The sequence below is a fragment of the Triticum urartu genome, chromosome 7, assembly GCF_003073215.2.
Source record: "Triticum urartu cultivar G1812 chromosome 7, Tu2.1, whole genome shotgun sequence".
Classification (NCBI taxonomy): domain Eukaryota; kingdom Viridiplantae; phylum Streptophyta; class Magnoliopsida; order Poales; family Poaceae; genus Triticum; species Triticum urartu.
This window is the reverse complement of record NC_053028.1, coordinates 685,914,303-685,986,391: the sequence shown is the minus strand read 5'-3', so window position 1 is coordinate 685,986,391 and position 72,089 is coordinate 685,914,303. Positions and strand designations below refer to the sequence as shown.

Below are 72,089 nucleotides of genomic sequence, written 5' to 3'. Positions count from 1 at the left end.
TCAACATAGTGATGTTCACCAATGAAACTACACCATCTCACGTGATGATCAGACATGGTTTAGTTGATTTGGATCACGTGATCACTTAGAGGATTAGAGGGATGTCTATCTAAGTGGGAGTTCTTAAGTAATATGATTAATTGAACTTAAATTTATCATGAACTTAGTCCTGGTAGTATTTTGCAAATTATGTTGTAGATCAATAGCTCGCGTTGTAGCTTCCCTGTGTTTATTTTGATATGTTCCTAGAGAAAATTGTGTTGAAAGATGTTAGTAGCAATGATGCGGATTGGATCCGTGATCTGAGGTTTATCCTCATTGCTGCACAGAAGAATTATGTCCTTGATGCACTGCTAGGTGACAGACCTATTGCAGGAGCAGATGCAGACGTTATGAACGTTTGGCTAGCTCAATATGATGACTACTTGATAGTTTAGTGCACCATGCTTAATGGCTTAGAATCGGGACTTCAAAGACATTTTGAATGTCATGGAGCATATGAGATGTTCCAGGAGTTGAAGTTAATATTTCATGCAAATACCCGAATTGAGAGATATGAAGTCTCCAACAAGTTCTATAGCTAAAAGATGGAGGAGAATCGCTCAACTAGTGAGCATATGCTCAGATTGTCTGAGTACTACAATCGCTTGAATCAAGTGGGTGTTAATCTTCCAGATAAGATAGTGATTGACAGAATTCTCTAGTCAACATCACCAAGTTAGTAGAAACTTCGTGATGAACTATGATATGCAAGGGATAACGGAAACGATTCCCAAACTCTTCGTAATGCAGAAATTGACGAAGGTAGAAATCGAGAAAAACATCAAGTGTTGATGGTAGACAAGACCACTAGTTTCAAGAAAAGGGCAGAGGGAAGAAAAGGAACTTCAAGAAGAACGGCAAGCAAGTTGCTGCTCAAGTGAAGAATCCCAAGTCTGGTCCTAAGCCTGAGACTAAGTGTTTCTACTGCAAAGGGACTGGTCACTGGAAGCGGAACTACCCCAAGTGATTGGCAGATAAGAAGGATGGCAAAGTGAACATAAGTATATTTGATATACATGTTATTGATGTGTACTTTACTAGTGTTTATAGCAACCCCTCAGTATTTGATACTAGTTCAGTTGCTAAGATTAGTAACTCGAAACGGGAGTTGCAGAATAAATAGAGACTAGTTAAGGGTGAAGTGACGATGTGTGTTGGAAGTGGTTCGAAGATTGATATGATCATCATCGCACACTCCCTATACTTTCGGGATTAGTGTTGAACCTGAATAAGTGTTATTTGGTGTTTGCGTTGAGCATGAATATGATTTGATCATGTTTATTGTAATACGGTTATTCATTTAAGTAAGAGAATAAATTGTTGTTCTGTTTACATGAATAAAACCTTATATGGTTAAACACCCAATGAAAATAGTTTGTTGGATCTCGATCGTAGTGATACACATAATCATAATATTGAAACCAAAAGATGCAAAGTTAATAATGATAGTGCAACTTATTTGTGGCACTGCAGTTTAGGTCATATTGGTGTAAAGCGCATGAAGAAACTCCATGCTGATGGAATTTTGGAATCACTTGATTATGAATCACTTGATGCTTGCGAACCATGCCTCATGGGCAAGATGACTAAGACTCCGTTCTCCGGAGCGAGCAACTGACTTATTGGAAATAATACATACTGATGTATGCGGTCCGATGAGTGTTAAGGCTCATGGCAAGTATCGTTATTTTCTGATCTTCATAGATGATTTGAGCAGATATGAGTATATCTAATTGATGAAACATAAGTCTGAAACATTTGAAAAGTTCAAAGAATGTCAGAGTGAAGTGGAAAATCATCGTGACAAGAAAATAAAGTTTCTACGATCTGATCACGGAGACAAATATTTGAGTTACGAGTTTGGTCTTCAATTAAAACAAATGTGGAATAGTTTCACAAACTCATGCCACATGGAACACCACAGCATAATGGTGTGTCCGAACGTCATAACCGTACTTTATTGGATATAGTGCAATCTATGATGTCTCTTACTGATCTACCACTATCGTTTTGGGGTTATGCATTAGAGACAGCTGCATTCACGTTAAATAGGGCACCATCTATGTCCGTTGAGACGACACAATCTGAACTGTGGTTTGGCAAGAAACCAAAGTTGTCGTTTCTTAAAGTTTGGGACTGCGACGCTTATGTGAAAAAGTTTCAACATGATAAGCTCGAACCCAAATCGGAGAAGTAAATCTTCATAGGATATCCAAAGGAAACTATTGGATACACCTTCTATCACAGATCCGAAGGCAAGACTTTTGTTGCTAAATTCGGAAACTTTCTAGAGAAGGAGTTTCTCTCGAAAGAAGTGAGTGGGAGGAAAGTAAAAAAACTTGATAAGGTAATTGTACCTTCTCCCTTATTGGAAAGTAGTTCATCACAGAAATCTGTTCCTGTGACTACTACACCAATTAGTGAGGAAGCTAATGATGATGATCATGTAACTTCAGATCAAGTTACTACCGAATCTCGCAGGTAAACCAGAGTGAGATCCGCACCAGAGTGGTACGGTAATCCTGTTCTGGAAGTCATGTTACTAGACCATGACAAACTTGCGAACTATGAGGAAGCGATGATGAGCCCAGATTCTGCAAAAATGGCTTGAGGCCATGAAATCTGAGATGGGATCCATGTATGAGAACAAAGTATAGACTTTGGTTGACTTGCCCGATGATCGGCAGGCCATAGAAAATAAATGGATTTTCAAGAGGAAGACGGACGCTGATAGTAGTGTTACTATCTACAAAGCTAGAATTGTCGCAAAAGGTTTTCGACAAGTTCAAGGCGTTGACTACGATGAGATTTTCTCACTCGTATCTATGCTTAAGTCTGTCCGAATCATGTTAGCAATTGTCGCATTTTATGAAATCTGGCAAATGGATAAACAAAACTGCATTCCTTAATGGATTTACTAAAGAAGAGTTGTATACGATGCAACCAGAAGGTTTTGTTGATCCAAAGGGAGCTAACAAAGTGTGCAAGCTCCAGCGATCCATTTATGGACTGGTGCAAGCCTCTCGGAGTTGGAATAAATGTTTTGATAGTGTGATCAAAGCATTTGGTTTTATACAGACTTTTGGAGAAGCCTGTATTTACAAGAAAGTGAGTGGGAGCACTACAGCATTTCTGATAAGTATATGTGTATGACATATTGTTAATCGGAAATAATGTAGAATTATTCTGCAAAGCATAAAGGAGTGTTTGAAAGGAATTTTTCAAAGAAAACCTCGGTGAAGCTGCTTACATATTAAGCATCAAAATCTATAGAGATAGATCAAGACACTTGATAAGTTTTTTCAATGAGTACATACCTTGACAATATTTTGAAGTAAGTTCAAAAATGGAACAGTCAAAGAAATAGTTCTTGGCTGTGTTACAAGGTATGAAATTGAGTAAGACTCAAAGCCCGACCACGGCAGAAGATAGAAAGAGAATGAAAGTCATTCCCTATGCCTTGGCCATAGGTTCTATAAAGTATGTCATGCTGTATACCAGATCTATTATATACCCTGCACTGATTTGGCAAGGGAGTACAATAGTGATCTAGGAGTAGATCGCTGGACAGCAGTCAGAATTATCCTTAGTGAAATAAGGATATGTTTCTCGATTATGGACGTGACAAAAGGTTCATCGTAAAAAGTTACGTCGATGCAAGTTTTGACACGGATCTGGATGACTCTAAGTCTCGATCTAGATACATATTGAAAGTGGGAGCAATTAGCTAAAGTAGCTCCATGCAGAGCATTGTAGACATAGAAAATTGCAAAATACATAACGGATCTGAATGTGAAAGACCGTTCACTAAGATTCTCTCACAAGCAAAACATGATCACACCTTAGTACTCTTTGGGTGTTAATCACATAGCGATGTGAACTAGATTACCGAATCTAGTAAACCCTTTGGGTATTGGTCACATGGCAATGTGAACTATGGGTGTTAATCACATGATGATGTGAACTATCGATGTTAATCACATGATGATGTGATCTAGATTATTGACTCTAGTGCAAGTGGGAGACTGAAGGAAATATGCCCTAGAGGCAATAGTAAAGTTATTATTTATTTCCTTATATCATGATAAATGTTTATTATTCATGCTAGAATTGTATTAACCGGAAACATAATACATGTGTGAATACATAGACAAACTTAGTGTCACTAGTATGCCTCTACTTGACTAGCTCGTTAATCAAAGATGGTTATGTTTCCTAACCATGAACAATGAGTTGTTATTTGATTAACGGGATCACATCATTAAGAGAATGATCTGATTAACATGACCCATTCCATTAGCTTAGCACCCGATCGTTTAGTATGTTGCTATTGCTTTCTTCATGACTTATACATGTTCCTATAACTATGAGATTATGCAACTCCCGTTTGCCGGAGGAACACTTTGTGTGCTACCAAACGTCACAATGTAACTGGGTGATTATAAAGGAGCTCTACAGGTGTCTCCAAAGGTAAATGTTGGGTTGGCGTATTTCGAGATTAGGATTTGTCACTCCGATTGTCGGAGAGGTATCTCTGGGCCCTCTCGGTAATGCACATCACCTAAGCCCTGCAAGCATTACAACTAATGAGTTAGTTGCGAGATGATGTATTAGAGAACGAGTAAAGAGACTTGCCAGTAACGAGATTGAACTAGGTATTTGGAATACCGACGATCGAATCTCGGGCAAGTAACATACCGATGACAAAGGGAACAACGTATGTTGTTATACAGTCTGACCGATAAAGATCTTCGTAGAATATGTAGGAGCCAATATGGGCATCCAGGTCCCGCTGTTGGTTATTGACCGGAGACATGTCTCGGTCATGTCTACATTGTTGTTAAACCCGTAGGGTCCGCACGCTTAAGGTTACGATGACAGTTATATTATGAGTTTATGCATTTTGATGTACCGAAGGTTGTTCGGAGTCCCGGATGTGATCACAGACATGACGAGGAGTCTCGAAATGGCCGAGACATAAAGATTGATATATTGGAAGCCTATGTTTGGATATCAGAAGTGTTCCGGGTGAAATCGGGATTTTACCGGAGTACCGGGAGGTTACCGGAACCCCCCGGGGAGCTACATGGGCCTTTATGGGCCTTGTGGAAAAGAGAAGAGCCAGCCCATAGTGGGCCACGCGCCCCTCCCCTCCCTTTGTCCGAATTGGACAAGGAGAGGGGGCCGGCCCCTCTCTCTCTTTTCCCCCCTCCGCGAGTCCTATTCCAACTAGGATTGGGGGGGGGGGAATCCTACTCCCAGAGGGAGTAGGACTCTCCTGGCGCACCCTATGTGGCCGGACGGCCTCCCCCCTTTGGTCCTTTATATACTGAGGCAGGGGCACCCTACAGACACACAAGTTGATCCACGTGATCATATTCTTAACCGTGTGCGGTGCCCCTTCCACCATAATCCTCGATAATATTGTAGCGGAGTTTAGGCGAAGCCCTGCTACAGTAGTACATCAAGATCGTCACCATGCCGTCGTGCTGACGGAACTCTTCCCCGACACTTTGCTGGATCGGAGTCCGGGGATCGTCATCGAGCTGAACGTGTGCTAGAACTCGGAGGTGCCGTAGTTTTGGTGCTTGATCGGTCGGATCATGAAGACGTACGACTACATCAACCAAACGCTTCCGTTGTCGATCTACTAGGTATATAGATCACACTCTCCCCTCTCATTGCTATGCATCACCATGATCTTGCGTGTGCGTAGGAAATTTTTGAAATTACTACGTTCCCCAACAGTGGCATCCGAGCCTAGGTTTTATATGTTGATGTTATTTGCACGAGTAGAACACAAGTGAGTTGTGGGCGATATAAGTCATACTGCTTACCAGCATGTCATACTTTGGTTCGGCGGTATTGTTGGATGAAGCGGCCCAGACCGACATTACGCGTACGCTTACGCGAGACCGGTTCTCCCGACGTGCTTTGCACAGAGGTGGCTTGTGGGTGATAGTTTCTCCAACTTTAGTTGAATCGAGTGTGGCTACGCCCGGTCCTTGCGAAGGTTAAAAGAGCACCAACTTGAAAAACTATCGTTGTGGTTTTGATGCGTAGGTGAGATTGGTTCTTGCTTAAGCCCGTAGCAGCCACGTAAAACTTGCAACAACAAAGTAGAGGACGTCTAACTTGTTTTTGCAGGGCATGTTGTGATGTGATATGGTCAAGACATGATGCTAAATTTTACTGTATGAGACGATCATGTTTTGTAACCGAGTTATCGGCAACTGGCAGGAGCCATATGGTTGTCGCTTTATTGTATGCAATGCAATCGCGCTGTAATGCTTTACTTTATCACTAAGCGGTAGCGATAGTCGTGGAAGCATAAGATTGGCAAGACGACAACGATGCTATGATGAAGATCAAGGTGTCGAGCCGGTGACGATGGTGATCATGACGGTGCTTCGAAGATGGAGATCGCAAGCACAAGATGATGATGGCCATATCATATCACTTATATTGATTGCATGTGATGTTTATCTTTTTATGCATCTTATCTTGCTTTGATTGACGGTAGCATTATAAGATGATCTCTCACTAAATTATCAAGAAGTGTTCTCCCTGAGTATGCGCCGTTGCCAAAGTTCGTCGTGCCCAGACACCACGTGATGATCGGGTGTGATAAGCTCTACGTCCATCTACAACGGGTGCAAGCCAGTTTTGCACACGCAGAATACTCGGGTTATACTTGACGAGCCTAGCATATCCAGATATGGCCTCGGAACACGGAGACCGAAAGGTCGAGCGTGAATCATATAGTAGATATGATCAACATAACGATGTTCACCATTGAAAACTACTCCATATCACATGATGATCGGTTATGGTTTAGTTGATTTGGATCACGTGATCACTTAGAGGATTAGAGGGATGTCTGTCTAAGTGGGAGTTCTTTAAGTAATTTGACTAATTGAACTTAAATTTATCATGAACTTAGTACCTGATAGTATATTGCTTATGTATGTTTGATTGTAGATAGATGGCCCGTGCTGTTGTTCCGTTGAATTTTAATGCGTTCCTTGAGAAAGCAAAGTTGAAAGATGATGGTAGCAATTACACGGACTGGGTCCGTAACTTGAGGATTATCCTCATTGCTGCAAAGAAGAATTACGTCCTGCAAGCACCGCTGGGTGCCAGGCCTGCTGCTGGAGCAACACCAGATGTTATGAACGTCTGGCAGAGCAAAGCTGATGACTACTCGATAGTTCAGTGTGCCATGCTTTACGGCTTAGAATCGGGACTTCAACGACGTTTTGAACGTCATGGAGCATATGAGATGTTCCAGGAGTTGAAGTTAATATTTCAAGCAAATGCCCGGATTGAGAGATATGAAGTCTCCAATAAGTTCTATAGCTGCAAGATGGAGGAGAACAGTTCTGTCAGTGAGCATATACTCAAAATGTCTGGGTATAATAATCACTTGATTCAATTGGGAGTTAATCTTCCAGATGATTGCGTCATTGACAGAATTCTCCAACCACTGCCACCAAGCTACAGGAGCTTCGTGATGAACTATAATATGCAAGGGATGAATAAGACTATTCCCGAGCTCTTCGCAATGCTGAAAGCTGCGGAGGTAGAAATCAAGAAGGAGCATCAAGTGTTGATGGTCAACAAGACCACTAGTTTCAAGAAAAATGGCAAAGGGAAGAAGAAGGGGAACTTCAAAAAGAACGGCAAGCAAGTTGCTACTCAAGAGAAGAAACCCAAGTCTGGACCTAAGCCTGAAACTGAGTGCTTCTACTGCAAGCAGACTGGTCACTGGAAGTGGAACTACCCCAAGTATTTGGCGGATAAGAAGGATGGCAAGGTGAACAAAGGTATATGTGATATACATGTTATTGATGTGTACCTTACTAGAGCTCGCAGTAGCACCTGGGTATTTGATACTGGTTCTGTTGCTAATATTTGCAACTCGAAACAGGGACTACGGATTAAGCGAACACTGGCAAAGGACGAGGTGACGTTGCGCGTGGGAAATGGTTCCAAAGTCGATGTGATCGCGGTCGGCACGCTACCTCTACACCTACCTTCGGGATTAGTATTAGACCTAAATAATTGTTATTTGGTGCCAGCGTTGAGCATGAACATTATATCTGGATCTTGTTTGATGCGAGACGGTTATTCATTTAAATCAGAGAATAATGGTTGTTCTATTTATATGAGTAATATCTTTTATGGTCATGCACCTTTGAAGAGTGGTCTATTTTTTAATGAATCTCGATAGTAGTAACACACATATTCATAATGTTGAAGCCAAAAGATGCAGAGTTGATAATGATAGTGCAACTTATTTGTGGCACTGCCGTTTAGGTCATATCGGTATAAAGCGCATGAAGAAACTCCATACTGATGGACTTTTGGAACCACTTGATTATGAATCACTTGGTACTTGCGAACCGTGCCTCTTGGGCAAGATGACTAAAACACCGTTCTCCGGTACTATGGAGAGAGCAACAGATTTGTTGGAAATCATACATACAGATGTATGTGGTCCGATGAATATTGAGGCTCGTGGCGGATATCGTTATTTTCTCACCTTCACGGATGACTTAAGCGGATATGGGTATATCTACTTAATGAAACACAAGTCTGAAACATTTGAAAATTTCAAAGAATTTCAGAGTGAAGTTGAAAATCATCGTAACAAGAAAATAAAGTTTCTACGATCTGATCGTGGAGGAGAATATTTGAGTTACGAGTTTGGTGTACATTTGAAACAATGCGGAATAGTTTCGCAACTCACGCCACCCGGAACACCACAGCATAATGGTGTGTCCAAACGTCGTAATCGTACTTTACTAGATATGGTGCGATCTATGATGTCTCTTACTAATTTACCGCTATCGTTTTGGGGTTATGCTTTAGAGATGGCCGCATTCACATTAAATAGGGCACCATCAAAATCCGTTGAGACGACGCCTTATGAACTATGGTTTGGCAAGAAACCAAAGTTGTCATTTCTTAAAGTTTGGGGCTGCGATGCTTATGTGAAAATACTTCAACCTGATAAGCTCGAACCCAAATCGGAGAAATGTGTCTTCATAGGATACCCAAAGGAGACTGTTGGGTACACCTTCTATCACAGATCCGAAGGCAAGACATTCATTGCTAAGAATGGATCCTTTCTAGAGAAGGAGTTTCTCTCGAAATAAGTGAGTGGGAGGAAAGTAGAACTTGACGAGGTAACTGTACCTGCTCCCTTATTGGAAAGTAGTACATCACAGAAACCTGTTTTTGCGACACCTACACCGATTAGTGAGGAAGCTAATGATAATAATCATGAAACTTCAGAACAAGATACTACTGAACCTCGTAGATCAACCAGAGTAAGATCCGCACCAGAGTGGTACAGTAATCCTGTTCTGGAAGTCATGCTACTAGATCATGATGAACCTACGAACTATGAAGAAGCGATGGTGAGCCCAGATTCCGCAAAATGGCTTGAAGCCATGAAATCTGAGATGGGATCCATGTATGAGAACAAAGTGTGGACTTTGGTTGACTTGCCCGATGATCGGCAAGCAATTGAGAATAAATGGATCTTCAAGAAGAAGACTGACGCTGACGGTAATGTTACTGTCTACAAAGCTCGACTTGTTGCAAAAGGTTTTCGGCAAGTTCAAGGGATTGACTACGATGAGACCTTCTCACCCGTAGCGATGCTTAAGTCTGTCCGAATCATGTTAGCAATTGCCGCATTTTATGATTATGAAATTTGGCAGATGGATGTCAAAACTGCATTCCTGAATGGATTTCTGGAAGAAGAGTTGTATATGATGCAACCGGAAGGTTTTGTCGATCCAAAGGGAGCTAACAAAGTGTGCAAGCTCCAGCGATCCATTTATGGACTGGTGCAAGCCTCTCGGAGTTGGAATAAACGCTTTGATAGTGTGATCAAAGCATTTGGTTTTATACAGACTTTCGGAGAAGCCTGTATTTACAAGAAAGTGAGTGGGAGCTCTGTAGCATTTCTGATATTATATGTAGATGACATATTACTGATTGGAAATGATATAGAATTTCTGGATAGCATAAAGGGATACTTGAATAAGAGTTTTTCAATGAAAGACCTCGGTGAAGCTGCTTACATATTAGGAATAAAGATCTATAGAGATAGATCAAGACACTTAATTGGACTTTCACAAAGCACATACCTTGACAAGATTTTGAAGAAGTTCAAAATGAATCAAGCAAAGAAAGGGTTCTTGCCTGTGTTACAAGGTGTGAAGTTGAGTCAGACTCAATGCCCGACCACTACAGAAGATAGAGAGAAAATGAAAGATGTTCCCTATGCTTCAGCCATAGGATCTATCATGTATGCAATGCTGTGTACCAGACCTGATGTGTGCCTTGCTATAAGTCTAGCAGGGAGCTACCAAAGTAATCCAGGAGTGGGTCACTGGACAGCGGTCAAGAACATCCTGAAGTACCTGAAAAGGACTAAGGATATGTTTCTCGTATATGGAGGTGACAAAGAGCTCATCGTAAACGGTTACATTGATGCAAACGTTGACACTAATCCGGACGATTCTAAATCGCAAACCGGATACGTGTTTACATAAAACGGTGGAGCTATCAGTTGGTGCAGTTCTAAACAAAGCGTTGTGGCGGGATCTACATGTGAAGCGGAGTACATAGCTGCTTCGGAAGCAGCAAACGAAGGAGTCTGGATGAAGGAGTTCATATCCGATCTAGGTGTCATACCTAGTGCATCGGGTCCAATGAAAATCTTTTGTGACAATACTGGTGCAATTGCCTTGGAAAAGGAATCCAGATTTCACAAGAGAACCAAGCACATCAAGAGACGCTTCAATTCCATCCGGGATCTAGTCCAGGTGGGAGACATAGAGATTTGCAAGATACATACGGATCTGAATATTGCAGACCCGTTGACTAAGCCTCTTCCACGAGCAAAACATGATCAGCACCAAGGCTCCATGGGTGTTAGAATCATTACTGTGTAATCTAGATTATTGACTCTAGTGCAAGTGGGAGACTGAAGGAAATATGCCCTAGAGGCAATAATAAAGTTATTATTTATTTCCTTATAATCATGATAAATGTTTATTGTTCATGCTAGAATTGTATTAACCGGAAACATAATACATGTGTGAATACATAGACAAACAAAGTGTCACTAGTATGCCTCTACTTGACTAGCTCGTTAATCAAAGATGGTTATGTTTCCTAACCATGAACAAGTGGTTGTTATTTGATTAACGGGATCACATCATTAAGTGAATGATCTGATTGACATGACCCATTCCATTAGCTTAGCACCCGATCGTTTAGTATGTTGCTATTGCTTTCTTCATGACTTATACATGTTCCTATAACTATGAGATTATGCAACTCCCGTTTGCCGGAGGAACACTTTGTGTGCTACCAAACGTCACAACGTAACTGGGTGATTATAAAGGAGCTCTACAGGTGTCTCCAAAGGTAAATGTTGGGTTGGCGTATTTCGAGATTAGGATTTGTCACTCCGATTGTCGGAGAGGTATCTCTGGGCCCTCTCGGTAATGCACATCACTTAAGCCTTGCAAGCATTACAACTAATGAGTTAGTTGCGGGATGATGTATTACAGAACGAGTAAAGAGACTTGCCAGTAACGGGATTGAACTAGGTATTTGGAATACCGACGATCGAATCTCGGGCAAGTAACATACCGATGACAAAGGGAACAACGTATGTTGTTATATGGTCTGACCGATAAAGATCTTCGTAGAATATGTAGGAGCCAATATGGGCATCCAGGTCCCGCTGTTGGTTATTGACCGGAGACATGTCTCGGTCATGTCTACATTGTTCTCGAACCCGTAGGGTCCGCACGCTTAAGGTTACGATGATAGTTATATTATGAGTTTATGCATTTTGATGTACCGAAGGTTGTTCGGAGTCCCGGATGTGATCACGGACATGACGAGGAGTCTCGAAATGGTCGAGACATAAAGATTGATATATTGGAAGCCTATGTTTGGATATCGGAAGTGTTCCGGGTGAAATCGGGATTTTACCGGAGTACCGGGAGGTTACCGGAACCCCCCCGGGGAGCTAGATGGGCCTTTATGGGCCTTGGTGGAATAGAGAAGAGGCAGCCCATAGTGGGCCGCGCGCCCCTCCCCTCCCTTGGTCCGAATTGGACAAGGAGAGGGGGCCGGCCCCTCTCTCTCTTTTCCCCCCTCCGCAAGTCCTACTCCAACTAGGATTGGAGGGGGGGAATCCTACTCCCAGAGGGAGTAGGACTCTCCTGGCGTGCCCTATGTGGCCGGCCGGCCTCCGCCCCTTTGGTCCTTTATATACTGAGGCAGGGGCACCCTAAGACACACAAGTTGATCCATGTGATCATATTCTTAACCGTGTGCGGTGCCCCCTTCCACCATAATCCTCGATAATATTGTAGTGGAGTTTAGGCGAAGCCCTGCTGCAGTAGTACATCAAGATCGTCACCATGCCGTCGTGCTGACGGAACTCTTCCCCGACACTTTGCTGGATCGGAGTCCGGGGATCGTCATCGAGCTGAACGTGTGCTAGAACTCGGAGGTGCCGTAGTTTCGGTGCTTGATCGGTCGGATCGTGAAGACGTACGACTACATCAACCAAACGCTTCCGTTGTCGATCTAGTAGGTATGTAGATCACACTCTCCCCTCTCGTTGCTATGCATCACCATGATCTTGCGTGTGCGTAGGAAATTTTTGAAATTACTACGTTCCCCAACATAAGGATCCACCTTTTCACCTACGCCTTCTTCCTCCTTTGCCTATCCATTTTCGCGCACTCGAGCTCCAGCGCCCAAGTCCGCCCTCCCCACCTCAACCTTCTCCAGCCATGTTCGGAGCGGGAGGCAAGTGGATGGTCTCCTCCGTCACGGAGGGACACATCAAAAAACTGAGGAAGGCCAGATACTTGTCTAACGACATCACGTACCGGCTTCCCGAAGAGGGGCAGCTCCTCCCCACCCCAAGGCCCCATGAGAGGGTAGTGTTCCTTTCCCACTTCCTCCGCGGACTGGGCTTTCCTATCCACCCATTCGTCCGGGGACTCATGTTCTACTACGGCCTGGATTTCCATGATCTGGCCCCAAACTTCATCCTCAACATCTCGGCATTTATCGTCGTGTGCGAGGCTTTCCTCCGCATCCGCCCCCATTTCGGCCTATGGCTCAAGACTTTCAATGTCAAACTGAAGGTGGTGCGTGGCAACCAGGCGGAGTGCGGAGGCGCCATGGTGGGCAAGATGCCCAATGTCTTATGGCTTGAGGGCTCCTTTGTGGAGACCCTGAAGGGGTGGCAATCGGGGTGGTTTTACATCACCGAGCCGCGCGACCCTGACTGGGTCGTAGCCCCCGAGTTCCGGTCCGCACCCCCAACGCGGCTCACGTCCTGGAAAGAGACGGGCCTGTCGTGGGGCAGCAAAGGAGAGGTGACTGGACTGCAAACATGCATCCAAACCCTGGTGAACAAGCAGCTCAAGCTTGTCAACGTAGTCCAGGTTATGCTCATCCGCCGGATCCTCCCGTGTCAACAACGGGCCTTCAATCTGTGGGAGTTCAACCCGGCACAGCACCGAACTCTGAGCAGGCTCTTCGACACGACGTACGAAGATGCCTGGAAGGTGCTTTTCAAGGGCGCCGAGGCTCCCGCATCCGCTACCGAGGATCGCGGATTCAGCGCGTAGCGTCATGCTAGCGCGGTAAGTTGTTTGTACCTTTTACAGGGTATTAGTTTTTCATAGTTTAACTCTATGCGGGATCTAAGCTCCCTTACCTTTGACACGATTGGCAGGCGAAGTCCGGACAGATCGACTTTCCGGCTCCTTTGCCCGAAGACCCAGCCGATGCCCACTTGGCGAAGCTGCTGGTTCCAGCACCCTATGTGGTGCCGAAGAAGAAGGCCACGAAGAAGGCCACGGGGACTCGAAAAAGTGCCCGGCGCCAGGAGGTGTTGGGTTCATCATCCGACGGCTTCAAGGCGCATTCCTCTCGTGGAGACGAGGAGGAGGAAGAAGAGACCTCTCCCCCTCCAGCGGGGGGAGAGAAGAAAAGGGAGGCCGCCCTCACTGGGGAGGCCGAAGGGTCCAAGAAGGGGAAAACCCTTCCTCCGGACTACTCCACCAACGCCGACGACGGCGAAGAGGAGTGGCCGCTCAGGGCCAAGCCCCTGGCGAAATCGTAAGTATCCGGATACCAGAGTAATTCATAGTATTCCTTTATTGCACAGCTTTCCCTTATGTCGAATATGATTATGTAGCCCACCCAAAGACCGGCTCGACGCGTCGTCGAGCGGTTCGCTGGACTCGTCGGATGTGAATTCGCTTCCGACGGCTACCTCCCCCCGCCCTACAAACGACGCCGAAGTGTTGTCCCAATAGGTTCCAAGCCAGGAGGAGGTGGTCCTGGAGGCGCCGCAAGGCGACCTCCCGGACTCCAGGAGTAAAGGGGATAAAACCCCTCAGGGCTCCAAGTCCGGCTCTAGGCCGGACACCGCTCCGGAACCTTCAAAGGTTCCAGAGTCCGGCGGGAGACCTCCTTCCAAGAGGAGCAAGCCCACCGTGCCAGTGACCCCCGTCCAACCGGAGGCGCCGAACAATCTGTTGGAGGTGCTCAAGGGCGCCTCCATCGACGAGGAGCACCGCACCATTATGAGTGCGGTGGTCCAGAAGGTTCAGTCCGCCAAGAGCGGACTGACTGAAGCTTGTGCTAACCTTTTAATAGGCTTTGAGGTAAGTAAAGAATGTGTAAATAATATTACCGCATAGACAGTAGCCCCTGATGCTCTGCTTGGCATTCGGGAAGAAAAGCCGAATAGAGGATCAAATAAATTTCGCAGGAGTCTAACAAAAAGGAGTCAATATGCGTATGCAGGCTTCTTTGCTGGCGTCTGCCGCACTGACTGCGAAAGTGGACACGCTAAAGCAGAACCTCGAGCAGTCCGAGCAAGAGCTCGGGCGTGCCAAGAAGCAGCTCGAGGACAAGGAAGGTAAGAAATACCTTGTTTAAATATATATAAAAAAGTCCAAGTGCAAAAAATGACAGGATTATCGTGGCTATTGTAGGGGCCACGTCTGAGGTGGCGACCCTTAAGCAAGCGCTGTTCGAGGCCGAGAAGAGGGCGGCCACGGAGTGCACCGAGCGGGAGAAGTATGAGGCCCAGGTTGGCAAGGTGCGGCAAGAGCTCTAGGCTCTTATGAAAAAACATGAGAGTTTGGAGTTTGACTCAAAGACGCGAGCGTCCGAGCTCGCGGTGGCTATTGAAAATGCCAAGTCTGCCAAGGCCGAATCCCAGAAGACCCTCCAGGAGTTGGATGCGGTGAAAAAGATAGCAGCGGGTAAGGCATTCTTTATGCAAAGCAAACACATAAACGTGAGTTACTTGTTACTTACCCGAATCCGGAGCTCTCCAGGAGCATTCGCAGATCTTCCCCGTAATGTGTCCGATGCCGCCGCATTCTATCGAGCCAAGGAGGACAGCTCGACAGAGAAGGTGTTCTGGTCTCAGTATGTTGAGGCCGGACACCCCATGCCCCTGAGCGACTAGCTGAAGCAACTGGTCGAGCTCCACAAGGCGGCCGAATAGGCCATGAAGGGCCTCATAGTTCGGCTGTGGCCTGGAGAGGCTCTGCCTGGGAGCTATTTCAGGCTGGTGTGGCGGCTGGTGGGGGCCTGTCCAAGGCTCGAAGTCATCAAGCGCTCTGTCTGCATTGAAGGTGCCCGTAGGGCCCTTGCCCATGCTAAGGTGCACTGGGGCAAGCTGGATGCTGAGAAGCTTGTGAAGGACGGGCCACCGCCGGGGAAAGAGCATCCCAAGCCTGAGAATTATTATAAGGATGTTCTGAAGGGTGCCCGCCTTATGGCGGACGAATGTTCCAGGGATGTAATTTTTGAGTAAAACTCGCTCGTTTTGTCCTGTGCTTCATATGCGCTAAGCAATGCTGTTGGAATTTAAAATATTACCTTCTGTGCGGCTGTTTATCAATTCTGAGAGATGGCGAGTTGTCGGTTTCTGCCCCCGTGCCGCTACTGCTGGGGTGTTTGGGGATAAACCTGAGCGCTCTTTTCCCCATGTTTGGGTCCTTCGAGGGAGGCGCTCAGCACAACGAACAAGGCAATCGGACTATAATGCGTGAACACTCTGACTTAGCCATAGAATTCTATAATTTTAAATTTCGGCGAAGCCGCTGGTATTCGGAAGACCGAGTTCGGGGCGCTATCCACGCCTTGGCCGGACAGAGCCGACTCCTCGCTCTAAGCGGCATAAGTCTTTAGGGACTCGAAAAACCTCTCGAAAAGCGACCAGCTCTCGTTTCATCATGACAGTCAGTTTTAGCTTTCTCTACTGAGGTGCTCGACCTAGCTCAACTGGGGCACAATCGCAGTAGTTCTCCTAGTGCTATCTTAGCCGACATAGCGGAACGTAAGGCACCAAAACATAGAAGCCGGGCAAACCCAACTATTGACCCAAGACATGATTCGGAGCCGATGCATATAATGCTATAAGTTCGGGGTGCCGCACTTGTTAAAGTGTTCGGACTTCTCACACCATATTGAGGGGTACTAAAGCCCCTGGCGTATTTTGGCCGTACCAAAGTATATGGGTGCAACATGTCGTTAAGGAACATTTTAGAACAGTATAACCGCACCTAAACCGAGCTCTCTTACGTCTCCAGTGATTTCGGCCGTCAGATTTCACGTTGAGATTGTTTGTGGCCGTCAGATCTAAGTTTCAGCTGCCGTTTCCGCGACCTGGCCGGGCTGTCCTAAAGGGGCTGCTACTCTCGCGGCCCTTTTCATGGCCTGTGGTTGATTGGGCTTTATTGGGCTGCTGCTGCTGCTGCTGACCCGCTTGACTCGTACGAAAAACGCTAATAAAAAAACTGTTCGTGATCCAGGCTAGGCGCTCCATACAGACAGGATGAGGCGACGCGGTCCGCTTCTATCCAGCCGATGCGCGCGTGGGAATCGATCCGGCGCGGAAGGGAGGCGAGGCGCGCGACGGCGCGAGGGGTCCGGCTCGGGAGGAAGGCAAGGATGCGGACATCGATGGGGCAGCGATCCCCACTCGCCGCCTATGAATCCTGGCTTTGAAGGGAGGCGAGGATGCAGTCATCGAAGGGGCAGCGATCCCCACTCGCCGCCAATAAATCCTGCTCTCGGACGGCGGCGTCATGGGGCACTCTCAGACCGGTGCAGCCATGGGGGTGGTCTCAACTGCCAGGGGATGGATCGTTGGCACTTGACAGCAAGAAAGTAGAGAAACCAGAAACCGAGTGATAGATAGGAGGTACGATCAATTTTACTTTCCACCTCCTCTTCACATACATCCAACCAAGACCCCGTTAGTTTTAGTTTTCGGCTGATCAATTGTAGTCACGAGGCCTCTCGATCCATCAGTTTGGCCATTTGTAATTGGCAAACTCTGATCCGTGTCTGTATCTGCTTGCTACATGCGCGCATGTTCTTGCCACTCTAGAGTCCATGCTCACTCTTGTTTGTTCGTACTGCTTGCTTGCTTGCAGGTCAGCAGGTGGCTATATAGACTTCGCTACTGTGGTCATGTTGGGCATCAGTTTGTCGTGTGAGTGGTGGAGATGATGGGAGGAGGGGTGACGATGATGGATCGGCAGAGAAAAGGATTCAGGAATACTTCCCCATGGCTTTTCTGCTGGTACATATCATTCCATTCCCTTTGTCTTTGATGTTCTGTACTTTCTGCTGATTTGGATTTCTATTTTGCACATGGATCAGGGAGTATAACGACTCAACGCTGTCAGTGCCCTTATGTTAAAAATTCCTATACATGTTGATCCACGTATGGCTGGCTAGGATTGAACTTTGGTTCTTTTTTTTAAGGAGAACACTTTGGTCATTTTTTTTACTGTTTTCTACTGTACAGTCTTTGCTTTTTAAGTGATGTTGATCCGATATATTTTGAGAATATCACATGGGTATTAGTTATCTGACTGCTAAGTTTAAATTGCTGCCTTTGAGTTCTTTATTTGCATACGAGTATAATATTTTTGGTCGAGGTGAGGTGATTATAAAATGTCAGAGGATATGGCATTATTACTATCAATACTCAATTGATTCTTCTTTTCCTATGAATTTGACAAAGTAAGGTGAAGGCTTCGAATTTTAGTGTCTATATTTACTCATATCTTTTCTTTGTAGACTTGGTTAGATCTATATTTCGGCAACTCATTTCTTCTATTTCTATGTCAGAAACTCAGTTTCTTCATGGTAAATTATGGCTTGCTTATCCACACAAGATTCTCACTGATCAACTCTTTTGCATGCCACCACATTCAGGTTAATTTTTCTACTTAATCGTTTACTTAACCTGTTACCCTACGTCATTGTGACGCCCGGATAATTAGGCTACAGTAATCCCACGTTAACGATGCCACGTCATTTTGATTACTGTTAGTAATCTCGCGTTAGTTCGAAACCGATTCAAATTCAAAATCAAAATCAAGCAAACAATAAAAGTTTTTCAAATATTAAAACTAAAATGTTCAATAAATAGTAGATAAATCAGAGGCTATGATAAAATTGTAAACAACATTATTGAAATTTGATAAGTGACTTAAACAACCTCAAACAGTGGCTGAAAACATTATTTACTAAACTTTTTATTAATAAAAAATAAATATGAAATGATAATTACCCCAAACTAGTTTTTGGTGGTAGGATATATTGTGTTGTGAATTTTGGGCCAACTCTCATATTTTACAAAACTCATTTGGTGCCCAAACAATTAGCCAAAACAGAAAAGGAAATAAATAAAAGAAAAGAAAATACAAAAAAAAGAAAGAGAAAACCCCCTGCCCCCGGGCTTCGGCCCAGCAAGACAAGGCCCAACCGGCCAGCCCACCCCCACTCACCTTATCCCCACCACCTACCGAACCCTATCCCCATCTCTCCCACTCCCCCCCTCGATCCCCCACTTCCCTCGCTCCCCTCCCCCGTCTGGATCGGGGCAACCGCGCCCCCGACCCGCCAACGCCGATGCCGCACGCCACCTCGCCGGCGCCCCGGTGACCACTGCCGTCGCCGGACCTTCCGTGCCTCTCCCTTGCGAGATCGGCCCGCTCGTCGCGCCTCCCGCGTCGCCCATCGCCCCTGGACAACGCCGCCACCACCAAGACGCAGTCGACTGCCGGAGCACCACCAGCCACATCGCCGGACCGCCCCGAGCCCGGAACCGCTCGGCCCCAACGCCGGCACCTCCCCCGAACGGCGCCGCCCTCCGCCGCCCTCATCGCCGGCGACGCTGCCGCCACCTCCCCGAGCCCATTGCCTTCCCCCTGCAGCTCCCCTGTGAGGATCCACCCCCCTATCCTCCTTCCCCTCCTCCCGTGCGCCACGGCCTCGTCCGCGCTCCGACCCTGCTCCGCCCTGGACGCGTCGCCCCGTGCCCGTGCGCGGCCTCGCCGTGTTTGCCCGCCACCATGTGTGGCTGTGCCCGCGCCGCGCCTGAGCCCCGTCCCTGCTCGCTACCACTGCCGCCTCCTACTGCTACCGCCTCCGAGCGCAGCTAGTCACGCCCGTCGCCCTGCACCCATTGTCGCCGCTCCTCCGGAACTGCTACTACAGCTGGCGCCGCCACGCAGCCCCGGCTCCGGCCGCCGCCGTCTCTCGACGGCCCCTGCTGCTCCGGCCACGGCCTTCCCCAGCCCCCGCACCCGGGTGGGTTTGGCCACGCTGGGCGCCCACACCCACCGCCCGATAGCCCAGTGCCCACTGTGGCCTTCGGGCCCTTGACAGATGGGGCCCACGCCCCTGTATTGTTAAAAAAAATTAAAAGGAATTATGATAAAAATATTAGTTAATTAATTAATTAAAATAATTAATTAACTTAACTAACCCTATTTAGTTAACTAATTAACTCTAATTAAACCTGCTAATTAAAAGTTAACATATAATTAGTTTTCAGCCAATGACATGTGGGACCTGCCTGTCAGTTTGACTAAGTCAACTAACTGGTTGATTGATGACATCACGCTGACCTCATGCTGACATCATAATGGCATTTTTTAATTAAATTAATTCTGTTAGTTCTAAAAATGAATTAGAAACTTTGAAAATTAATATTAAATAATCCGTAACTCGGATGAAAATACTTTGTACATGAAAGTTGCTCAGAACGACGAGACGAATCCGGATACGCATCTCGTTCGTCCGCTACACATCGCTAGCATAGCAAACACGCAACTTTCCCCCTCCGGTTCATCTGTCCGAAAACACGAAACACCGGGAATACTTTCCCGGATGTTTCCCCCCTTCGCCGGTATCACCTATCCCTGCGTTAGATCACCTCTAGCACCACGTTTGTCATGTTATGATTTGATTGCTCTGTTATTTATTGTGTTCCCCCTCCGTTACTTCTTTCCGGTAGACTACGAGACCGACGCCGCTGATGCCCCGGTCGACTACGGTGTTGACGGCCCCTCCTTCTTGTCTGAGCAACCAGGCAAGCCCCCCCCTTGATCACCAGATATCGCCTACTCTCCTCTATACTGCTTGCATTAGAGTAGTGTAGCATGTTACTGCTTTCCGTTATTCCTATCCTGATGCATAGCCTGTCCTTGCCACTACTGTTGTTAGCATTACCTGCTATCCAACTGCTTAGTATAGGATGCTAGTATTCCATCAGTGGCCCTACACTCTTGTCCGTCTGCCATGCTATACTACTGGGTCGTGATCACTTCGGGAGGTGATCACGGGCATATGCTATATACTTTACACAGTTACCTTACCTGTGATACTGTTCGGAGATGGGGGCTGAAGGGGCAGGTGGCTCCATCCAGGTAGTGGTGGGTCTAGGTTCCCGACGGCCCCCGGCTGTTACTTGTGGCGGAGCGACAGGGCAGGTTGAGACCACCTAGGAGAGAGGTGGGCCTGGCCCTGATGGGCGTTCGCGGATACTCAACACGCTTAACGAGATCTGGGTATTTGATCTGAGTTTGGCCATTTGGTCTATACGCACTAACCATCTACGCGGGAGTAGTTATGGGTATCCCGGCGTCGTGGTATCAGCCGAAGCACTTCGTGACGCCAGCGACTGAGCGGCGCGCGCCGGGTTGGACCGCGTAACGTGACTTCCTTTGTAATGGAGGTTGCCAGGTCTCCTCTCCGGCCGCGTACGCAACGTGCAGGTGTGCTATGGGCGATGGGCCCAGACCCCTGTGCGCTTAGGTTTAGACCGGCGTGCTGGCCTCTCTGTTGTGCCTAGGTAGGGCTGCGACGTGTTGATCTTTCGCGGCCGGTCATGACCCCGAAAAGTGTGTCCGGCCAAATGGGATCAAGCGTGTTGGGGTATGTGGTGCACCCCTGCAGGGAAGTTAATCTATTCGAATAGCCGTGATCTTCGGTAACAGGACGACTTGGAGTTGTACCTTGACCTTATGACAACTAGAACCGGATACTTAATAAAACACACCCTTCCAAGTGCCAGATACAACCGGTGATCGCTCTCTCACAGGGCGACGAGGGGAGGATCATCGGTTAGGATTATGCTATGCGATGCTACTTGGAGGACTTCAGTCTACTCTCTTCTACATGATGCAAGACGGAGGCTGCCAGAAGCGTAGTCTTCGAAAGGACTAGTTATCCCCCTCTTATTCTGGCATTCTGCAGTTCAGTCCACATATGATACCCTTATTCCATTTGATACCCATGCATATGTAGTGTAGCTCCTTGCTTGCGAGTACTTTGGATGAGTACTCACGGTTGCTTTCTCCCCCTTTTCCCCCTACCCCTTCTACCTGGTTGTCGCAACCAGATGTTGGAGCCCAGGAGCCAGACGCCACCTTCGACGACGACTCCTACTACACCGGAGGTGCCTACTACTACGTGCTGTCCGCTGACGACGACCAGGAGTAGTTAGGAGGATCCCAGGCAGGATGCCTGCGCCTCTTTCGATCTGTATCCCAGTTTGTGCTAGCCTTCTTAAGGCAAACTTGTTTAACTTATGTCTGTTCTCAGATATTGCTGCTTCCGCTGACTCGTCTATGATCGAGCTCTTGTATTCGAGCCCTCGAGGCCCCTGGCTTGTAATATGATGCTTGTATGACTTATTTTATTTGTAGAGTTGTGTTGTGATATCTTCCCGTGAGTCCCTGATCTTGATCGTACACGTTTGCGTGTATGATTAGTGTACGATTAAATCGGGGGCGTCATAGTCATGAATTATCTACATAGAGAATATATATTTAATTTTCTTCTACCTCTTGAATGTTTCCAAATATTGCTCATAGAAAATTTTAAAATCAGTGTCTACATGTGATTAATTCATCTCATTTATAAGTTTGTTCAAGGACATATGTTATATTTTTTCATTTCTCCAGCAGTTATTCTCAAAAGAAAAATGTTTTCTTGGTATAGCCGAGAGTTTGGTCATGTCTCCTATTTGTACTATTTTATTTTTAGCATATCAGTTTAATATACTAATATTGACAACAAGAATGCTCACGATGATTTAAATTTCATAGTACTATAAATCCATATCTTCTGCCAATAGGTGAGTAAGTTCCACTAATTCAGATTATAACTTGTTGTTTTCTAAAGCCTGCTCCTATACAATTCTAATTTGGAAATAAGATGGGGGTCATGCATGGGTGGTTTTGGGCTTCAACTGAGAATTTGTCCAGGCTTTCTGGTTTTGGTGTCACATTATCAAGGCCATCCAACGATCTACCTTTCAAACAAGAAGAGCAATCACCAGGGGAGCTATTATTGTATCTATGTTCAAACCTGGAGTCGCCAGAGGTTTGATTTCCAAGTATAATTAATATACATAGAACATAAATCTGTAGAAGAAGGATATCATTTATGGACCTGTATCTTGTATTTAGTCAATCCTCACCATAGTCTTTGACCTACAATTCGTTAAAGGATGTACATGCATGCATATATATACACCGAGTATAAACATAGGGAATTCCGGGAATTCCCACTAATAAAATTGCTTCCCTCTGGAGTGGTGGAAAATAAGCTCATGTGCTAGAGAAAGAGTTATGATCCAGGGCTTGAGAAGGTAGTCATTTTGTATATATTGTCTTACCAGTAATGCAGTCATGTTTGTTATTGTAGTAAATAATCATTTTGATAAATAGCTTTTTTATTGGCTTTAGTTATCTATGATATCTTCAATTCAAGAGGAAGTTCTCTATATTAGTACAAATTTTGAAATTTTGCATCATAAGCCACAACATGAAATGAATTGCCATATTAAAAACGAAATCATAATCTTTAATGGCCATAATCACATTTTGCTGTATCACCGAGATACAACACCACTCTCAATTTTGTAAAATGATGAATATTTTTTAAACTCGTGAACATATTTGAAACCGTGGTCATTTTTCAAATTTGATCATTTTCAAAAATCAAGAATATTTTTTGAATTCATGAATATTTTATACTATTCGCAAATATGTTTTAAAAATTGTGAACATTAAAAAACGTTTCTTGAATTGGTGAACTTTTCTTGAATGGATGAACACTGTTTTGGAAATTGGTGGGTTATTTTTTGAAATTGACGAACATTTTTTTATTTAACGAACATTTTGTGAAATGCATAATCTCTTTTGAATCAGCAAACATTTTATGCATGAATACACTATTTTGCAAGTCACAGATAATTTTTTAATTTTTAGGATATTTGTTCATTCATGAACATTTTTTGAATTTGCTAAATTTTGTTCAATTTCATTAACATTTTTTCATATATGACCTTTTGAAAAAATCATGAACATTTTTTGATTTCTCAAACATTTTTGTTCAAAGTTTCGAACATTTTTTGAATATGAAAACAGTTTTTTAATAAAATCGTGAACATTTTTCAAATACACAAACATTTTATGATTTATAAAAATATATTTCAGAATTCCCATTTATTTTAATTTGGGAACTTTTTTGAAGTCCGAAATTATTTAAAGTGGAAAGAAAGAAAGCAGAAAAAACAAAATTAAAAAACAGGCCGCCCGGACATGGACCGGCCCAAACGGTCGCGCTGCGTCTTCTCCCGACGCGCAAAGCACGGTATAGGAGGATTGCCCTCTGTGAACCGTTTTTTACCACTTATAGAAAAATGGCCCATGTGTTGTAACGGGTGCATAAATATATTAACTGGTTATCATCAATGTTGTAAACATATATTTTTAGTGTCCATATGCACAACACATCATATTGTTGATTTTTTCTTTTTAGAAAAATCACTCTTCTTCGTGTGGCCATGGAGGCATGGCGGATCCCACCGCCAATGACACATCCGTCTAAATATAATATACTTGTATATTCATCTTTTGTGAATCTTAACATCACAAACTGAAACATTTGGGCATTTGATTTTGGTGAGTACATCCAAGTTGTACAAAACCGTTCATAATTTAGGAAGGATTAAGTAGAGACATGGCATAAAGAATATGCGTGTTACACATACTAAAAAACAATTTACCACTCTTTTTTTGCGACATATGTTTTGGGAATTTACCACTCATATCATCAGTCTTTCCTATATATTATAATATCTTCACGCCACGGTCCTTCTTCCTTCCTTATATCTTTCTCACTTATGGAAGGGATACTCCTTTTTTTTTGTTGCTTCCAATATAAGCCGTGTAGTAGATGCCTTCCATGCCTTCATATTTCCTTCCTGTATTAATCCGTGCATGCCCACTCCTTCCCATATTATAATCTCTTTGTGCCACGGTCCATCTTCCTTCATTATATCTCTTTCTCACTCATTAATTTCTGATGGCCTCAGGCAACCCGACTCCAGCTTTTCTTTTGTTAACCAGCTTATTTTGCAGTCAACTCGTGAACCTATAAAAACTGGTTGGACTTGGTATAGATAAGCGATGTGGTACTATTTAATTTGTTGAAGAACCTAAAGTTTGATAGAGTCGAGTAAGCTAGCTCAGTTGGATTTCCCTCTTGGCGCTAGACTGGAGGTCGGCAGATCGATCCCGTGTGTGTACATATTTTTTCGTGGGATATGTCTTTTTAACTCCACGTGGCCCATGTTGGTAATAGACAAAAAAAGGCCCACTTAGGCATAGGTAGGCGTCAAGCGAGGGCAAGAGAGGTGCACGTACGAAACGGTTTTAGTACCACCTCGAGTATATATTTTAAATTCAAACTGAAAGCGTAAAATCACGGGGGAAAAGCGTATTGTGACGGTGAACCCACGGAGTCAATCCATGCTTTATTATTAGGGAAAGATTTAACATGAAGAGTATTTGGCTCCACATATTTCTATCAATCATTAACATTATAGTGTCAAAATGGACAGGGCGCAGCAACGCGCGCCATCAATGATCTAGTATATTTGTAAAAAAAAGAGTAATGCAAAAATAGACAAAAGCTATACATTGTTTATTAAAAAGGGCTGCGATCAAAGCAGAACGATACAAATAATGCGATAAGCAAAAGGTTGGACTATTTAACATGTCCGTTCCAGGGGCAGGCTGCGGAATGGTATGCGAAACAGGTATACTGCTCGTGATAGAGACCACCTGGGAGTTCCGTAATGCGGCATGGCTTATCTGCTTCCCTGGTTCTTGCATCGTTTGTGCGGCAATTGAACTGCCGAACAGGCCTTCCGAAGAATGGAGTCCTGAAAGTAAGAGAAAATTAACAAATCGGCAACCCCTGGTGCGGTTTAAGCCGTGTTTCGGGCGTGCCGTGATGGTGCCCTCCCCCTGTACCCATGGTATTTCTAAAGCGTAGTTACGTACGGGAAGCACTGGTGTCGCATTTTTGCGAGGGCTGGGGTTGGGGCCGCATTGCTACGCCTGCTCGGAACGTGCCAGGCGGTCTTGTTGTAGGTTACTCCGGGCGCGCTTGACGGTGTCCGGACGTTTAATGGCCGGACTGGAGAACTGCCTGGAGAGGCTGCTTTGTACTTCCGCTGCAAGGGCCGCCATGTGCTCCTCCGTTCGGAGGGAGCGTTCGGTGTTTTCATTGACCGTAATTACTCCTCGAGGGCCTGACATCTTAAGCTTAAGGTATGCGTAGTGCGGTACCGCATTGCACTTGGCGAATGCGGTTCGCCCGAGCAGTGCGTGATAGCCACTGCGGAATGGGACATGTCGAAGATTAACTCCTCGCTTCGGAAATTATCCGGAGATCCGAAGACCACTTCAAGTGTGACTGAACCTGTACAGTTGGCCTCTACACCTGGTATTACGCCTTTAAAGATCGTTTTGGTGGGCTTGATCCTCGAGGGATCTATGCCCATTTTCCGCACTGTATCCTGGTAAAGCAGGTTCAGGCTGCTGCCGCCGTCCATAAGGACTCTAGTGAGATGAAATCCGCCAATAATTGGGTCTAGAACCAATGCGGCGAATCCGCCATGACGGGTGCTAGTGGGATGGTCCCTTCGATCAAAGGTGATTGGGCAGGAGGACCATGGGTTGAACTTTGGGGCGGCTGGCTCTACCGCGTATACGTCCCTTAACGCGCGCTTCCGCTCCCTCTTGGGGATGTGGGTTGCGTATATCATGTTCACCATCCGCACTTGTGGGGGAAAACCCTTCTGTCCACTGTTGTTCGGCGGCCGGGGCTCTTTGTCGTCATTGCTATGCAGCCCCTTGTCTTTATTTTCGGCATTTAACTTGCTTGCCTGCTTGAACACCCAACAATCCCTGTTGATGTGATTGGTCGGCTTTTCGGGGGTATCATGTATCTGGCATAAGCGGTCGAGTATTCGGTCCAAACTGGACGGGCCCCTAGGATTCCTTTTGAATGGCTTTTTCCGCTGACCGGATTTATAGCCTCTGAATCCGGCATTAACTGCCGTATCCTCAGCATTGTCGCCGTTAATGCGGCGCTTCTGCTTGTTGCGACGCGACCTGCCACTACTGTCCCTGGTATCCGAATTACCAGGGTTCTTGGTCATATTGTTGCTACGAGCAAGCCAGCTGTCTTCTCCCACGCAAAAGCGGGTCATGAGTATCGTGAGTGCTGCCATAGATTTTGGCTTTTCCTGTCCAAGGTGCCGGGCAAGCCACTCATCACGGATATTGTGCTTGAAGGCTGCTAGGGCCTCTGCGTCCGGACAGTCGACTATTTAATTTTTATTTGTTAGGAACCGTGTCCAGAATTGCCTGGTTGATTCCTCTGGCTGCTGAATTACGTGGCTTAGGTCATCGGCGTCTGGTGGTCGCACATAAGTTCCCTGGAAATTGTCGAGGAATGCGGCTTCCAGGTCCTCCCAACAACTGATTGATCCTGCTGGCAAGTTGTTAAGCCAATGCCGAGCTGGTCCTTTAAACTTGAGTGGGAGGTATTTGATGGCGTGGAGATCATCGCCGCGGGCCATGTGGATATGAAGGAGATAATCCTCGATCCATACCGCAGGATCTGTTGTGCCATCATATGATTCGATGTTTACGGGTTTGAAACCCTTGGGGATTTGATGATCCATTACTTCGTATGTGAAGCATAGTGGGTGTGCGGCGCCTCTGTACTGGGCTACATCACGACGTAGCTCCAATGAGCTTTGTCTACTGTGTTCGGCCCTACCGGATTTTTGTCCGGCGTGACGGTTATCGTCTCGAGTCGTGGGGCGCCCACGCGATCTGTAGATCGATCTTGTTTGCCTTGCCTTGTCCTCCAACATATCTCGCAGGTCTGGCGCATTTTCCCGTGCCTTGGTACGGGGTGCGGCTTGAGTGGAGGGCCGAGAGGCCTCTCTGTCGCAGCCACGAGGTGGCCGGTCGGCCGTATCAAGTGCTGATGATGTAGGTTTAAGTGCTTCCTCCTCTAATCGGGGTAGCAACCTGCGCTTTGGGTAGCTCTTGGAGGGGCGTTCGAGTTTATGCTCTTCGGCCGCAAGGACTTCAGTCCATATGTCGACTAGCAAATCTTGATCAGCTCTAAGCTGTTGTTGTTTTTTCTTGAGGCTTCTTGTCGTGGCCATAAGCCTGCGTTGAAAACGCTCTTGCTCGACGAGATCCTCTGGCACGACGAATTCGTCGTCGTCGAGGCTTGCCTCGTCTTCGGAGGGAGGCATATAATTATCGTCCTCGACCTCTCTGTCTGCCGCTCTCTCATGAGGGCTGGCTTCTCCATCCTCCTGTGCTGAATCTTGCTGGAGCGGGTTTTCTTCGGCACTCTCTGGAGTATTATTATCTCCCGTGCTGGAATCATCATATTTGCTTTGGCGGGATTTTGAGCGGCGCTGCTGACGCCGGCGCTGTTTCTTGGAGGGGTCATCCTCCGCTGTTCCATCGCCATCTCCTTCTTTTGGGGCGTCCACCATGTATATGTCATATGACGAGGTGGCTTTCCAGGGCCCAATAGGCGCTGATTCTTCATCGTCTCCTGCATCGGCGTCCATACCGTCGATGTCTTCGGAGTCGAAGTCGAGCATGTCGGTTAAATCGTCGACAGTGGCTACAAAGTGGGTGGTGGGTGGGCTTTGAATTTCTTCATCGTCCGTATCCCAACCTTGCTGACCGTAGTCCGGCCAGGGCTCTCCTAATAAAGAGAGAGACTTTAGTGTCTTTAGAATATCGCCGAAAGACGAGTGCTGAAAGATGTCCGCGGCAGTAAACTCCATGATCGGCGCCCAATCAGATTCGATCGGCAGGGGCGCGGAGGGTTCGGAGTCCGGTTCCTTGGAGTCACGAGTCTCGCGAAGTGCGGGTCTGGTGTTCGGCTCGGTCGCTGTTGGGATCGCAGCCCCGAGGCGGCGTCCAACCACCCATCCTCGATCGGCGCAGTTGGCTCCGAATTAAGGGTCGAAGCCGATGCGGGCGCGGCCTCCAGGGCACTGTTCGGCGGCAGAGCTAGATCATGCTCGTCGTGATAGTGTGGCACGCTCGGCAGTGGCTCGAATCCGTCGAAGATCAAGTCCCCGCGGATGTCAGCCGTGTAGTTTAAACTTCCAAATCTGACCTGACGGGCCAAGGGGCATAGCTTTTCGATCTGCTCTAGATGGCCAAGAATTGGCCCCGCAGTGCAGAAGCCGCGAAGGACGAAGATCTGTCCGGGAGGAAGTCTCCCCTGGACTGCATCGCTATTGATGATCGTAGGAGGCCATCAAGCCTAACGGCGACGACACAGAGGAACTCTCAATGAAAGCACAATGTCGGTGTCAAAACCGGCAGAATCTCGGGTAGGGGGTCCCGAACTGTTGCGTCTAGGCCGATGTAACAGGAGGCAAGGACACGAAGTTTACCCAGGTTCGGGCCCTCTTGATGGAGGGTAAAACCCCTACGTCCTGCTTGATTAATATTGATGATATGGGTAGTACAAGAAGTAGATCTACCACGAGATCGGAGAGGCTAAACCCTAGAAGCTAGCCTATGGTATGATTGTTGTTCTGTATCTTGTCCTATAGACTAAAACCCTCCGGTTTATATAGACATCAGAGAGGGTTAGGGTTACACAAAGTTGGTTACAATGGTAGGAGATCTACATATCCGTATCGTCTTGTATCTTCATAGTCCAGGAGTCCGGCTGAAGGTATAGTCCGGCCCTCCGGACACCCCCTAATCCAGGACTCTCTCAGACTCCTCCAGGCGCACCCCTTGGGCCGGCCGCACCTCCCCCTCTCCCTCCTTTATATACGGGGGCAAGGGGGCACCCCATGACACACAAGTTGATCTTCGTGATCGTTCCTTAGTCGTGTGCGGTGCCCCCTTCCACCATATTCCACCTCGGTCATATCGTAGCGGTGCTTAGGCGAAGCCCTGCGTCGGTAGAACATCATCATCGTCATCACGCCGTCGTGCTGACGAAACTCTCCCTCAACACTTTGCTGGATCGGAGCTCGAGGGACGTCACCGAGTTGAATGTGTGCAGAACTCGGAGGTGCCGTACGTTCGGTACTTGGATCGGTCAGATCGGGAAGACGTACGACTACTTCCTCTATGTTGTGTCAACGCTTCCATTGCCGGTCTACGAGGGTACGTAAACAACACTCTCCCCTCTCGTTGCTATGCATCGCCATGATCTTGCATGTGCGTAGGAAATTTTTTAAATTACTACGTGCCCAACACTTGGTACACGGCGACTCGATGGCATTGGAGCGTGGCGGATGTATCCGGTGTGCGCAGCGGTTGTGGGATACTACAACTTTCGTTGATCCAGTGCTACTGACATTTCTTTCTCTTATTTTTTTTCTTGTTGTTCTTTTGAGCGTGATTGTGCTGTTTGCCCCAGCGTTGGACTTCTCGTTGTATCTGGTGGTTGCTATATTAATATAGCGGGGTGAAAGCCTATTTCATCTTACTGGTGATGGCTCTAAGAGCATCTCCAACAGACACGCACGGCGTGCTAAAAACAGAATACAACGCCGGGTGATCCAGCTTTTGCGTGCGGCGATGTGCTGGCTCCAGCGGCCGCCACAAAATAAAGCGTGCCCGAGACACTCCAGCGGGCACGCTATATTTCTTGTTTTTGTACTATGATTCGATAGACATTTGGCTCCGATAATACAAATGATAATAGTTCGTCACACAACCTCCTCTTACGATATATAGATAGTGCATAGATAGTTCATAGCCTCCTACTACAATAGATAGATAAAACGAAAAACTACTACTACTCGCCATCCTCCGACTTGGACTCTGCCGCGGTGATGTCCTCCTTCGACGTCTAAATGTAGGCGTCAAGAAACCGCTCGTCGTTGGAGTCCCAGGACGACGCATCTCCTAGCGTGATGTTGAATTTAGCGACCGCCTTCCGCGTTTGCCTGTCCTCGCGATAGGCAGCTCGCTCCTCCATCCTCTCCTCCCTCTCCGCCCTCCTCTCGATGAAGAACTATTGCTCGTTGATGACGTTTTGCGGGAAGCGTTGGCGCCACAGCGCCATGGCTTCCTCGTCCATCTCGGCTAGGCTGAGACGGCGCTCCCGCCTCCGGTTCTCGCGACGATCCTCGTCGGTGATAAACCGCGGGGGAGGCGCCAACTCCTGCGCCCGCTCCCGCGTCACCACGTCCAGGAAGTTCATGTCCCAACGGGACCGCCGGAGGCGCCACGCCGTAGCGTCGTACCCGCTGGCGCCCTCCTGAACGGTGTCGAAGGTTCCGAGGCCGAGGCGCACGTTGCCGGACCGAATCTCGACGGAGTAGGTGCCGGAAGGACGCACGTGGACACCGCGGTAGCCCGAAGCTCCCCGGTGGCGTGGCGGCATGGTGACGCGGTGGTGGCGTGTCGGCGGCAAGGAGAGAAAGCGGTAGAAGGAGCGAGGAGAGAGCGGCAAAGGGCACTGCATTTTATAGGTGTGCCGGACACAGTGTGCCAAATCTAGCGCGCGAGCTCCTGTTTTTTCCCCGCGTGTGCAATCGTTTCCCGTCTTCGCTGGAGCGCGCAGAACCGTCCCCCGCGTGTGTTTTTTGCAGCCACTGTTGGAGATGCTCAAAGACAATTCCGATAACCTGACCGTTCGTAGTATGGTGGCTGGACATGGTCAGATCACTTCGTAAGGGCAACTCCAGTAATAAGTACCTGCTCTGCATAGTCGACAATTTTACAATATGGATCGAGGCTAAGCCAATTGCCACACAAGTTGTCGAGCTGGTTATCAAATTCCTATCCGGTCTAATTCACCATTACGGCATGTCCCACAGTGTCATCACGAATAATGGCTCCAACTTCATGGCGGACATGGTCTAGGACATGTACATTGAACCTGTAGAGTAGTGGGCAGGTCGAACCTGCCCTGCGGGAAGATATCAGATGATACCATGTGGCATCAAGCCAAGGTTGATCAGATGCTTAGAAAAGGCTGACAAGAAGTGGGTCGAGGAGCTGAACTCTGTCCTATAGTGACAGGATGCTTGCTCAACATACTATAGTGGACAACAACCAACAAGCAGAACTAATGCAAACCACACAACAACTCATCACAATAATATAAGATATGTTGTGTCATCAACAACACATACATGAAACCAACCTGAATTTAAGGTTCATCAGTCACACACCACACACATTGGGTTGACGCGCACCAATGCGCACAAATCCTCTTATTTCAAACAGTGTCATCAAACCAAGACAAACCAACTGGGCTGTGAATCCACACCCAAGACGTGGAAAGCCGGCGCTCCAAGTAGCAGCACAAGACACCAATCCAATCCATCATATACCAAGATGAAGGCAGCTTGGTGAAAAAGAAACACACCATTTATTCTCCGTGCAAGCAGCAGCGGCGGCACAAACACACTTAATTTGGAAACACACATGCAGCTGGAGAAACACTCTGGACCAGGACTTGTAGCAACAACAAAATTGATGCTTCGCCTAACCCAACCTCCTTGCATTGCACCAGAGAGCAACACACGCCAGAGCAGCGCATCGGCGGATTACCTGAGAAATGAAGAACGAAAACATTAGTGTTTGGTTAATGAACATTTGTCATAAAAAAATTCTTACCTATCTAGTATAAGAAACTAATGTGCGACGGACCTTAGATAGGAGCCCCTTGGGAGGGTCTTCTTGTAGTAGGCCGAGTGGTGCGTTTCGAAGAGCGACGGGTCATGTCCGGCATCCAGGCCATCCCACTCGAGGCTGTCCCACAAGTCCTTCTCGCAGTCCACAACCGGCTTAGAGCCTTCACGCGCTACAGCCGGAAGGCGCCTGAGACCCCAGCAGTCCCTGATGCCGACCGTCTGCAACGCAGGTGCAGTCAATCTGGCCTCACATATCTGCTCCAGCTTGTGAAGATGGTGTAGCTTGATGTACTTCAGGTTGTTGAATGTGACACCAGATGTTATTTCCTCATCCTCAGGGAACTCGTGGTCCGTTGGGAAAACATGCCAGAGGTTACTGCAGTACGCGATCTGGAGGGTCTCCAGGCTGGGCAAGGTGCAGCAAATGGGGAAGGCGAACACCAGCCTGGGGCAATTGTAAAGGTATATGTGCTGTAGCTGTTGGTGATAAGTAGCACTAGGCCAGATGCAATAGGCCACCAGGAGATTCGACGCGGAAAACGTCTTCATACCATATCCGCCCCGGGAAGAAAACAAGGAGTGTAGCCTGGGGCATCTCTCAACATGACACCATTCTAGTCTGCTCCAATGTACTCCTGGGAAAGCAGTGATGGAGGAATTGTCATGCACATGCAATGACTGAACATGGAGCGCGAAAGCTCTGAAATTTTCACTGCCCTCCATACTCCCTAAATTGTAGCTTCCTTCACCAATCTCGATATGCAGATCGAAAGTTTGAACCTGGCGACAGTACCACACTAAGGACAAGCAAGTTACATCTTCAGCAAGGGGGATATCATCATATGGTAACAGCGACCTTGTTGCAACCAAATTATCCTCTTGGCTAGAGCCAATACCTTGGATACTTCTAGTGATATTGGCTTGGCTATGGCTTGTACAAGAGATAAGGAGGTAGAACTTGAAGTGACCTCCTAGCCTTGTATAGATTCCATCAAGGGCCGACCAAATGAACCTTCCATCTGAAAATGCAATACATGCCTGAAAGCCAAATGATCTCTGTCCTTCACAACAGATCATTGATCTTTTCTCCCCATGCGTGTCCACATGTAGAACTTCCAATCTCTGACACCACTTCCATCTTAGACAACGGAGATGCTCACAGCCCAGTAGGAATAGCTTCTTGAGTTTCGGGAAATCTATTATAGTGAAATGGAGGTCAAGTGATTTAATGGCTGTACCAGAGAGGTCCAGTTCCTCCAGATTGGGCAATCCACGAAGGAATATGTTTTGCAATCTTCCACAACCATGTAGGGAGATCTTGGTCACCTTGGCTGTTTTAATTGGAGCTATATGAGCTTTGAGGCGCATGTCCTCTTGGGGCAGATGTACAGGATGTGCCCAATTCTCTGCGGGACAGTAAGCATCGAAGCTAAAGCTTTCAAGTAGTGGTGGTGCTGCTTCCATGGCCAGTGCAACATGCTCCAAGTTGGAACAACCATCAAGAGAAAGCATCTTCAAGGTTTTTGCCGATGACAACGTCGGCAGTGATTCCATGTGAGTGTTGCCGGATAAGTCAAGAAGCTCCAAGTTCATCATATCTACAAAAGAGCAACTGTCCACCGTAACCACATCTGAAGATCTGGTTACCCGGAGCTTGTGAAGCTTCTGTAGCTTTTTCCAACTATGACTCATAGTCTTCCACGAGATCCCCTTTGTATTTAGCTCCCTGAGATTGGCCATCGATTCAATAATCTGAGGCCACAAACCATAAGCTGTGAAATGCAAGTCAAACACCAACAGGTTCGAAAAACTTTGCCATCCACTTTGCTCCTTCTTCCGGCCTGTGTTTGCACACCGGTCAAGCCAAAGGAATCTTAGGTTGTGGCAGCACCCGAAAGAAGGGGATGCAAAATCGAAGCTGCAGTTGCAGAGTTTTAGCACACGGAGGCTGCCGCTAGCTACTTGAAACAAATCATTACGTACATGTACTGGACCATCTCCCTGACATGTTAAAAAATATGATGATGCACTGCCAGGAACATTAGAGATGTCTTTTGCTCTTAGTTTGCTAGAGGTGACTGAATGCCATCCCTTATAGGATTTTTTCCGTTCACCCAAATAGAATGACTTAACTAACATTGCATCATGATCAGTAGAATTGGCCAACCGCGGTATCAGTCCATACAATGCATTGCCAATCTCCCAACTGTTTTCCTCACCAAGGATTCCATCACATATCCAGTAGTTGCAAGCATGAGTAGCCCAACCATAGTCAACATCAGTAGAGTTTTCAGGTATTTGTGCTGTCAGGAACAATGTGTACAAGAAGCAATCCAAAACTATTTCTGGGTTGATGCCATCCATACCAATGTCACCAATCACTCCAACAGCATCTTCATGCAATACACGATGAATCATTGTCTTTTGATTTTCATTTATATCTTCAGTGTCATCGATAGAAATATAAATATTAACACAAGTGGGCATCAACTTGACTTTATCGCTCTCAATGGCCTCAAATCTTTTACCATTCGTCCATAACAGTTTACCTTTACCAAAAAGTGGAATTCCAAATTGCACCAGATCAATATCTTCAACTCCACCATAATTAAATATTATCAAAAATCTTTCATTTCTTAGACACTCATTAATCATACTTTTTATACTTGCAATTTCTTCTCTAGAACTGCTGTCAACCCCCTTGAAATCATCTTCTTCATCCTGCTTATCAATTATGTGCATTACATGGTGAAGGTTTAACTCCTCAACGATTACCCTCTGCAAGGTCCTTCTGTTTTTCCAGGAGGAGCAGTCCGCATGGACAATTCTGGTAAAATGCTTTCTCGTTTCAGAATCATCACATACTTCAGATTTTAGGACTTTGGCTATACTCGTTAGAACAGCAGTTAATCCCAGATCCTCAAAGACACACCGACGAAGGGCAAATGCTTTAGTTTGCCCTTCTACAGTGCCATCACTTCCACGCAGAAGATCAATTAGTTGTTTGACAACATCATCAAAGTCCTTTACATCCTGTAATAATCAATGGCTGTCATGGATGGCTGCCAGAGTACACAGATTGGTACCCTAACTGTTTCAAATTTGAACTGAAACCACACCAATAATTGTGGAGCGGAGAGTAGCTATTTTCATACAAATAAATTAAATCAACACACGACACAATCTTAATTATAAGACTACTGAAGTGATGCCTCCAACTTGCAAGTTTCGATAGACTGGAATTACATAGCCGTCATATAGTAATCTAGGCCTGGTTTAGAATATTATTCTATAACCTATACATCTGAGTGTATATGTCAAACTGAACATGTGTACATTACCAAGTGTACTCCTCGACGAATGATTTTTATTTGAGTTTACTGTCGAGTTGTGTCTCAGATGAGTTCTCCTGCCGGTGCCTCTAGCTTCCTTATATATATTTTTTCCTTGAAGGGAAAGACACAATATTCTCTTAAATAATAATCTCTGACGTACTCGACTAAGCGCCCGGTTCTTTAGTGGTTTCTCCCATAAGTTCCCCTCCGTTCCCGCGATCTTATGGGAGTAATTAGTAAAAAGAACTGAGTGTAACACTACTCTAGAACTGGTAACCCGTGGAACACTACCATTGGCGTGTGGCACTTTTGACCACCCACTGATAAGTGGGGCTGCCTTACCGAGAACCTGAAGGTTAAAAACAAATGCCTGCTGAGCAAATGGCTGCATAGGTTATCAGTAGAGACTGATGGTACGTGGGCACAGATTTTGCGCAGCAAATATTGAGTAAGACCTAAAGATTCGTCATTTTGGAAGGGGCTAATGAGAACAAAAGAAACCTTCTTTCATAGAGCAAAATTCGTTGTTGGTAATGGTACGACAACAAGATTTGGGAGGACACGTGGTTTGGGGAGACGCCGCTAGCCTTACAGTATCCCTCCTTGTATAGTATTGCACAACGTAAGGACGATTACGTAGCTACAATATTACAAGCGGTCCCATTAAATATCCAATTCAGGAGGTCCTTAGTCAGGGAGTGTTGGAATTCTGGTTACACCTTGTGCGGAGGTTGATGGATGTTCAACTCTCTGACCAGGCTATTTTTTTTCCAGTGGAAGTTAAATGGAAGCGGGTGTTTCCGGTCAATTCTATGTGCTTGGCCCAATCCCAAGATCGATTCATATTTGGAAAATTAAGGTTCCGTTGCGAATTAAAATTTTCATGTGGTTTTTCCACAAGCAAGTCATCCTTACCAAAGATAATTTGCTTCGGCGAAAATGGGTAGGAAGTGCACGTTGTTGTTTTTGTGACCAAGATGAAATAATGCAATACCTTTTTATTGATTGCCCTCTCGCGAAATTTCTTTGACGTACCATTCATATAGCCTTCAATATTACTCCTCCAGACAGTATTGACACGTTATTTGGGACGTGGCTAACTGGAGTAGACCCAGTTATTGCGACATGTATTCGGATAGAAATATGTGCATTACTGTGAGCTATATGGAACTGTAGGATTGATATGATCTTTAATAGACAAAAAAAAATTGAATTTCTTGCAGGTCATCTTAAGAGCTAAGGCATGGATCCGTACGTGGCCGTTACTCACTCCCACGGACTCCAGGGAGCATTTGGCTACTGGGTGCGACCGTTGGGAGATGTTAGCACGAGGTATCTTCAACCGGTTTGAATGGCGATCCAATAATAGGATAGGTGTTTAGTGATCTCGTCCCGTTTATATGCCGGTTGTGGCTTTATGTTCTTTTTTATATCTTGTTTTCTTTTACTCAGTTTGCAAGCTATGCTGGATTGCAGACTTTGTATTTTCTTGACACCTTTTAATAATATGGCAGCATGCATCTGTCAGATGTCGAGGCTGGGGTGATCCTTCTTCTCTAAAAAAAGATGCATCACATGCCCCGTCACTCTTACCCAAGGTACCAGTAGCGGCATAGTGATGCACCCGCCATCGGTAATCGCCAGCCACGAGTAAGTCGGCTCCAAATATTAGTGGTGAGCCCACCACTTATAAAAAATACTAGCAAAAGAGTCCGTGCGTTGCAACGGGAGAGAAAACATAACACACGCTATTAACTGAACAACCATCACTCAAGACCACAATAGGTCCACCTCCTTTATTTTTGCGAGGCATTATATTTGTGTTGGCGCTTATCCTCCTTCTCACCCTCGCCAGTGATGGCCTCGGTGTTCACACAAAATAACAAAAAACGTGTGTTGAATATGGTTAATCCTAAGACGTCTCTCTCCCTCTCTCCTCCCCCCCCCTCTCTCTCTCTCACTCTCGTGATAAGAAATCTGTTGTTTTCCCCTGCGGTATTTTTCAGAGGTATGCATGTGTAGTTATCGATGTTTTCTTTTCCCTATATGGTTATAGTGGGGTGTTTATTTGCAATCTGGATCGCCGCCGGTATGAAAAAAAATGGATCTTGCGCTATAAATTATAAGTTTGCTTTCATAACAATATTTTCAAAATATTTAACAGGTAAAATTAACATCATATTTAGATTCCACACATTTTTCAAATAAAATTTCATATATAATATGTTAAAATCAAAGTCACGGTTTAAAAGATACAGATAATTTAGAAAATCATTTGGTTTGACTCAAATATATTCCAAAATAATATTTAAAATACTTAGCAGGTAAAAATAATCTCATATTCATATTCTACATATTTTTCTAATCAAATTTCATATATAACATGTCCAAATCGGAGTTACGGTTTAAAAGATATGGATGATTTTAAAAAGCATTTGTTTGACTTAAATATGATCCGCAGATAAATTACCTAAAACATCAGCGGGGGTTTCGAAAAATGTAAAATAACGGTTCGGGTGTGACTTAAATTCGGATGGCGGGTTGATTTCAAGAAAAGACAGGGACTTTGTGTAAAATACGAAAATAACAATTCATTTTAACTTAAAACAGAACTGCGAGTTGAATTCTCTGAAATAGAGGGACTTTTCTGAGAAATGCCATGACAGACGAAAGAAACCCGATTTGCGTTATTATTAGGTAAAGATAAAGACTAGTGTTAGGTGTTTTTCAAGGCTCGGCACTGGTAATCCTGCCCGAGTAATTGAGCCCAAAGCTTACTATTGAATATTGATTGAGCTCATTCTTCTTCCCCCTCCTACTCTTCTCAAATCCCTCACCTTAGCTGCTTAGGCGGCGAGGGTTCCAACCTACCTCCGGCGATTTTCGACGGAGTCCACATAAATCCTGCCCGCCGCCGCCGGCGTCGAGGAGTCACCTTATCACCAGCACCTGCAAGGAGAGCCAGCATGGCGGAACCACCGCAGACGGGCGAGATTTTGGATGCGCAAGGAGTTTAGGAGGAAGGGAAGGTAGATGGGGAAGGTCTTGAGGGCTTGGATGGAGCAAGGGGAAGCAATCTATCAGAACATCGTCCGCCGGTAGCAGGTGCGGAGACGGCGGACAATCAAAATCAGGTAGACGAAAATCAGATCAAGGAGTAAGAGGATGATTGGATGGTGTACGGTCCAGAACCGGATCTGGAGGACCAATTTGTTGGGATGCATCTGCAAGGAGAAAGGGGGAAGACTTGGATTTCTCAGAAGAAGTGGATGAATTGATAAAGGAAGTTCGCTGGTTGGGGCTGTTCAGAGTTCATACAACTCGGCCTTTTGGTCATCCAGGAGGCAAGGTGTTGATGGTGAAGAGCAACAGGAAGAGGACATGATGACGGAGACGGCCTCCTGGGAGGAGGACCGCTGAACCCAATGAATGCATTATGTTGGAACTGTCGCGGTTTGGGCAACCCCGCGATAGTTCGTGAAGTCCGTGAACTCACGGCAAAATTTGCCCCAGCCGTGCTATGCTTAGTTGAAACACAATTACAAAGTGTTTGTGCCGAGATATTAGCTCAATCTTTTGGTTATGATAGATCTTTTGCTGTTAGTAGCTCCGAAAGGAGTGGTGGTCTTGTAATATTTTAGAATGATTCAATAAAGTTGGAAGTTAAGGGCTACTAAAGATACCATATTGATGCACATATAGAGGACCTGGGACCTCGTCCGTGGAGACCTGTGTCTACGGGGAAGCACAAGTGGTGAAAAGGTATAACACATGGGATACATTGTGTTCTATTGCAGGTGCATCAGACCTACAATATCAAAGAGAAGAGATTATTTTTGGGGACAAAAATACTAAATACTTTCAGCAGCGGGCATCTATGAGGAGGAGAAAAAATCGTCTAGCAGCATTGACCAAACCAGACGAACAAACTACAGAAGTTGTTGTTGAGATGGAAGGTATGGCGACGGAACTTTTACGAGTTGTATACGTCGGAAGGAAGCACAAATATGCAAGAGGTTGTAGATGCGGTTCCAACAAAGGTAATTAATGACATGTGAACTATGCTCGATGCTCCATACACTATTGGAATCAGCAGATTTGCCGTCTGCCCACTAGCGGACGGCAAAGTTAGGCTTTGCCATCATCCACCAGAAAGCGGACGACAAAGAGGCAGCGGACAGCAAAGGTAGGCTTTGCCATCAACCATCCTTCTTTGCCGTCCGCTAGCAGACGTCAAAGAGGATGGATGGCGGGCTAACGAGAACGACCTAACGGTCACTTTCTTTGCCGTCGGCTAGCGGACGGCAAGACAGCAAAGAAAATGGCCGTTTTAATGGCCATTTTCCCCGGCCCCACCCCACTAGGTACGCTCTTTGTCGTGTGCTAGCAGACTGCAAAGAGATGTGCCCTAGCAGAAAATGGGCCGCGCCCGCCCCACCCCCCTCTCTCTCCCGGCCCTCACCACCTATGCCGCCGCCCCCGACCGGCGGCCCGCCCCGCCGCCTATTCCCGGCTCGCCGCCCCGGCGCCAGCCCTGCCCCCGCCGCCCCAACGCCCGCCCTGCCCCGGCGGCTCGCCGCGTCCTCCACCACCGCAGGAGCCAAGGTGATTTTTAGTTTGTTTTTTTCACTGTTATTTGTGTTTAGGTTTAGGTGTAGGTGTTATTAATAGGTTTAGGTTAGTGGTAGGTTTAGGTTTAGATAATTAGAAGAAGAAAACATTTTAAAAGAAGAAGAATAAGTAGAAGCCAGTGGGTCCCGTCGGTCATCGAGGGGATAGATGGTGGAGCCAGTGGGTCCAGACGCCCATGCCGAGAATCCCCCGGTCTGAGTGCTGACCTGTCGAACGTGCGTTGCCATACCAGAGGGCGCCCGGGGATGAACGTGTTAGGGGGTTCCTCGACGTCGATGGAACACTAAATAGCAAGTATCGTCGGTGCGAGATACATGTGGTCGTCTGTGTTGAACACTACATCCACGTCCCACAAGTGACGCCGGCGTCCGGCGTCCGGCGTCCCGCAACAACGGTTCTCAGGGTCGATGGCGGTCGAACACCTTTGCGAATTTGTCTTGCAGCCTCTGCGATGACGATTAAAAGCCAAGTGTTGAAACTTGAAACACCCAAACTGACTCAAGTCGGTTTGGTTGTTTGAAGTTTCAAAACTTGGCTTTAATCCTCATCGCAGAGGCTGCCAGACAAATTCGCCAAGGTGTTCGACCGTCATCAGCCCCCAGAACTATTGCGTCACTTGTGAGATGTGGATCTAGTGTTCAACACTGAGCGCCACATGTATCTCACACCGATGATACTTGCTATTTAGGGTTCCATCGACGCCGAGGAACCCCCTAACCCGCTCGTCCTGTTGTAAATATTTAGTTAGGTTGACAGAAAAACAATATTGCTATGTTACTCATCTTTCGATTTAAATGTGCAGTTTTTTCGTCGCTGCGAGGGTCTAGTGTTCGACGAGCTACGCCCCTGCGTTCATGGGTGAGCACAAATGACATCTCCTCCTCGCCCCTTCATTTGCTCTGTTCCAGTCTTCGTGCCGATGAAACTTGCTAGTTATAGATGTTTTCAATCATCAGTATGCATGACCACTATGTGTCTCCCGTTCGAAAGAGTTACATCTATAAATATGCATGCATTTGCATATTTATAACCGTGATTCTTTCGAATTGTCTAATGTTATCCATGGACAGCCCGAGTATGTGTAGATTGGGTTCGTTTTCCCATATGCTCTACTCCGGATCCGATGCAGAATTTCGTTAGTGCCTTCCTGTTGTTCTCCGGGTACACATCCTCTCTGCTTATTGCCGAGACGTGTATCAGGAGAATAGCAAGGAGGTGCTGCCGAAATTTTGCGTCGGATCCGGAGCAGAGCATGGGAAAACGAACCCAATCTACACATACCCGGGTGGGATTAAGACCTATCTTTACCTATTAACGTCTAGATTGCATGGACGTAATAAAAGTGACAAACTCCATTAACTGATGAATATATACATATATATATATATATATATATATATATTTCTTATGTGTCCAGTAGCTAGGCAAGATGAGCGATCGTGCGTGGATGTACACCAGTCACACTAGTCAGAAAGACATGACCATTGAATGGTTAACAAAATTTCAAGGGGTTTCTGAGAGCCGCATTTGCAAATGGCCAGAGGACAACATGGTGCCCCTGTGTCGGGTGCAACAATTGGCACAAGAGGATAGAGGATGAAATGGGCAAACACCTGCAGAAGAGGGGTTTTACGCCAGATTGTATGGTGTGGACATTTCATGGCAAGTCTGCCCAATGTGCCAGAGCTGAGGTGCTTCGTCGTTGCACCGACGAGCATGGTACCGGGATGCAAGACATGGTGCAAGACTTTGATGATGCTCGGGACTCGGACGATGAGATGGAGGAATCTACAATGGCCTTCAATGAAATGTTGGAGTCTTCAAAACGTCCTCTCCACGAGCACACTGAGCTTTGTCAGCTGGATGCCATCTCACAAATAATGGCTCTGAAGGCTCAATTCAACTTGGGCAGAGAATGCTACAACGCAATGATGACAGTATTTGGACGTTTTCTACCCAAAGCCCATGTACTACCTTCAAACCTATACCAGTCAGACAAAATCCTCCGTGCTCTTAAGATGCCCTATGAGAAGATACATGCCTATGAGAAAGAATGTGCCTTATTTAGGCTTCAATATGCAGACTTGAACTATTGTTCCATTTACAAGTCATCCGGGTATGTTGTGGTAGACAACGGTATGGGTGAGAAGACGCAGACCAAAATCCCCGTTAATGTTCTTTGGTATATGCCAATTGTACCAAGACTTCAACGTCTTTTCATGGTCGAAGAGACGGCCAGACAGATGACATGGCATAAAATGGGCAAAAGAACCCAACTAGATGCAGATGGGAAGCTGATGATGGTGCACACATCGGACGGTGAAGCATGGAAGCGCTTCGATGCATTACATGATGACAAAGCGACAGATCCGAGGCATCCTCGAGTCGCCATCAGCACGGATGGGTTCAGTGTGTTTGGTCTGACGGCAGCCCAATATAGTTGTTGGCCCGTATTTGTCTTTCCACTCAATCTCCCCCCGGATAGATTATGCAAAGAAAGAACATTTTCCCGACATTGATAATTCTAGGGCCCAACTATCCGGGGAAGAATATGAATGTGTACATGCATCCGCTGAAGGACGAATTACAAGAAGCCTGGGATAACGGGTTCAGGACATACGACGCCTTTAGCAAATGGAACTTCATAATGCGTGCCTGGTACATGTACTCGACGCATGACTTGCCGGCGTACGTGCTATTCGTTGGCTGGTGTGTGCATGGAAGGTTCTCGTGCCCCACATTCAAGGGAGCTCTTGAGTTTCGTTGGCTTCAGGCCGGTAGCAAGTTGTCTTGATTTGACATGCATAGACAGTTCCTGGATCCTCACCATAAGTTCAGGAAAGACAAGAATAAGTTCATCATAGGTAGAGTTGTCAAAAACTCTGCACCACCTGCGTTGACAGGCCAAGAGACCTTGGATCAGTTAAACGCTCTTGAGCCAGATCCAGAGCGTCCAGGGTATTTCAAGGGGTATAATTCGAAACACGCCTGGACTCACAAGAGACATGCTTGTGGGATCTGCCTTACTTCAAAGACCTACTTTGCCCACACAACATCGACATGATGCACACTGAAAAGAATATCGCTGAGGCACTTTTTGGTACACCGTTTGGCATAGAGGGGAAGTCAAAGGATAATACTAAGGCTGGAGTCAATCTGGAGGCGCTATGTGATAGACCGTTACAAAACATGAAAGAACCGAAAGGAAAGCAGAACTGGATGAAGCCAAAGGCATGGTTCAATCTTGGAAGGCCAGCTATGAGGAAAATTATCTTGTGGGTGCAAAAGCAGTTGATCTTCCCCGATGGGTATGCAGCGAATCTAAAGAGGGGAGCGAGTCTTGATAAATTGAAGATATTTGGTCTCAAGAGTCATGATTGGCACATATGGATTGAGCGGGTAATGCCGGTGATATTGTGTGGCTTCATCCCTGAGGATGAATGGCTAGTATTGGCAGAGCTGAGCTATTTCTTCCGTGTTCTTTGTGCGAAAGAACTATCACCTGGCCTGCTAGAAGAAATGGAAGAGTTGGCGCCAGAGTTGACCTGCAAGTTAGAGAAGATCTTTCCACCGGGCTTCTTTAATTCAATGCATCACTTGATTTTGCATCTCCCAACCGAGGCATGATTGGGGGGGGGGGCGTGCAAAATCGTTGGTGCTACACAACTGAGAGGATGCAGAAGGCGCTACGAGCAAAATGTAAAAATAAACGTAGAATTGAAGCATCGATGGCTGAGGCATTCATTACTGAGGAGGCGGCAAACTTCATGACAGCACACTACGAAGCCAAAAATCGTCATTTGCATAATTTGAAGCCTCGGTACAATGCTGACGACCCTAAAAAGGGTGGATCCAACCTCAGCCTATTCAAAGGGGGTCTCGCACCAGCCGGTGCTTCTAATTCCTTAACGTTGGATTTCGAAGAATGGTAGATCATTTCATTGCATATCTTCACCAACCTAGCAGAAGTGCGACCGTACATCGAGTAAGTTCGTGGTACATTGTTTCGCAACTTCTAATTCCTTTGAACTGCTCTTATTCCCGGGTAAATTTGATACAGTCGATACGTCGACAAATTCTCGTATGGAGCGGTGATCCAAAAGGATTCCGTCGAAGAGTATGAGCTTCTGGCAAAGCATGGAGGCGGCTATCCCGGTTTCATCTCTTGGTTCAAACAAACGGTGATTTCCGTTAGACCATTTCATTTCTTCGTCTAATTTTTGGCTAATGCAACAATCCCTTTTGTATTAAACTTGTAGGCTAATTCAGAGTTTATGGATGCCAAATTGAGACAAGTCGCTAATGGTTTTGACTTTAAGGTCCGTTCATTTGACAAATACAACATCAACGGGTATCGCTTTCGTACCTATGGCAAAGACCTATCTATGGCCGACCGAAAGTCTACAAATTGTTGTGTCTCTGCTATCGACAAAGGAGATACCGAGTATTATGGAAGAGTTGAAGCAATTTATGAACTTCAATTCTATGGTGCAAACCCACCAAACGTCGTAGTCTTAAAATGTTATTGGTTCCAGCCGAAGGAGACTAGAAGGACTCATGAACATATAGGGCTAGTGAAAATCAAACAAAGCACCCATTTGGATGTTCCCGATGTCTATATTATGGCTCAACAGGCAACTCAAGTTTTCTATCTACCGTGGGCCTGTCAAAGTGATCCAAATGTTAATGGTTGGGATGTCGTTTATGAAGTACTGCCACGTGTTAGACCACCTCCCCCCAATGAAGAGGATTATGAACCTCACATTAACCCAGACACATATGAAGGAGAATTCTTCCAAGAAACACGTCTTTCCAAAAAAACGTTTCAAGAACCGCTCTAGTTCACCCCAGAACATTCAAGTAGACAGCGATAGTGAACCCGACTTCACCCCTGAGCCGAAACAAGAAGAGCCTAACTAGAAGAGGTTATTGCTGCGGATGACCTGTCAATGCTTGACCGATTATGTAAAGGTGGCCTTTCACATGATGATGCATTTATTAATAATGATGATGAGCACTTCATTACTGATAGTGATGATGATGATGCATTTATTGATCCCAGAGCATTTATTGAACCCGATGATCCAGATTATTATTAGGTATTCAAATTTTTATGTTGTACTTGATTTATATAGTTACTTGTATGATTTATATAGTTACTTGTATAATTTTCTTACTTTGTATGATTGTTTCTTATACATAGTGCCATGGTCTTGATGTCCGTCCCCGTCGGCCCTCGCCCACTTTATGATTCGGATGTGGTAAATTCTCTTTTATAACTATTTGTTGCATTTCGTTTTTATGACAAGTATGGCCATCAAGTTGACATAGAGATATTTTAATCTAGGAGGTATGTGAACCAGAATTTGAAACTAACCCTCTTTGTCGAGAAGTTGAATTTAGTTGAAAAAGAAAATGAGTATTTGAAAGAAAAAATTAAAAGAATTGAAAAAGAGAAGATGACATTGGAGTTGTATGTTGCCGATGTCATCGATGATCACAAGATGAAGATGAATGCAATGCGCTTGAAGATGGATGCAATGCACCTGAAGCTTAAGAATATTAGAAAATATGCCATTGATAATGAGGCTTGATAGCATTATGCCGTTGAATCAATTGTTACCTTAGTTGCAATCTTCATCGCATTTGTTGTGATGAGGGTAAGTTTTCTCTAGTGTTTTGCTTAACAAATGCATACTTATCTTATTTTCCTCCTAAATGGCATAATTACCTAAGTTAGATAAAAATGAGCTTTACTTATGTAAGTTGTCTCAAAATGGCATCATCACCTAGGTTACTGCAAAAAAGACCTATACTTACCTTATTTTTCTCCAAATTGACATAATAAGCTTAGTTGACCTATACTTTACCTAGGATAGCTATAAAATGACCTATGCTTAGCATTTTTTTCCTCCTTCATGACTTAATATGCTTAGTTAGCTAAAAAATGGCATAACTACCTAGGATAGCTTAATCATGATCTATACTTAGCTTACCTAGTTCATTTATGACATAATTAGCTTACTTAGGTCAAAAAATGGCATAACTACCTAGGTTAGCTAAAAAATGACCTATACTTAGCTTCTTCGGTTCATTTATGACATACTTAGCATACTTAGGTAAAAAATGGCATGATAATCTTTGTTACCTCCAAAATGACATAGACTTAGATTATTTTCCACGAAAATGACATAATAACCTGCTTGTTCTTCTTCTTCTTCTTCTAGCCAGTCTTCTTCTTCTTCTTCTTCTTCTTCTTCTAGCTAGTCTTATTCTTCTTCTTCTTCTTCTTCTAGCTAGTCTTCTTCTTCTAGTATTCTTCTAACTTTCTTCTTTCCCAATTTTTAGATTTGCTTTCGATGAGGAAGCTTGCGTTGATGGAGTCTATTCTTCTCCTTGTGCTTCATTTTTGTTTTGATTTTGTAGGATGAACAATGTGAAACTTGCTACCTATATATGTATGTATGGATGAAACCATTGTATGCTTGTTGTTGGATATGTTGGCTAGCTATATATGTTGCATATGGACTTTTGATTTGGTATGTATATGTGTTGGATGATCATATCCATATGGCAGGGATATGATTTGGTATGTATATGCGTTGTTATGCCTGTTGAAAGTATTCTCAAATGTATATATGTATATATATACATGTGAAATTATGTGAAATTGAATGAATTTAAGAAAAAAACAGAAAAACAGGGGTTGAGCTTTGCCATCAGCCAGCAGACAGCAAAGCTGTCACGTGGCAGCTACCTGTGCAACCTGGGGTGCACTGGGCTGGCCCATTTGGCAGCTTTGTCGTCCGTTAGCAGACGACAAAGACCTTGGCATCTTTGCCGTCCGCCAGCAGACGGCATAGCTTGCCACGTGGCAGCTACCGGGGGGCATCTGGGCTGGCATATTTGTGCACTTTGCTGTCCGCTGGCAGATGACAAAGATGCACAGGTCTTTGTCGTCTGCCATTAGACGGCAAAGCACGCTGTTAACCCCCAAACGGACCTAGCATGCCACGTGTGTCATCCATGCTCTTTGCCGTCTGCTGGCTAACAGCAAAGACCATTTCATCTTTGCCGTCCGCCAGCAGACGGCAAAGTGCCCTTTGCCATAGCTTATTCAGCCGGACCTGTTGCCGCCTGCTGGCTGACGGCAAAGGCCTTTGCCGTCAGCCATGGCAGACGGCAAAGTGCCTGATTCCTGTAGTGATATATAGAAGGTGAAGTAAAGACATGTTTGTACCAAATGTTTCCTACAAAGGCCCCGGGACCTGATGGTTTCCCCACACATTTTTTTCCAAAAACATTGGAGTATTTGTGGAGCCGAGGTGATAAAGGTTGTTCTGAAAATAGTCGAAGGCCAGGAGAGCGCAGAAAGTATTAACCAGACCATCTTTGTATTGAGTCCTAAGGTAAAAAAAACCCGTCTCTGCTATCACAATTCCGCCCGATCAGTTTGTGTAACGTGCTTTACAAGATAGCTTTGAAAGTTATTGCTAACCGTCTGAAGGTAGTGCATCTTGAGATCATTTCAGAAGAACAATCGGCTTTTGTTCCAGGCCGACAAATCATGGATAGTATTATTGTTGCATATAAATGTTTACACTTCATGAAACGTTAAAGAGCAGCGCAACACCGTCATTGTGCTCTAAAGTTGGACATGATGAAAGCATATGATAGGGTGAAGTGGGAATACTTGAGAGCTATTATGTTGGGTTTTTTGCAGAGATGGGTGGAGATAGTAATGAACCTTGTCAGCTCGGTTTCTTTTTCTGTCTTTTTTAATGGGAAGAAGTTGGATCAGTTTAGACCAAGCAGATGTATCCGTTAGGGAGATCCGATCTCCCCTTACCTGTTTTTGTTGGCAGCAGAGGGTCTTTTAGGCCTGTTAAAAGATTTGAGTGGGTCGTCTCAACTGGGTGGAATACAAGTGGCGCTCATGGCACCACCCGTTAATTACCTTCTTTTCGCAGATGATAGCCTGCTATTCTTCAGAGCCACCGGTAGAGGGGCGATTGAGGTATAAAACCTTTTGGATAGATATTGTGAAGATTCATGACAAAGAATAAAATCTTTAAAATCATCGATCTTTTTCAGCAAGGGGTGGCTTGTTAATATCAAAGAAGAGATCAAATGGATATTGAATGTGCCAAACGAGACCTTGAATGAAATGTACCTGTGTATGCCATCAGACATAGGTACTTCAAAATTTGGCGCTTTCAAATACTTAAAGGATAGACCGAGGAGTAAGGTGAAGGGATGGATAGAGAAATCTTTATCATTTGCAGGCAAAGAGGTGTTGGTAAAGTCTGTAGCACAAGCAGTGTCGGTGTTTTCTATGTCTTGTTCCAAACTCCCAAGAGGCCTCTGTGAACACCTCAACAAGTTAATCAGACAATTTTGGTGGAGAAGTAAGGAAGGAAAGAGGAAACCGACATGGGTGTCTTGGCAGTCTATGACCCAGCCAAAACATATGGGAGGGCTTGGGTTCCGTGATTTCAAACTCTTCAATTTAGCCTTGTTAGCCAAGCAGTCTTGGAGACTTTTGCAGCAGCCTGAATCCTTGGGTGCGCAGATTTTGACTGCTGAGCTGGGTAGCTGACCATCCCAGGTTTGGCGCCTTGTCCTGGAAGGGCGTGATGTACTGTGCCAAGGTTTGATAAAGTGGATAGGTGACGGAACAGCGACAAGGATCTGGGCAGAAAATTGGATCCCAAGAAAGGCAACAACGAGACCTATTGCCTGTCTAGCGGTCAACCCACCACTATGGTCAGTGAACTAATTGATAGAAATAATGCAACATGGAAGAGGGAGGTTCTGGATCAATGCTTCGTGGCGGCTGATTCCAATGTAATTCTGGGAATTCCGCTATGCACACGTCGGATGACTGATTTCTGGGCTTGGAATTTGAGCGGAACGACGTTTTCTCAGTGCGATCAGCTTACCGCATGTTGGTGGAAACAAAGAGTCGAAGAGCAAGCTGGCTTGAAGGGACTGCGGGGACTTTTGATTTTGAGACAGAAGCTAATCTTGGACTACTCTTTGGTCGGTCCAAGTGTGTGGGAAGATTCGAAACTTCTTGTGGAGACTAGCGAAACACTCGATCCCCACTAAGAATGTATGACATAAACAAAACATGTCCGATGGGGACAAGTGTCAGTTATGTGGGATGCAAGATTCGTGGAGGCATTCTCTTATGGACTGTACTATCGCTCGGTGTGTCTAGGCGTTGGGCGATAATGATGTGGCTGATTATGTCCAAGCATCAACGAACCCTAATGCAAGGTAGTGGCTATTCGCATTACTTGATGACCTGCCACATACGAGCATGATTAAACTTATAGTCACGATGTGGGAAATATGGGCGGCTCAACGTAAAGCAATACATGAAGGGATCCTTCAAAGTGCACATGCAACTCATGGTTTTGTTGAAAGTTTTATTTCTGAACTTAATGCCCTTCAGGTGTCGGTGACTGAGAAGCGAGGAGTGCATGAACTACCAGCGCAAAGGGGTCCAAACATATGGAAAGCTCCACCCCTGGGAGTGGCAAAACTTCATGTTGACGGGGGTCTCTCACAGAATGGGGGAAGGGGAGCAGCCGCAGCAATTTGCAGAGACCATATATGACAGTTCTTGGGCTCATCAGCTATGACTTTTGAAGATATAAGTGATCCACCTACGTTGGAGGCGCTTGCTTGCCGCGAAGCTCTAGCCCTAGTGGTTGATTTATCTTTGAATCAAGTCATCATTGCATGTGATTGCAAAACTGTAGTGGGGGAGATAAAGGAAGGAACTAAAGGAGCTTATAGCGCTATCATAAAGGAGATTATCGAGTGATCAAAGGCCTTCATCAGCTGCGTGTTCATTTTTGAAGGACGTCATTTAAATTTTGATGCACATAATTTAGCTAAATTTCCATCTTCTTTAGATGTTGGGTGGCATTTGTGGCTGGGGAGTCCCATGACCCTTTTGTTATTCCTGTAAACCGTACTCCAGACTAATAAAGTTGGTTTACCACTCAAAAAAATATCCCTCACCTGAGGCATCTGCAATGCGATGTTCTGAATCTGATTCAAGCTCAATTAGTTTGGCTGCACCGCCCGTGATAGCCGAATCTGGTGAAAACGACTTTTTGAATGCAAGAAGGGTTGCGTTGTTGCTTTGGGTGTGTAAAACCAAACTGAAAACCAAAACAAACAAAAAACCAAACCAAACTGAAATTTGGGTTTTTTCAGGTTTTGATGTTAGTTTCAGTATTAAAACCTAGCGTAGCGTGTATGTTACTGGTGTAAGTTACTCTCCACTATAGCTAGTCTTATGGGCAACAGAGGTGAACCGCTTCGCCAACAAATCGCCAGCGGCAAACAATTGCATCAATGGTCATTCCATCATGCACTATACAAGTCAGTTTCCAATTATATTATTTCTATGACATGCATTAAAATTTTATTAGTTAAATTTAAGGTCAAAATTTAGAGTAAATAGCAAAAACCTACCACATTACGGGCTAGGGTTACAAAAAACTATCATTTTTGTTAATTTCACAAAATGCTACCACAAATTTGGTTCGCTGTTCCAAAAAACCCAAATAATCATGTGGTTTAGAATTAATCCGGTTGATGATAGGTCAGGCCCGCTCCTAACCAAACCATTTTTTGATTCTCTGTTTGACCGTTAGCTTACAACCGAGGCCCACATGTAAGCCATCTCTTCTTTCTCTCATCTCCCTCTTCTTACCTTTATTTCTCTGTCCCGAGCCAGCCGGCTTTGCCGCAGCCGAGCAGAACCAAGACCGGAGCAGGCGAGCAGCCACTGCCGGCATCACTTCCCCCACCGGGAACTTCTCCTCCGTGCTGCCAGCCACCGCGTGGTGGCCACCTCCCACCCCTCCTGATCCTGCCACTGACGCCGACGAGGCCGCGTGCGGCGGGTGGTGCACCGGTAGCCGCCACTGTGTGAAGCTCTGCGACGCCGAGCTAGACGAAGATGAACCACCTACTTCTGACGATGCCACTACACTAGCGACGGCGACGGCACCCCCGAAGCCACAGCGGCCTCCACCAGCGCCAGCGACGCGGACGCGTCATCGCACGGTGTGGCCGACCCACCACCGCCGCTCTTCACCCCACCATTCGCCGCCGCGCCATTGTTGTGGGTCGTGAACGTGGGGCTGAGTGCGGGGTGCGTGAAGATGCTGCAGGAGAAGAGCCCCCGCGGCATCGCGTTGAGCTTCGCCCCCACGCCGCCGGTCCCGCTCGGCATCTCCCGGTGCGCGTGGCCTGTCACTTGCTGCTGCCGCCCCGTCATGGTCAGCCATGAGCAACAGAACAGCAGGAGGAGCGGGAGCCACTGCGTGCAAGAGCAGGAGCAGCGGCTCCGCCTTGTGCAGCAGCCGGAACACCCTCGAGCTCCGCCTCCAGAGCAAGGCCGGACGGCGTGCATAGGGTCCCTTCGTCGGCTCCGGCGACGAGCTCACCGGTGAGGACCCGATTGCCTTTTTAATAAAATTACAGGGATCCAATTACTTTTTTTAGGACGCCGATAAGGAGAAACAGCCCACACTCACGTGTGGGCAAAAAAAGTAATGCCCACACACCTTTTTTTTCCCCTTTCGATCCCTCTCCCACGCGTGTGTGTGGACGAAATAGATAACGCCCACACGCCCCGTATGTCAGGCCTCGTACCTCGTGGTCCCGCACGCCCGCGTGACAGTCACCGCATGTCCCGCAGTTGCCATGGTCCAGACCCTCGTCCATGTTCGTTTAACTGCAGTTGCCATGTCGCTGAACTTCGGTTGCCATGTCGGACAACTACAGTTGCCATGGTTGCTCAACTGCAGTTGCCATGTATGGTCTGATCTACTGCAGTTGCCATGATTTTCAAAATTTTAGGAGTTGTCACCCACTAAACACTAGGCAGTTGCCATGTAGCACTACAAGAAGGCATTGCAAAAAAACATGTTCGGGTAAAAGAGAGAGTTGCCATGTGCTCACAAGCACGCTAGGGCAGTTGCCATGTAAAAAAAAGAGTTGCCATCTGCTTACGTGTACGCTACGGCAGTTGCCATGTACCATGCAAAAACACATGGCAACTCGGGTGAAAAGAGTTGTCATCTGCTTACAAGCAAAGCTAGGGCAGTTGCCATATACCTGCAGAAACACATGGCAACTGCCAACTTTGGGTGTGGGCTAGGAGACGGGTGTGTGGGCGAAGTGATAAACGCCCACACACCAGCCCCCTCTGCGTGCGTGAAACTAGTGTGTGGGCGAATTGCTAAACGCCCACACACCAGCCCCCTCTGCGTGCGTGAAACTAGTGTGTGGGCGAATTGCTAAACGCCCACACACCAGCCCCCTGTGTGGTGAAAAAAGGACGTGTGGGCGACCGAATGAATGCCCACACACCAGTTTAGTCTTACGTGGCACACAAAAACTGTTAGAACGCGTCAAGATCCATGCAGAATTGGTTGGACGAGGATTTATGCGTGTGGGCAAGTTGCCAGACGCCCACACATGTAGGCGTTAACATTTTCGTTTTTTTATAGGGACATGAATGCCTTTCAAAAATATGTGGGGCTCACGTGTCATAAGCTGTTAACGGTTAAAGATAACGGTCAACCTAATGATTGGACCCATGTTGTCATAATTCCCTTAAAACTTAACGGTTCAGTCACTGGGTTTTTTGGAATAGCCAACCAAAATAGTGGTAGTGTTTCGAAAATTATAAAAAGTGATAGTTTTTCGTAACACTAGGCCGTAATATGGTAGTTTGTAACTATTTACTCTAAATTTGACATAGAATACAAAGGGGACCAATAAACAGGACGGATGTAGTAGTAATAAAATTGACCAAGGAGCGCAATATGCTCAACCGAGTGCCGCACCCGCACGTGCTGCCCTTTAGCGCCAGTGGTCATCCACCAGATGCAAGTTCTTTTTTTGGGGTTCCACCAGATGTAAGTTATCTGAACTTCTCGGTGGAATTTCTTGTTCTCTACCTTATCTGTTTATACTGTATCTTGAATCTGAGTCTTCTATCCGCAGACTTTTTTGTTTCTCGATTCTATGCCTCCCCTCCCGAGAAAGGCCCAATTCCCGATATGCTTCTAGAGGACGCGGATGTCCACGGCGAGGGTTCTGAGATCGGGGAAGAAGAGGCGGTCATGGAATCAGAGTGAATCCAGGGCGGCATGGATTTGAACGACAATGACGTGACGGTGGTCCTGCCACCGGGTGCCTCGATCCAGAAACGGAAATAGGTCAACGGGGCTTTCAGCTCCGAGAATTCGCAGTTGACACAAGTTGCGTGAGTTGGCCGGGGAGACCAGCCGCGGGTGCCTCCTTTGCATCCCAAAAGATAACAATCGTTTCAGAGACACAACACTAAAATATAGTCTCAACAGTAGAATTAATATGAATGGAAACATATGTTTAGTAATAACATGAGATTAAATTATCATGTAGAATAGGTTGCTCCTCAAGTGGATTTGAATTCTCGGTAATATTTGAGCTCGAAGCAATTGAGCTTGTAAATGAATCTATTTTCCATGAAATAATAAACAAGTAAAATTAGATATCTAAATTACAATCTTAACTAATTAGTAAATTAAATAATTTATTTGAAACGAATTGTACTGATTCACATGGATTACTATACACCATTGGTGTACCTTGATTCCTTGGAAATCGATCTGTTGATGTGTGACGTCAATGTTGCAGACCAGTACTCGTGATCTCTCTCTCTCTCATAGATTCAATTGCCCCGGCTTTGGGAGTGTATTGCCTTCCGTGCCCCAACCACAACGATGAAAGCAGCGAGAAGCGACGCCGCGATGGAGCGACGGCGCAAAACGGACGGAGCGAGCAGACCTAGAAGCCACGAACGTAATCATTGGAAGGATAGGGAATTAACTACTCGAACTAATGGCTGGATGTAATCCTATTTTACTGACACCTATACCTAGCGATCAAGCGATCCTTTGGGCCTTTGGGCTGGGAAGTTGGCATGCTAGGCCATTAGCGCTAAACAGACATATAACTATGACAGATCAGCCACCGTATACCTGTAGAAACTAACGAAACCTAATAGGGGGGGCGAGGCGATGGGGGGTGTCTGACCCCTGCTCGCACCCCCCTGTCTCCGCCCCTAAATGGGGGCACCACGGGGAAAGCCAGCACGTAGTCACCCATTTTTGGCGAGCCGTCCCAAGGCAACGTGGAGAAACAGGCCCTGTCCAGGTCGTATCCGTGAAGGAACGCGTACATTGACAACGTTGTTGACATGCGCGGCGACTCGTGAAGCCTAGGAGGGCGGGCCGCGGCGGTGGCAACAGCGAGAAGGGCCGGGTCGTGGAACCCTAGCAAGAGTAGGGCATCTTGTGCGGCCTTGCCGATGGTGCCGGTGTCCACAGCGGTGGCCTGAGCGGCAGTGGCAGCGGCGACGTCTCCTTTTTCCTTGTCCCTCTTCCTCCGGATGGCACGCTTTCACGTCTAGACCGCTCTCTCCTCTTGGGCGATCCCCTTTTTCGGCTTCTTCTGGGCCATGGCGCAGGCGGCCATGATGAGGATGGGGACGGCGGGGTTGGGCACGTTGGCCATATGGTCGGATGGCGGAAGGGTTTTGGGAAAGAATGGTGGGAATATATTTTTGATGTGCCACAGACGGACGGGTCAGGGAAGAACAAGGGAAGGGTGCTCGTGGACACAAACTTGACCCAAATTTGAGCCGAAAATGGGTCAAAGCGGACATCCGTCTGTTTGCATCGGTGCGTTGAACCGTGTTTTTTGTCCATGCAGACCCAAATGGACGCAGGCGTACGAAATGCGTCCATGTGTTAGAGTTGCCCTACGGTCTTGTTGGGCAAGGGAAAGAAAATGTGTTTCTTCGATGATGTCTAGTATGGTAATTGCAGTTTTGCAATTATTCTCACGGGTCTGCGTATTTACTAGCTACTTCATCATTTTGAATATATATACTCATGTACTGTTTCTGCGACTTTTTAAAGTGAACCACATGAACAAATTACAAGCGAGTTCATAGTTTTAGTATATTTTGAAAATACTCTCGTGTTTGTACATATAAAAAGTATGTTAAAAAATTATTTACTCTACCAAAAAATTAGTATATAAATATTATGTAAGTATTCCCTCTTTAAACACACAAACATAAATCAATCAATGGACTTGGTGAGGTTAGTTTAGGAGAAGAGATACCAACCAGTCTGAGGTCAGTTGATCGTTTGGACATGTTGAACTTCTTGAAAGAAAACTAATACCAGCATAAGGGACCAGGACAAACATATATCTAACCCATCAGCCGTGGATCTCTCCACACCCTACAAAACCCTGAACTTGTAGATGAAAACTAAATCAAATCTTGAACTTTCAATCCCTGAAATCAGCACGCCAAACTCTCTATCCCGGTCTATTTTGATGCTTGAGAGGATTTAGGTGGTATTCACAGAATTGGGCCGGCCTATTAGTATAGATGCTTGCGCTGCTCTGGTTTTTTTGTTTTTTTGTTTGTTTTCTCTATGGGTTTTCATCAGTTTTTTCTTTATTATACTTTGTTTTCTCTGGTTTTTCTTTCTTCGTTAAACTTTTTTTTCTTTTTTGATTTTCTGAATATTGTTTATTTTTTTGCTTTTATTTTGTTTCTTTACAGGTAATTTGTTTTCTTTTTCACACAAGTCTAATTATTCTCAGTGCCTAATGTACATTTTTAACGCAGACATGAAATATTTTTTGATACACTTTCGACATTTTTCAAATACGTTACATACATTTTTTAAATACATGTTTTAAATACTTTTTTGAATACACGGTAATATTATTTCATATACACGTTTATCATTTTCTTAACGACAATAAAAAATTATAAACTACACGAACATTTTTTTACATTGTTACACATTTTGAAAAGTGTATACACGTTTTTCAAACACATGTCACATATAGTCTTTTAAGGGTATGACACATTTTTCTACATCACGCAAACTTTTTTTTTACATTGCATACACTTTTGTTAAAATGTCACAAGCACATTTTTTGAATTTTTTTGAATCACCCGAATATTATTCTACATTGTACATTTTTATGCCACATACATTAATCTAAATTCGTGATATTTTTTAGATGTCACAAACATTTTCTTTACACATTTGTTTAGGTTTCAAAACTTGTTCCCACTTTTATAATTTTTAAAACCTGTTCGCACCTTCAATTTTTCTTCAGGTTTCAAAAATGTTTATATTTCAAAAAGTATTTGCTTTTTCAAAAAATAGTTATTTCCTTAAAGTATTCAGAATTTTCATAAGTTCTCACATTTTATAAAATGCTCTGACATTTCCAAAATTGTTTATGTTTTGCATATTTTTTCCCTAAAAAATGTTTTCAAAGTTCAACGCTTCGGTGTTTGCTTAAATATATCGGGCCTGCTATTATATCACCCAAATTTGAGCCGAAAATGGGTCGAAGCGGACAAAAAAGCGGACATCGATGCGTTGAGCCGTGTTTTTTGTCTACACGGACCCAAATGGACGCGGGCGTATGAAATGCGTCCACGTGTTAGAGTTGCCCTATGATCTTGTTGGGCAAGGGAAAGAAAATGTGTCTCTTCGATGATGTCTACTCCCTCTGTTCCGAATTACTTGTTGCGGGTATGGATGTATCTAGATGTATTTTAGTTATAGATACATCCATTTCTGCGACGAGTAATTTGGAACGGAGGGAGTAGTATGGTAATTGTCGTTTTGCAATTATTCTCACGGATCTGCATATTCTGAATATATATACTCATGTACTGTTTCTGCGACTTTTTAAAGTGAACCACACGAACAAATTACAAGCGAGTTCATAGTTTTAGTATATTTTGAAAATACTATCGTGTTTGTACATATAAAAAGTATGTTAAAAAATTATTTACTCTACCAGAAAATTAGTATATAAATACTTTTTGAGTGTTCCCTCTTTAAACACACAAATATAAATCAATCAATGGAGTTGGTGAGGTTAGTTTAGGAGAAGAGGTACCAACCAGTCCGAGCTCAGTTGATTGTTTGGACATGTTGAACTTCTTGACAGAAAACTAATACCAGCATAAGAAGACCAGAACAAACATATATCTAACCCATCGGCCGCAGATTTCTGCACTCCCTAGAAAACCAAGATGCTTAAATCCCTCATAATACGCTATGCTATGAAAGTCTATGACAAGACAAGATTGTAGACTATATATGTTTGCACAAGAAGCAACTGCAGTACCTGTACAAGCGTCAAGGGTGAACAGAGTCGAGGATGAGCTTCAGAGCAGCTGCCGAGAAAATAAGAATTGTCTCCAAGAATTCCAGTCCCAGGTGCAAGGGCGAGGCCAAGATATAGATCACTCTTGGATCATTTTGGTTTGAACAGAAGAAAACTTCACTCTTTTTTATTTTGGGTAGAGCTCTGGAACAGAATGCACACTGCAAAGAGATGGAGCAGAGGTGTATGCTTCAGAAAGATATGGGTGTTGCAATGGCAATGGCACACTCTAGCTGCATTTGGCATCTATATTGCTGGTTGCTGCTTTCCTTTTGCCAAAGCATTGATGCATGCATGCGTGGTTCCTTGCTTGCACTTGCAGGTAATGTATGTTGGTGCTGGTCCACTCCGTGGTCCTTTTTCTTTTCTTCTTTTTGTTTTTCAGAGCAGGACCTGTCCATTCGCCTTTGTTCAGGCATCAGGGACGTGCATAACTTCAGACACTAATTGGGCACTACATATATAGGCTAAATGAAAAGGAAATGGAAATTAAAAGAACATATACTACTACCTCCACCTCTTTTACAGTTCCTTGTTTTAGCGCACTCTGTGCTAATTAGCCTGATTTAAGATTAATTAGGTTCCACATCATAATAAAACAGCTTTTGTGGTGTCAAGTCTTTGCCACATTCGCTAAATGTGCAAACATTCAACCAGTCAAATTTAGTACTGTTTGATGTTTTTGTATGTTGCTTGGTCATTTCTCCAGCTAATTTATGGGGAGAAGTTTCCTTGTTGACCATTAAGTAGTGCAGTGCTTACGTGCTAATTTTCTCGAGAGCCTGCTGATATGACAAGTGCATTTATAAGTGAGAGTCCCGCTTCGGTACAACCCTCCTCCAAAACGTATAAAGGGCAATATAGTCTTTTCATTCATCGTATCCATTTTCGTATGCATGTTCCGTTGCACGCCGTACGAGGAGCCCAATTCTGTGCTAACACCCACAAGGTCGGCCCATTAATATATTTTTTAATATTCAAAAATAGATGCAGGTAGTGAGATTGGCACTCATTACCACATTGTATTCATACAGTGCCACTAACCAACCAGGAGACCTGATACTACTAGCATACAGACAGCAACTTTTGTTATTCTTATGCTAAATAACTCGTGAACAACCTATGTACCCATGCGTTCTACAAATGTTTCTCGGCCGCAGCCGTGCCCTCAGACGTGGCGTAAACAAAAAAGGCAACACCTTGTTTTCTTTTTCTGGTTTTGTCTAGCCAACTTTCTACTGTTTTTTTTCTCGATCTCCTTCTCTTTTTTTTCATTTCCATTTTCTTTTCCTTTCTAAAATTAACGAATTTTTTCTAAAATCCTGAATTTTTCATAAATTCGTGAACTGTGTTTCACGTCCGTGTCTAATTTCTTAAACTTGTGAACTTTTTCTCAAATCACTATTTTTTTCAAATACATGAACGATTTTCAGATCCACGAACCTGTCTCAAATTTTACAAACTTTTTCTAAAACCTGTGATTTTTTCCAAAAACTCGTGCGAACAATCTATGTCCGAGCGAGAGGAAAGACGAAAGAGAAGAAAATAGCCATTTCCTCCCAGCTACCTGCAAAATTTGGGTATATTTTATTAAAGTCCACGAGTACATCATATACAACATAGGGTTTCGGTTATGTTGGAAGAGTCCGTCCCATAGCATTTTTTTACATATTCAACAAATGGACCCAAATTTTTCCCACTGAATACTATCATCATGGCAAGCGTCCATGCCATATTTCATCCATTTTCTAGATTTCATGCAATTTCTATAGTTTTCTATGTGAAAAATCCCTAAAATACTGACCGGACGTGACACAACATGTGTGTTGTGTATAAATTCGTCCAAATTTTGTGTGGAGTACTAGGATGACCATGCCCATCAACCTAAAAAAATTGGGTATATATTATGAAAGTCCACAAGTACATCATGTACAACGTAGGGGTTTCGGTTAAGTCGGAAGAGTCCGTCCCATAGCACTTTTATTTTACATATTCATCAAATGGACCCAAATTTTTTCCACATCATTCTATCTTCATGGAAAGCATCCAAACCAAGTTTCATCTATTTTTGACATTTCACATATTTTCTAGGGTTTTCCCGGTGAATAATCCCTAAAATACTGATCGGACGTGACCCAACGTGTGTTTCGTGTCTGAATTCATTCAAATTTTGCATGGAGTGCTAGGATGACAATGCCCATTTGCCTGCAAAATTTGAGTATATTTAATGAAAGTCCACAAGTACGTCATGTACAACATAGAGGTTTCGATTAAGTCGGATGAGTCTGTCCCATAGCACTTTTTTACACATTCAACAACGTAGAGAGTAATAAAGAAATTGAATAGAGCCGGTGTGTCATACAAACCCAGTAACATGAAATAAAATTATGAAGAGAATGTGTTGATAGATGAGTAGGGCATTTCGGTGCCCAGACTCATCTGCACCCGGTTAGAAAAAAATTCGTAAAAAAATAGAAAGAAATTCAAAAACTTCCAAATTTTTTTGTGTGGTAGAAAATTTGATCTGTGAGGCCCGCTACAAATTTCAAGTCATTTGGATATCTGAGCAGCTCTCAGCAAAAAAGACAAATCGGGCCAAAACAGTACATGAACACTAAACATTTTTACAGACTCTCAATTTGTCTTTTTTGCTGAGAGATCCTCAGATGTCCAAATGATTTAAAAATTGGAGGGGACCTCACGCATCAAAATTTCTACCACACATTTTTTTTTGGAATTTTATGAATTTTTCTAGTATTTGTTTTGATTTTTTTCGTCAGCAGGGGTGCAGATGAGCTCAGGTACAGAGATGGATTTTCGTTGATAGATTTCCTAAAAAAGATTTCCCTTATGATGACGTGCGATGATAGATTTCCTAAAAAATATTCCCTTACGATGACGTGCACACACCTGATGGCACAAAGGGTGGCGAGAACTATGATTTGAAAAGAATTCCCTAACTATTGATACCAGGCCGGTTTCCCAGTTGGAACCTTTTAGAAGGTTACTCGTTTTTTTTTTTTGAAAATCGCAATGTTACAAAATGTGCAGCATATTATTTATTTATTCATATTTTTCAAAAAAGTTTGAAAATATCAAAAAATGGTCGCATTTTCAGAAAAAAAATCAGATTTTTAAATTTTTTTGTGTTTTCAAATATTATTCAGATTTTTTTTAAAAAAATCTCGGTTTTAAAAATTTATTCAGAGTTTGAAATCTGTTCTAGTTTTCGAAAAATTTGTATGCATGTTAAAAAATCAATTTTGAAATTCTTTTGCGTTCAAAAAAGTCAAGTTCAAAATGCTAAAAAATTGTTCAGCTATGTCGCTGTTAATAGTCTTAACACACCGCGCTGCTCCTTTGTCATTATAGTTGGGTCAGTGTAGTGGTTTTTTTTAGGATATCAATACCTGTCGCATGCACACTGTTAGCCGCTGTTTATTTTCGCGGGTTGTCTCAAAAAAATGTCGCTGGTGTATTTTGAAAAAAAGACCATCATACCCTTTATTATGAAGGGGTATGGAGAGATCTCCATTTCAGATAGACGACTTGCTGTTGGGCCGGCCCAGGATATTGTTAGCCGCTGTTTATTTTCGCGGGCTGTCTCAAAAGGAATAATTGTCGTTGGCGTATTTTGAAAAAAAGACTATCATACCCTTTATTATGAAGGGGTATGGACAGATCTCCTCCGTTGATGTGTTTTGGGGAGGGGGTTGTACGTTACTCATTACCAATTAGCTGACTGAAAAAACACGAGTAGTGTGCGCCTGGGAAATAGGGATTAGAATAAACCTAAAGCTAGTCAACAGAAGAAGAAGAAGAAGAAGAAGAAGAAGAAGAAGAAGAAAAGCCAACTGTAAAGTTGTTTCTAGCGGGAAATGAGATGAATGTTTCTCTAAGAGCTGAGTACCATGTTTCCGAGAAACAAAAGGGTTCTACAATCTCTGAGAAATATCTGTTAGAAAAACTTGATACTCCCTTTGTAAAGAAATATAAAATCAATGATCTAAACGATCTTATATTTAGATCACTACTGCAGTACTGCTTTGGCACTGCTTTCCCCAATTTATTTTTAAATGTGTCTTTGTTTATGATGTTCTTGAACCTAGTTCGATTCTTATCTACAATTTTCTTCAAACTAGTTACCATTCTTATTACAATGTTTTCTAAACTGGTTGCTATTATCTCTCTGTTATCATTTTGGTCAAGTGAAACTAGTTGTAATGAGCAGCCAAGCAACCACTGCCTTACTAGCAATTTGTGCATAACGGTTCCCGGTAGCAATTTGTGCATAAATTATACTACCTCCGTCCGAAAAAACTTGTCCCTTAAATGGATGTATCTAACATCAAATTAATGCTAGATACATATATTTGAGGAACAAATGTGAGGCAAGTTTTTCCGGACGGAGGGAGTACTACACATGAAGCATCTGTTTCCATTTTTCTGTAAAAAGGTCTAGCATTTGGCTGAGTTGACTCAACGAGAAATATGGGAAAGAAAAAAAGTAACAACTCAAACAGCAAATGCAATATATACGTTGGAAACTGCAGTAATAACTGATCAGTGTGTTTCATTTATCAGAGGTATTTAGAAGCTAATTCTCTTTATTTTCTTGGGAAAAGGCTGCTCTTTGCTTGACTACTAGGAAAATGCTTGTGCGTTGTTTTCTGTGATTTTGTATCGGCTGTTTAAATGCTTGTGCCATCATGGCCCCTAACTTTCTGCAAACTAATAAGGTTATCTCAGAATATACATCAACCGAATCATTCCAGTGGCGGAGGCAGGAATGCATATAATTGGACGTTAGGGAGGGCCGGCTGCATATAACAGTAAAAAGATGTCACTGTTCATATGCACATTACCAAGGAAATTAGGATGTTGGGGAGGGCCCGGACCCTGGCTGCCCCCCCCCCCCGCGTGCCTCCGCCACTGAGTCCGAATCAACCGTGTGTCCTCCACATAATGGATGACAACTATGATGACGTTTTACTCAAGAGGTAATCTTGGTGAAGCATGTATTTTATTTCGTTTTATTTGCCAATAAAAACATTATGCACTGGATTTCTGTAAACTATGACATGTTTATGCAGACAACCTCTTGGGCAATAACATTTGTTAGGGTGTATTGTGTTTTCACAACCCAAGGAGGCGACTACCATAGCTGAAGACAAATCCAAACTTAAGAATATGCTACTTTTGGTGAAGGATTCTAGCTATCTTCTTATTTACAGGTATGTAAACATCGATTTCGGTTTCATATCTTCAACATATATACTCCCTCGGGTCCTTTTTAGTTCGCATATAAGATTTGACTGAAGTCAGGCCTCGTAAAGTTTGACCAACTTTGTAGAAAAAAGTGCCAACATTTACAATCTGAAATCAATACCACTAGATGTGTCATGGCTTAAAGTTTCATATTATATAACTTTAGCATGGCAGATATTGATATTTTTCCATATAAATACGGTTGACTTCAGAGAATTCTAATATGCAGACTAAAAAGGACCGGATGGAGTACTAGCTCAAAGGACAGGATTGTTAGCTCAACATATATTATACTCCCTCCGTTTCTAAATATAAGCCCTTTTAGAGATTTCAATACGAACTACATATGGATGTATATAGACATATTTTAAAGTGTAGATTCACTCATTTTGCTCTGTATGTAGTCCATATTGGAATCTCTAAAAAGACTTATACTCTCTCCGTCCCAAAATTCTTGTCTTTAAATTGTCTAGATACGGATGTATCTAATACTAAAACATGACTTGGTACATCTGTATCTAGACAAGTGTAAGACAAGAATTTTGGGACGGAGGGAGTATTTAGGAACGGAGGAAGTAGTAGGCAAGAACCAATCAAAACTCATGCAAATCACATAACAACTCATCACAATAATATAAGATATGTTGTTTCATCAGCCAAACATACATCAAGCCAAGCTGAATTTAAGGATCGTCAGTCACACACCACGCTCGGTTGATGCGCACCAATGCGCACACACCCTCTTATTACAAACAGTCATCAAACCAACATCAAATCAGCCAGGTTGTGAACACCACACTAAGCTGTGGAAAGCCAGCACTCCAAATAGCAGCACAGCACACCAATCCAATCCACTCCAAATGCCAAGATGAAGGCAACTCGGTGAAAAAGAAACACACCCTTTATTCACCGTGCAAGCAGCAACAGCGGCACAAAACACACTCAATTAGCAAACACACATGCAGTTGGAGACAGAGCCGTGAGAAAACCTCCTCGCACAGTGGAGCAACACACGCCATGTCAGCACAAAAGCAGATTACCTGAGAAATGAAGAACGAAAACAGAGACATTACAACTTAGCTAATGAAATTCGTCCTTCAAATGAACTTGAGTACTTATGCATATGGATATTTGGAATCAATGTGCGACGGACCTTAGATAGGAGCCCCACGGGAGGGTCTTCTTGTAGTAGGCCGAGTGGTGCGTCTCGAAGAGCGACGGGTGATGTCTGGCATCCAGGCCATCCCACTCGAGGCTGTCCCACAAGTCCTTCTCGCAGTCTACCACTGGCTTAGGGCCTTCACGTGCTACAACCGAAAGGCGCCTGAGACCCCAGCAATCCCTGAGGCTTGGGGCACCTCTCAACATGACATCATTTTAGTCTCTGCCAGTGTGACCAATACATTGGGGGGATAGTAGTGATGGAGCAATTGTCATGCACATGCAATGATTCAATATATTTTGCGAAATGTCCAAAATACCCTTCATCTTGCATACTCTCTAAATTATAGCTTCCTTTACCAATCTCGATGTGCACGTTCAAAGTTTGGAGCTGTCGACAGTTCCACACCAACAGCGAGCATGTAACATCTTTAGCCAAGGCAATATCATTATACGGTAATAACCGGCTTGTTGGAACCAAACCCCGTCGGTTAGATCCACATCTCCTTGATACTTTTGGTGATGTTGGCTTGGCTACGGCTTGTACAAGAGATAAGGAGGTACATCTTGGAGACAGATTTTTCTGATCGGCTATGGAGCCCATCTGAGAATGACCAAATGAACCTTCCATCCGTAAAAACAACATGTGCCTGAAAGCCAAAGGATCCCTGTTCTCCACAGTAGACCACTGATCTTTTCGTCCCTTGAGTGTCCACATGTAGAACTTCCAGTCTAGGTGATCCTTGCCAGATTAGGCTACAGAGCCGCTCACAACCCAATAGGAACAACTTCTTGAGTTTCGGGACATCCATTGCATCGAGGTCAATTATTTTAATGGCTGTACCAGAGAGGTCTAGTTCCTCCAGATTGGGCAGTGCACGCAGGAATATGTTTTGCAATCGACCACAACCATGTAGGGAGATCTTTGTCACCTTGACTATTTCAACTGGAGCTAAAGGAGACTTGAGGCGCAATTCCTTTTGTGGCAGGTGTATGGAATGTGTCCAATCCTTTGCTGGGCCATAACCATCGAAGCAAAAACTTTCAAGCAGTGGAGGAGCTCTTTCCACGGCAAGTGCAACCTGGTCCAAGCTGGAACATCCGTCAAGAACAAGAATCTTCAGGCTTCTTGCGGATGACAATGTTGGCAATGATTCCAGGTGAGTGTTTCCGGACAAGTCAAGGAGCTCCAGGTTCATCATATCTACAGAAGAGCATCTGTCCACCGCGACCACATCTGAAGATTCTGTTAATCGGAGCTTCTGAAGCTTCTTCAACTTTTTCCAAATAGCACTGATAGTCTTCCATGGTATTCCCTTTGTATTTAGCTCCCTGAGATTGGTCATCAGTTCAATCATCTGAGGCAGCAAAACATAATCTGTGAAACGTAGGTCAAACACCAGCAGGTTCGGAAAAATTGGCGCCCCACTTTGCTCCTTCCATGTGTTTGCACAATGTTCAAGCCAAAGGAATCTTAGGTTGCTGCAGCACTGGAAAGGAGGGGATGCAAAATCGAAGCTGCAGTTGCAGAGTTTTAGCACACGAAGGTTGTTGCTGGCTAGCTGAAACAGATCATTACATACATATACTGGATCATTACCGTGGAATGTTAGGAAATATGATGATGCATCAGCAGGAACATTAGATATATGATTTGTTCCTCCATTATTGGAGGTGACTGAATACCAGCCTTTACCCAGCCTAGGCAGAAAGTGTGCCAAATATCTTCTTTGTGCCGTTTCAGATGAAGAACATTCGTCCAATGGTATCACTCCATACAACATATAGCCAATCTCCCAAGCCTTGTCCTCTCCACGCATTCCATCACAAATCCAATAATTGCAAGCATGAGTAGCCCAACCATAGCCAACACCAGTAGAGTTTTGAGGTAACTGTGCTGTCAGGAACAATGAGTACAAGAAGCAATCCAAAACTGTTTCTGGGTTGATGCCATCCATACCGGTGTCACCAATCACTCTAATAGCAACTTCGTGCAATATATGATGGATTTTTGTGCTGTAATCTGGATCTCCATACCAAAGGGACTCCAAGGTAACTACAAAATTAGCAAAAGCAGACAACTTGACTTCTCCCGGTTTGACTTTGACCTGAAAAAATCTTCCACCACTGGTCCATACCAATTTACCTTTACCAAAAGCAGGAATGCCACACTCTATCAGATCAATGTCTTCATCTCCTCCATAATGAAAAATGATCAGAAATCTTTCATTTGCTAGAGACCGATTAATCAAACTTCCAATACTTGCAATCTCTTTTCTAGAGCTGACATCTACCCCTACGAAATCATCTTCTTCATCCTGCCTATCAAATATGGGCATTACGTGGCGAAGGTTCAACTCCTTTGCGATTGCCCTCTGCATGGTCCTTCTATTTTTCCATAGGGAACAGTCCACATGGACAATTCTGTTAAAATGCTTTGTCATGTCAGAATCATCACATATTGTGTATTTTAGTAGTTTTGCTACATCTCTAAGAACAGCAGATGCTCCCAGAGCCACGCGGCTCCAGCCACGAAAGAAGAATGCTTTGGTTTTGCCTTCTATACCATCGCTTTTGCGCAAAAAATCAGCCAATTGTTTGACGCCGTCATCAAAATCCTTTACTACCTGTAGTAATTACTTGCAATTATATATGACTGCCACAATACATATATTGGCACTACAATTTCAATAAATAGCTATCTTGCGTATGAATAAACTAGAGCAACAAATGATGCATCTAGTTTGAAAGTTCAAATAGATTAGAACTTCCTATGTGTACAAAATACCAGTTCCACCCATATATATCCACGCCTAGTTTACTGTACAAAATTTAAATTAGTGCTAATCTAATGCAACACGTGATGCATCCAGTGTGACAAAGCTTAAATGAAGTGGAACTATATAGAAGCATACACAATGCCTGTTCATACCATCGGTTGCTTCAGTCCAAAATAATGTCGGATGATTAACAAAAGCAATGTGGAAACACACAAATATAAATCAAGCGCTGTACTACTTCATGAGGTTATTAGTTAGGAGAAGAGGCACCAACCAGGTTGAATTCGCTTTGGTATTTGGACACGAACATGTTGACAGGAAGCTAACAGCAGCAGCAGAAGTAGAAGACGTGGATAATCATATCTAACCCATGGGCTGCAGATTTCTCCACTCCCTACAATATCAGGATGCATAAATTCCTTATCACACTCTGTGAAAACCTATGACAAGACAAGATTATAGATTACATATGTATGGACAGGATGGAGCTGCAGTACCTGTCTATATGCGTCAAGTGCGAGCGAATCGAGCGGTGGAGGAGCAAAGAACACTTGCAGAGAATAGAGAGTTATCCCCAATAAATCCAGTCCGAGGCAAAGATATGTAATCACTCGATCATTTTGGTTAAAGAAAAAAGATCGCGCTTCGTTGGTGGCACGAGCTGAGCTTTGGTAGAGCTCTGGAACAGAATGCCACAGCTAGCAGACGTGTATGTTTCAGAAGGTGGGTGGTGTAATGGAGGGACCTGCTTTTGGCATCTCGATGTTGCTTTCCTTCTGTGCCAAAGCATGCATCCATGGTTCCTTGCTTGCACTTGCAGGCAATGCCAATGCTCATCCACTTTGGTGAACTTTTCTTTTGCTGTTGTTGTTGCTGTCTTGCTGATACACTTCATTATTTCCATAAAGGAAAAGAAAGGAACATACTGCTGGCTCCATCTTTTCTTTACGGTCCAATCCTTCCATAAAGGTAACGATATCCAATTCCACGGCGCAGTTTCATCAGACATAACATGATTAAGGCAGAGGGATTCATCGTGCAATGGCCAACAAGCACGAACCCATCCAGAGCAGAAGAATGCCATTGCCGTTGGGTGTTACACTGTTACTGGTGGATTGGAATAAAGCTGGAATTAACATACACAGCTTGCAAGTGCTGACTGCCACATTTCGTCTCTCATGCCAAATGAGGGAGGCAAGCCAACGGGGATGGAGGGAGCACGGCACGGACGGCCGCGGCCAGCAGGCTTGCCGTCGCGGCGTGCTCTCGGCAGCGACGGGCAGGGAAGGGCCGAGGGAGGCATCGGTGGGCAGCGTGTAGGCTCCCCCAGACCAGATCTGCTTTGAAGCGGGAGCCAGGGCCGGCGAGTGGAGGCGGCAACCGTGAGAGAAGAATGGGAAAAGCGTTCATTGCTGGCACCCCTCCCTCTGTCAACAATGTTTTCTACTCCCTCTGTTTCTAAATACTTGTCTTTTTAGAGATCTTAAATGGACTATCACATACGGATGTATATAGACATATTTTAGAGTCTAGATTCACTCATTTTGCTCCGTATGTAGTCACTTATTGAAATCTCTAGAAAGACAAATATTTAGGAACGGAGGGGGTATATAGATTACACATGGACTGGAAATAAGTAAACAAACGCACTAAAACATATCTATACGCATCCAATTCACAAAAGAATTGAAACATCTTATATTTATATTTGTGAAGGATGAAGTAGTAAATATATTATATCCCCGCTCTGCTGAAACTGTCCTCCCTTTCCTCTCTGATGCCCCCACACACTGGAAATGACACATATCCCGTGCGGTCAAATATAAGCCGAGTGTAAAAATACAAGCACTCAGTCGACTTACTTTCTCGTAAGCCGAGTACTGACTGAAGAATGCACGGTAAAGAATCAGAACTCGACTTAATTGCTCATAGGCCGATTGTGAGAGAAAAAAAATACATGCTCAACTTATAAAAACAACTTGCCATATAGAAAAAAGCTAGCGCTCGGCTTACAGTCGAGCCTCGGCAACGTTCCCCTACCACATGACTATCACAAAGGTGGTTGACGGCCTTGTGAAGGAGTAGATTATAAGCCGAGTGTGTGCCAGAAGGTTCTCGGCTTACTTTAGTGAATTATTTTACTTCTAAAAGTATGCCAAATATGGGGAAATGCACAGGAGCAACTGGGTGCTCCGCCCCCTATATAAATATTAAATTAAAATAACCGAAAAGTTAAAAAAAAACTGAAATTTGGGAATATCAAACATGTGTGCTCAATCTACTTCCGTGTGAAGTTTCGTGAAAATACATCAGGAAACGCATATCCATGGTGAAAAAAAATACAATCCAACTTATGATCCATCCAAACAGTTTCTTTTATACATAGGATTTCTTTAACTGAGAATACATTTCCTGGTATGTTTTCACAAAACTTCACATGAGAATAGGTTGGGCACACTGGTTTGATATCCCAAAGATTCAGATTTTTTGAATTTCCTAGTATGTTTTTTGAATTTAATACTCAGTAGCACATATGCCCGTGCGTTGCACCGAAAGAAAAAAATAGTATGCATTTAAAGTTAGTGAGGATTATAGTGCAAGCGAAACCCTGTGTGCACCTGAAAAAGGAACATTTAGCTTCCCGATTTCACCGGGTGTGAAGCAATTAATCCGCTATTTTTTCATTCATTGATCGAGGGCATTTAAGAGTTTTGTTACGTCATCGTATGCCAGACAATGCCCATGAATTATTTAGTCTACTTTTCCTTTCAATCCAGGAGATTTTAAGGTTTGAAATTTCTAAATATTACAGGAAACATGAACCATTTTTTAAATCCTAAAAAGTTGTTTCTAAAATTATGTACACTTTCAGAAAAAAAAACACAAACATTTTTTGAAACATTGTTTTTGAAAACACCAACATTTTCTTATAAAAAATGATCATTATTTGAATTTGTGAGCATTTGTTTACAATAGGAACATGTGTTGAAAAATTCATAACATTATTTAGAATTGTGAAAAATTCACTAAAACAAGAATATTTTTAGAAACATTTTATAAAATGCCATTTTAATTCTAGAAACAATAAAACTATTTGAAAAAAATGGGAAACCTTTTGAAGTTTTGAATATTTTTCAAATAGCAAAAAGAGGAATTCTGAACATTTTCTATAATTTGATTTTTTTTAATATTCTGAAAGTTTTTTGAGAATTTTGAATTTATGAAATAAATTCTATAGGAAAAATAAACTTGGAAGGGAAAAAATAATAGGGGGAAGAAGAATAAAAATAGAAGTAAAACACGGAAACAAAGAAAAATGGTCCAGCTAATTATTTGTTGTCATGTGCGAAGCTCCGACTATTTGTCGCCTTGTGCAGAAAATATAATTTTCCCAGCCGCGTGGGCAGAAACATAAATCTGCTGGCTTCGCCGGGCCACAGCACGCGGCCCACGTATGAAATTCTGGAAATCCTTTTTTTCTAGCAGACGAACGCATAAGAATTTAGTACCACCTCACATAGAAAACGTTTCTTTTCGGCGGTGAACAGATGAAAAAATTGACGAAACACACCTTACTTTATTAATAAAAAAAATAAAAAGGTATAGATATAGGGGGTGGAGCACCCAGGTGGCCCAAATCCTCTCCCGCCAAATCTAAGCCTAGTGCCTTTGAGATGATACTCGGCTTTTGTAAACCTATTTTTAAAGCAAAAATGACTTTCTAATATTTTGCATTGTATTTATATTTACTTATTGCATTTTATTTCTTTCCCCTCTTACTCACCCATTCTCTCTAGGCTAGTTTTCATAGCCCTTTCGATGCTCAAATTTCCCGATCTCTCTAATTAATTACCGTCAGTTTGTCACTTTAAAGTTGTGGTATTGCCTTTTACTCTTCATCCCCCTAGTTTACCCTCATTAGGATCACATGCAAAAGTATAAGTTGTTTCGACCATTATTAACGTGATTTGATGAATCCCTTGTTTGGTAAACCCAAAAACGTTCACCCCTAGCTTTTCCTTGAAAGGGGTATTCCATATGTACTATCCTCTTTCTGTGTTAAATTTTTCTACAGAAGCATACCTTTCTGAAGGCCTAGTCAAAAAGTTGTGCGAAACCTCAATTGGTAAGAGGACGTGACCTCGGGCTCGGAAGTTGAGGTCACCTTCTCGGTTCATGAGATCATGGCGGTCATCACCTCATGGACCAAACCCACCCTCGCCTACCTGCTACGCAAGGAATTTTCCAAGGACCATGCGAAGTCACGCCAGAATATCTGACGTGCTGCCGCTTACGCGGTGCATGAGGGAGAGTTGTACAAGCGCAGCGTCACTTGAATCTTCCGGCGTTGTATTTCTCCCGAGGAGGTATGACAAATCTTACACGATATCCATGCCAGAAGTTGCGGTCACCATCGGGCTCCTCGAACCCTGGTGAGCAAGGTTTACCGTATGGACTTTTATTGGCCCACGATTTGGGGAGACGATGTTGATTTGGTCAACAAGTGCGTCAGTTGTCAGCTATTCGCTAAAGCCAACCACTTATCGGCGATGGCTCTCAAGACAATTCCGATAAGTTGGCCATTCGCACCTGGGGGCTGAACATGGCCAGAACACTTCATAAGGATGAATCTAGTAATAAGTACCTGCTCGTCATTGTTGACAAGTTTACAATATGGATCGAGGCTGAGCCGGTTGCCACGCATGTTGCCGAGCCAGTTATCAAATTCCTGTCCGGTCTAATTCACCGTTACACATTGCCCCGCAGCATCATCACGGATAATGGGTCCAATGCCACCTCGGGCATGGTCCAGGACTGGTGCATTGAACACAATATTAAACTGGACTACACTTTCATGTACCACCCGCAGACTAATGGATTGTTCGAATGTGCCAAATCCTTGGTGGCATCAAGCCAAGGTTGGTCAGATGCTTAGAAAAGGCTGACAAAAGCGGGTGGAGGAGCTCAACTTCGTCCTATAGTGATAGGATGCTTGCTCAACATACTATAGTGGACAACAACCAACAATCAGAACTGATGCAAACCACACAACAACTCATCACAATAGTATAAGATATGTTGTTTGATCAACAAAACATACATCAAACCGAGCTGAATTTAAGGTTCATCTGTCACACACTCACATGCCACACGCATTGG

General features: G+C 44.5%; 3 protein-coding genes and 1 long non-coding RNA gene across 5 annotated transcripts in view; 1 reads left to right on the top strand and 3 right to left on the bottom strand.

Moving 5' to 3' along the window:
* Positions 1-16,961: 16,961 nt before the first annotated feature.
* LOC125523493 lies at positions 16,962-18,104 on the top strand. Its single transcript, XR_007290249.1, has 3 exons — positions 16,962-17,332; positions 17,568-17,716; positions 17,797-18,104. It is a non-coding gene; the product is annotated as an uncharacterized LOC125523493 (long non-coding RNA).
* A 13,787-nt stretch (positions 18,105-31,891) lies between these two features.
* LOC125525683 lies at positions 31,892-57,945 on the bottom strand. 2 transcript variants are annotated; one of them, XM_048690684.1, is made up of 4 exons: positions 57,682-57,945; positions 57,455-57,573; positions 32,472-35,488; positions 31,892-32,372 (listed from the first exon to the last, which is right to left on the bottom strand). In XM_048690684.1, the coding sequence occupies exons 2-4, from the start codon at positions 57,482-57,484 to the stop codon at positions 32,369-32,371; spliced, it is 3,051 nt and encodes a 1,016-aa protein (XP_048546641.1). In that variant the 5' UTR covers positions 57,485-57,573; positions 57,682-57,945; the 3' UTR covers positions 31,892-32,368. The 2 variants fall into 2 exon arrangements, with proteins under 2 accessions (XP_048546641.1, XP_048546642.1); XM_048690685.1 differs by having other exon boundaries at positions 57,455-57,564.
* Positions 57,946-63,635: 5,690 nt separating this feature from the next.
* LOC125522279 lies at positions 63,636-67,625 on the bottom strand. Its single transcript, XM_048687353.1, has 4 exons — positions 67,427-67,625; positions 67,204-67,323; positions 64,142-66,776; positions 63,636-64,028 (listed from the first exon to the last, which is right to left on the bottom strand). The coding sequence occupies exons 2-3, from the start codon at positions 67,237-67,239 to the stop codon at positions 64,641-64,643; spliced, it is 2,172 nt and encodes a 723-aa protein (XP_048543310.1). The 5' UTR covers positions 67,240-67,323; positions 67,427-67,625; the 3' UTR covers positions 63,636-64,028; positions 64,142-64,640.
* A 4,422-nt stretch (positions 67,626-72,047) lies between these two features.
* LOC125523745 overlaps positions 72,048-72,089 on the bottom strand; it is a 3,588-nt gene continuing 3,546 nt past the window's right edge. Inside the window, exon 2 of the mRNA XM_048688808.1 lies at positions 72,048-72,089. This exon is cut by the window's right edge and continues 389 nt beyond it. The gene's annotated coding sequence lies outside the window, so the exon portion shown is untranslated.

Coding starts and splice junctions, on each gene's coding strand:
- LOC125522279 (XM_048687353.1), bottom strand. CDS start 67,239: ATGTTCGTGTCCAAATACCAAAGCGAATTCAACCTG. Junction 66,777..67,203: donor ACCAAAGCGAATTCAACCTG/GTTGGTGCCTCT, acceptor TAATTACTACAG/GTAGTAAAGGATTTTGATGA.
- LOC125525683 (XM_048690684.1), bottom strand. CDS start 57,484: ATGTCCAAACAATCAACTGAGCTCGGACTG. Junction 35,489..57,454: donor AATCAACTGAGCTCGGACTG/GTTGGTACCTCT, acceptor TGATTATTACAG/GATGTAAAGGACTTTGATGA.